This window comes from Macaca fascicularis, chromosome 19 (genome assembly GCF_037993035.2).
Source record: "Macaca fascicularis isolate 582-1 chromosome 19, T2T-MFA8v1.1".
Taxonomy (NCBI): Eukaryota; Metazoa; Chordata; class Mammalia; order Primates; family Cercopithecidae; genus Macaca; species Macaca fascicularis.
The window spans coordinates 23,790,409-23,862,325 of record NC_088393.1 but is presented as its reverse complement, the minus strand read 5'-3'; the positions used below and the strand labels follow the sequence as shown (position 1 = coordinate 23,862,325).

The following is a 71,917-nucleotide window of genomic DNA, read 5'->3' as shown; positions in this document are numbered from 1 at the left end:
GCAGGCAAGTTGTACAGCTAAGAGTTATAGTGGCATTTTATAAAACATTCAGGAGGCCTAATCACTTTTAAATTGTACACTTCTTGCACAAATTCCCTTTTATAAAATTTTTCATAATCTTCGCAATCTCTGACATACCTCGACTTTCTGATTTATTGCAAACATCACTTTCTTCAAACAACTGGTTAATTTAGAACAGAAATTTATCATATAAGATTCTTTTTTATAAATTCTCTTTTCTTCAGTATTAAAGATGATAACAGTCCTTTCTTCAAACAACTGGTTAATTTACTTTAGGACAGAAATTTACCATATAAGATTCTTTTTTATAAATTCTCTTTTCTTCAATATTAAAGATGATAGCAGTCCTTTCTCAAAATAAATTTCTTTCAAGTCTGTGGACTAGACTGCCTAAGGCCACAAGATTAGAAGTTAGGAGGTTAGGGTATTTCACTAAATAGTTCAAGATGTAGCTATCTTTATTAAACCAATATTATTGTTTTGTTTATTTAAAAATTATACAAGCAAAGATTATTCTGTTTGGTCTGAGTTATAATTTTGTAGCCTCTATGCCAAATTTTGACAGCTTTTAGTATTTGGCAGTGCTAAGTATGGAATTGCTTGATTAACAAATGCAAATAAAAATGTATCCTGGCAACTCTGAAGACATTTCTAATCTTACTGTACCTATGAGCTTTAAAGATTAAAGTTTTGTGAACTAAAAGGTCTCACAGATTTTGCCTTTTCCTTAAAAAATATTTGATTTAAGTGCTTATTTTTCTTAGGCCAATTAATTAGAGCTCTTTTAATAGACATTGCACACATAACACATATATAGTCACGCAGGCAACCAGAAGATTCAGTAATGATAAGATTTTTTTTTTTTTTTTTTTTTTTTTTTTTTTTGCTAATTTCCCAATTGTATTATTGGATGAGACCCTTCAAGAACAGGGCTAGGTGCCAGGCGCGGTGGCTCATGCATGTAATCCCAGCACTTTGGGGGGCTGAGGAGGGTGGATCATGAGGTCAGGAGTTCAAGAACAGCCTGGTTAACATAGTGAAACCCAATCTCTACTAAAAATACAAAAAATTAGCTGGGAGTGGTGATGGGCACCTGTAATCTCAGCTACCTGGGAGGCTGAGGTAGGAGGATCACTTGAACCCACAAGGTGGAGGTTGCAGGGAGCTGAGATCATGCCACTGCACACTGGCCCAGGTGACAGTGTGAGACTCCATCTCAAAAAAAAAAAAAAAAAAGAAAGAAAGAAAGAAAGTAAGGGGGAAAAAAAAAACCAGGACTAGGAAAACAGTTTCCAGGGCCCAATAAACAAGTATAGCTGGAAGACAAAGACTCATTTCGAGAGGTATTTATTCACCTCTAATTCCCAGTGTACCGTAAGGAAACAGATGTTTTCCCCAAAACAGGGTTTGTGGTGCCTTTTCTGTTTTCCCAAGGAGTCTCAAGCATTTTAGGGTTTTTCATACCTGTACCAAGAGTGGCAAGACAGAGTGGAGAAAAGTAATTCAGTTGACTGGGAAAAAACCTTTTCCAGGAAAACAACATTTATAAAGAGAAACACATAAAGGTCTTTTGAATATTGGAGGAAGGGGTTTTGAAGGAAGGAGTTTCAGAGGAAGGAGAGACCTGGGGAGGGTTTTCATTAAGAAGAAGGATTTCATGAGAGGGTGGAAGCTTGACACAGGGAGGGACAGAATCTAAGGTAGAGGAAAGCCTGAATATAGAAAACCTCTTGCCATTTGCTGTTCCTGGTTATAAAGTTGCCAAGGCCCCTGAGAACTTGAAAGTGCCATTTTTGGGCCATCGGCTGTCATTGTCTAATTTGTATTGGGGCCAAGCCATGTTGCAATAAAAAACTAAACGTGTAAGCCAAATTTGGTGAGATTGTGAAGGAGACAGCCCAGTGGAGAGGATGTAGAAATGTGGAATTGTTTGGCACCCATGTGGACTGTAGAGAAGAAGCTGAGGATGTCTGTTTTTATTCTAGCCATCCCCAAACAAAAGACAGAGACCCAGAATCCTCTTTCTAAAGAGGATGGTCAAGCTGAGAAGAAACTGGGCATCCCCAAGATTTCTTCTAGCTTAGTCTCACTGGTCCTCTGAGGACTGGGAGAGTCAACCTGACTTCCCAGGTACTGTGAGAAAGTCAGTGGAAGAGAGAGAGAAAGAAAGAAAAGGGAGGATGAGGGAAAAGTGAAGTGAGAGAGAAGATGGGGTGGGTGGCCAGAGACTCTCAGAATCCAGTAGGATGAGCAGCTGCTCACTGCTTTTTGGGTTGCAGAAGAGCCTCTACCCCCAACACCCATCCTGGATTTTGGCACCAAATTTAAGAGTTAAAGAAAGAGGAAAGAAATATGAAAAGCAACTCAACAAAGACAGGTTTTTTAGAGAATAAACCTGAGAGGGGCTTCTGGTCAATTTTGGTCAGGAGCAGTCTCTCTTAAAGACTAAGGGTATTTATTGGTCTTATCACAGGCTTGGAATGTTTCTCTGTTGGGGAGAAGTCTATTGCAGGGTTGGAATATCTCTAGTCAGAGGGAAGGTTATCTTGGGGCTAACATCTATAGCCAGAGCAGAGATTATCTTGGGGCTGGCATGTCTCTGGTTGAGGAGGGGTTTATCTTATGGTTGGAATGTTTCTGGTCAGAGATGTTATTTGCGGTTTATGGTCATGCTGATCTTAGCCATCAGGCTGATGCCTTTTGGATTTAGGCAGTTTTTGATCAAGGTGAACTTTAAAATGATGGTGCTTGTCCAAGATGGTGATGCTCCTGCTTTGTCAAAATTCTTAGCTAAGAGGACTTTATTTCATTGAAATATGTTTTATGGAATTTGGTTGACATTTAAGTTTCTCTGATTTACCTGGAATATTGAAATCTTTATGAATCCAAATTGAGTATTATAAATAAACAATATTTTCCTAAAAACCTTTGTGAGGCACAGTAAAGTTCATAAAATTTGTTATAATATGAAAGAAATGTGTTAAGCATGTTCACAATAATAACTCTGAACGCAGCATTCTCAGTTCCCAGTATTCAACCTGAGTCACTCAGGGGAAATTGATATCTCTGTAAAGGGGAGGGGGGGAAGGTGCTGAGCCTTTTGGCACTACCCACAGGGGGGTCCATATGATGTTGTTCTGGATTCCTGTCATAACCTAAAGGGAAACTCTCACAATGTCTGGAGCCCTTGATGTCCTCCAAATAAAGGAGGAGGATGTCCTTAAGTTCCTTGCAGCAGGAATCCACTTAGGTGGCACCAATCTTAACTTCCAAATGGAACTGTACATCCATAAAAGGAAAAGTGATGGCATCTACATCATAAATCTGAAGAGGACCTGGGAGAAGCTTCTGCTGGAAGCTCGTGCCATTGTTGCCATTGAAAACCCCACTGAAGTCTGTGTCATATCCTCCAGGAATACAGGCCAGTGGGCTGTTGCTGAAGTTTGCTGCTGCCACTGGAGCCAATCCAAGTGCTGGCCACTTCACTCCTGGAACCTTCACTAACCAGAGCTAGGCAGGCTTCTGGGAACCATGGCTTCTTGTGGTTACTGAACTCAGGGCTGACCACCAGTCTCTCATGCAGGCACCTTATGTTAACCTGCCTACCATTGCTCTGTGTAACACAGATCCTCCTCTGCACTATGTGGACATTGCCATTCCATGTAACAAGGGATCTCACTCAGTGGGTTTGATGTGGTGGATGATGGCCTGGGAAATTCTACAAATATGTGGCACCACTTCCCATGAACACCCATGGGAAGTCATGCCTGATCTCTACATCTACAGAAATACTGAAGAGATTAAAAAAGAAGAACAGGGCCAGGCACGGTGGTGCATGCCTGTAATCCCAGCACTTTGGGAGGCCGAGGCAGGTGAATCATGAGGTCAGGAGATCAAGACCATCCTGGCTAGGATGGTGAAACCTAAAATCTGAAGGAGGAGTTTTTACTCTGCTAAAAATACAAAAAATTAGCTGGGCATGGTGGCAGGTGCCTATAGTCCCAGCTACTCAGGAAGCTGAGGCAGGATAATGGTGAGCCAAGATTGCGCCACTGCACTCCAGCCTGGGTGACAGTGCAAGACTCCGTCTCCAAAAAACAAAAAGAGCAGGCTGCTGCTGGAAAGGCTGTGACCAAGGAGAAATTTCAGTGTGAATGGACTTCTCTAGCTGCTGAGTTCACTGCTACTCAGCCTGAGGTTGCAGACTGGTCTGAAGGCATGCAGGTGCCCTCTGTGCCTATCCAGCAGTTCCCTACTGAAGACTGGAGCACTCAGCCTGCAATGGAAGACTGGTCTGCAGCTCCCACTGCTCAGACAACTGAATGGGTAGGAGCAGCCACTGGATGGTCCTAAGCTGCTCTTGCACAGGCTCTTAAGCAGCATGGAAATAAAGTTGATCTAAAATAGACATCAGTTTCTAAAAGTTGTGCTCATTCATTTTGGTTTTGTATTCCAGATAAAAAATACCTAGGGTTGTATACCAAAGGATAATAATAAATACATGTCTTGACATGAGTTGTACTTCTAAAGCCCACTGTAGATAAAGAATATTGCTTTTCAAAAAAGAAAAGAAATAACAAGGCGCTGAGCAGAAGTTCACCACATTGCACATAAATGCTTTCCATGTGCACCTATTAGAATGTTGATTTAATTGAGTTGTCATTTGCATGGCTAGATACTTATCGAATCTAGTCATACTATTTTTTTTTGGTCAGTTAATGACATCGTTTTGTTACCTGTTAGTATTATACAGTTATTTGCTTGACTAAAATACAAAACTTTTTATTAATTTACTCTAAATTGAGAGAGTAGATTTGCAATCTTCAATCTTTTAAGGTTAAAGCAAATCGGAGAAGAGCAATGTGTGTATGTAGAATGCATTTTCCTGCCTATCAAAATTCTTGTATTGCCTTGTAACCCTAAGAAGCCACCTAAATCCATTAGCCAGAATTTTAGATATTAAGTGGTCAAGAACGTAATCATTTGGCAAAGCCACAATTTTGTCTTTGCTTCTTGTTAGTAATCTAGCCATTTTAAAAAGCAGGACAATTATACCAAGCCATTGAAAAAATGTGGTTTTGATAAATTTTATTCCATTCTAAATGATTTCTCTAATTATTACTTTTATCATGTTAATCTAAGAGAAACTGTCTGCCTGACTGTTCATGAATTCAAGACATATTCATATTAAGGTGTTTAAAGTTCACTATTGTATGACAATATAGTAGAATCTTCTAAAATTAACATTTATTGTTATAAACATCCATATTAATAAATTTATATAAATTCATTATGTTTTCAAGGTTTTTCAGTTATGAAAACAAATAAGAAGATATGCTTTTTCACAATAAGTTTAATTCTAGGAGGTTACCACTGGTTTCCATGTTATTTCTGTAATGTATAGGGTAAAACTGGGCCTCCAGAATGGTGCAGATATGCTCAATTAATCAGTATAAGAATGAGTGTAGACTTCTTGGCAGGCTATTGTTATCCCAGAGGCTAATCATTCACTATGACTTAGTAAATGTTGCTCCATTATGTCAGTGAGCTCTTTGAACCAGGCTGTCTTTTTCCTCTCATTGATGTGCTCATGTTGTGGTCTCCCCTGTTTATATTAAGCTTTCCCAGATAAGCAGTTATTATTTCTTGCATAAAAGGGACCCCAAGCCTTTTTTTTTTTTTTTTTTATACCTGTCATGGTATCCTTTTTCTCTTCCTACTGGAAGCATCATGTGAAAGGCAGGAATTCTGGCAATATACAAATAGATTTCTTGCCATGTGGTCACCATAAGCAGTTTACAAATTGGTCGACCTAGAAGTCACTTACTTCCAGGTCAGCAGGGGTGTTTTTCTATCACGTGTCTTTTTCTCTTAAAGGCACGTCTGATTAAGGTTAGTCCAATCAGGATTATCTCCCTATTGATGAACACAGAGTCAACACATTAGTAACCTAATTTCATAAGTAATTTTCCACCGCAGTGAGACACTTGTTTTTTACACTTCAGAGGTGAAGATTACACAGCAGGTGTGCAACAGACTGAAAATCCAGGTGATCATCTTAGAATTTTGCCTACCCACCTGAATAGACATTTAAAGTAGTCTTGTAGTTTCATTTGTTATCTAAGTAAAGAAAGATATCATCTACAAATAATAATTGACTATCTTTCCATTTTATTCATAAAAATTATTAACATCTTTTATCTAGCTTAAATTATTTCTATTTTATGTACCATTTTATACATTTACACACACGTAACAATGACAATTTTTCCAATTATTCAATTTGTATTAGTTTTTATGAAAAGTAAGTGTTAAAAGTAATTTTGTCTTATCTGTTTGAAAGATTTTTATGGTTGTACTCAAAAGAGTTATCTCTGGAGACAAAGTTGCCTGTATTTTAATATGGGCTTTGCTATTGTGAGTGAGTCGTTTCTCTCAGTGGCTCTGTTTCTTCCACTGTGAAATAAAGATAATTAATATACTTATGTTATTAAATTATTGTCATAATTAAATTTATTAACACATACAATGTTATGGTTAGTGCTTGGTACAAATGAGCTATAATTAACAAAATATTTATATGCTAAATTACAATGATACATGCTTTAACAAAGAAATATTTTCTCATAACACACTAGTTTTTCAACCAAGGGATAAATATATATTTATAAAAATATTATATTAATATTATTAGTTATATTTAATTTTTAATTTAGTTATATTTAATTTTTAATTTTTAAAAAGTTTTTGTATAAGTTTTGGTATAGATACATCATGGAACACTAGTCAACCATAACAATGGATAAATCCCATCATTTAAAACAACATAGATAAATTTTGAAGACATTATACTAGATGAAATAAGCCTGACTCAAAAAGACAAATACTGCATGATCTTATTTATATGTAGAATCAAATAAAGTTTAACTCAAAAAAGTAGAAAATGAACTACTGGTTACAAGAGGTTAGGTGTGGTGGGAAGTAAACAGGAAGTTGTTGATCAAATGGTACAAAGTTTCAAAAAGACAGGATAAGTAGGTTTTGAGATCTACTGCACAGCAGCATGATGATAGTAAATCATAAAGTACTATATTTTTTAAAAAACAGTAAATTTCCAATGTATCTTAAGAAATGATTGATAAGTGAGTTGATAGATATGTTATAAAACTTGACTTAATCATATTATATAATATGCATATGTTAAAACCACATTTTACCTCATACATTTATACAACTCTTATTTGCCAATCAAAAATACTATTAATGGCTCACGTTTGTAATCCCAGCACTTTGGGAGCCCAAGGCAGGTGGATGACCTGAGGTCAGGAGTTGGAGACCAGCCTGGCCAACATGGCAAAACCCCATCTCTTCTAAAAATGCAAAAATTAGCCTGGTGTGGTGGCAGGCACCTAAAATCCCAGTTGCTTGGGAGGCTGAGTCAGGACAATCACTTGAATCCAGTAGACAGAGGTTGCAGTGAACTGAGATTATGCCATTGCCGTCCAGCCTGGGTGATAGAGTGAGATTCCATCTCAAAAAAAAAAAAAAAAAAAAAGGAGAGAGAGAGAGGCTGGGTGTGGTGGCTCATGCCTCTAATCCCAGCTCTTTGGGAGGCTGAAGTGGGCAGGTCACCTGAGGTCAGGAGTTCAAGACCAGCCTGGCCAACATGGTGAAACCCTGTTTCTACTAAAAATACAAAAATTGGCTGGGTGTGGTAGTGGGAGCCTGTAATCCCAGCTACTCAGGAGGCTGAGGCAGGGAGAATTGCTTGAATATGGGAGGTGAAAGTTGCAGTGAACTGAGATCATGCACTCCAGCTTGGGTGACAGAGCAAGACTCTATTAAAAAAAAATTTTTTTTTTAAGAACTTGGGCCAGAGAATAAATCGTTTGTTCATTTTTACATTTCAGGAGACATTTACATATTTCTTTTCCTGTGACTTGCTCATGTAAGTAAACTTTTAATATCTTGAATGATCTGAACCCAACACTCAGAAATAAAGCATGCTGATTTTTAATGATCCAAATAATATCTTAAAAAACAGAATCTAAAGCAACAGTTTAGAGTAAAATTCTCTCTAAATTTCTAAATAAATGATTTTCTTCATTTGTTAGAGAAAAAATGTATTTGAATATATATTTTCAAACTACATTTTAGTGTATCAAATGAAAATGAATAAGAAATATATTAAACAAGTAGATAAACAATTTGCCTCATTCTCTAATGAATAAAACTGACAAACACTCACCATTTAAGTGCTTGTTTATCCATTTTCTGGAGTGCTAAAGAGCAGTACTCAATGATAAATCTTTTAAAAATATTTATATCCATTCTGTATGTGAATATATGGGAATTTGCCAAGGATAGTATTAAAAAAACATTCAACTAATATTATAGCCCCAGATGGACAAATTAGAAGGAACATGGGTTAAAAACCAGTGCTACGGCCATCCTGTTTTCAGGCTTAACATTTGTCATGATCTAACAGAATCAACAAATAAAAGCTACTAAATATCCTGTACACTTGTTATGTGCTGGGCATTTTTTCTGACACCTTTATTTGCATTAATTGCTTTAATTTAACCAAAACCTTATGATTTAGGCACTATTATCCTCACAGTACTGCTTTAGGGCCAAGCACAGAGAGGCAAGAAACTATATTTAGGTCATACAGCCCGTAAGTGGGAGAGCTGGCACCAAGGGAGGAGACCACCCCTCGTATTGTCTTATGCCCAATTTCTGCCTCCAAAGAAAGAAGTAGAAACTAAAAGGCAGAAATGAAATCCACAGGCAGACAGCCCATTGCCATGCCCTGGGCCTAGTTGAAGATCAATCCGTGACCTAACCAGTCATGATAGCTATAGATTCCAGATATTGTATGTAAAAGCACTGTGAAAATCCCTGTCCTGTTCTGTTCCATTCTTCTGATTACCAGCATATGCAGCCCCCAGTCATGTACCCTCTGCTTGCTCAATGGATCATGACTCTCTCACATGGACCCCCTTAGAGTTGTAAGCCCTTAAAAGGGACAGAAATGGCTCACTTGTGGAGCTTGGTTGTTGGAGATATGAGTCTTGCTAAAGCTCCTGGCCAAAAAAAGCCCTTCCTTCTTTAACTTGGTGTCTGAGGGGTTTGTCTGCAGCTTGTCCTGCTACATTTCTTGGTTCACTGACCAGGAAGTGAAGTGATTAATGGATGGTTAAGGCAGCCCCTTAGGCAGCTTAGGCCTGCCCTGTGGAGCATCCCTGTGGGGGACTCCGGCCAGGTTAAGTGACGCAGATCCTGAGAGCACTCCCAAGTAGGCAATTGCCCCAGTGGAATGCCTCACCAGAGCAGTGTGTGGCAGGCCTCCATGGAGGATCAATGCAGTGGCTGAACACTGGGAAGGAACTGGCACTTGGAGTCCAGACATCTGAAACTTGGTAAGACTAGTCTGTGGAACTTGTCCACTCCATTTGAGTGGAAGCGTGGCCTGATTGTCCATGGCATGCCTGTACCAGCACTTTGGTTTTTGTTTTTGATTTGACTTGGATTGCTTGATGCTTTGTTTTTGGTTTTGCCTGGCTTGGATTTCTGGATGCTCTGATTTTGGTTTTGATTCTGGTTTGGTGTAAACTTTAAAAGTGTGTGTGTGCCCTTTTAACTCTTCTTTGTTTTGTGGTGTGCGTGTGGTGTGAGTGTGGTGTTTTGTCTCAAAGAAGCATGGGTCAGGCACAAAGTAAGCCCACCCCACTAGGAACTATGTTGAAAAATTTCAAGAAAGCATGTAAGGGAGATTACCGTGTTACTATGACACCAGGAAATCTTAGAACATTGTGTGAAATAGACTGGTTAGCATTAGAGGTGGGTTGACCATCAGAATGAAGCCTGTACAGGTCCCTTGTTTCAAAGGTATGCACAAGGTATCCTGTAAGCCAGGCCACCCAGACCAGTTCCTGTACATAGACATTTGCTCACAGATAGTTTTAGACCTCCCCACTCCCCAAAGTGGTTGAGAGAACAGCAGCATAAGCAGCTGGCAGAGGCAAGGAAAGACCAGCAGAGAGAGAAAGAGGAAGAGAGAGAGAGACAAAGAGGGAGCTAAGGAAAGAGAGAGAGAGAGAGAAAGAGAGAGGCAGAGAGAGACAGAGACAGAGACAAAAGGAAAGTCAAAGAGAAAAAGAGATGGAAAATCAAAGAGACAAAGAAAGAAAGAGACATATACAAGTAGTTAAGAAAAAAAACAGTGTACCATATTCCTTTAAAAGCCAAGGTAAATTTAAAAGCTATAATTGGTAATTAAAGATATTCTCCATAACCCTATAACACTCCAATATCACTTTGTTGTCAGTGTAAACAAGGGAGTATCCTGAAAGCACTGAGGCCACTGAAAACCTGTGTAGCCTTCCTATCAAAAAACCTTAACCTACTAATCTGTGGATGGCCCAAATGCATTCAATATGTAGTGGCAACTGCTTTGCTAACAGAAGAAAGTAGAAATATAACTTTTACAGGAAACCTCATTGTGAGCACACCTCAGCAGTTCAGAAGTATCTTAAAACAAACAAACAAACAAAAAAAGTTGATTTAACGTTAACCACTGAAAACTCCCTTACTTCAGCAGGTTTCCTAACAGGCGATCTAAATCTTAATTACCATACAAAGGTCCGACCAGACCTAGGAGGAACTCCCTTCAGGACAGAACGATATATGGTTCCTTCCAGGTAATTAAAGAAAAAAAAAAAAAGCCATCTATACCAATTCTAAGTTAATTTGGACTTAACAAGGTCTTATTAATAGCAAAGGATAATTGAAACCCCAAACTTACAAGGTTTTCAACAAAAGCAAAGTTTGCTAAAAGTTAACAGTGTAGCATGTATTATAGTAACTTCTAACCTTGTGGCCTTAGACAGTCTAGTCCACAGACATAAAAGAAGTTCATTTTGGAAAATAATGGTTATCATCTTTGAAAAAAAAGGTGGGGGGCAGAATTTATGTAAAAATAATGTTATATGGTAAATTCTTGTCCTGCAACAAATTAACTTTTTGTTTAAAGAAATAAATGTTTGTAATAAGTCAGAAAGTTGAGGTATGCCAAAGAATTGTCTGCAAAAGTCGTGAAAGAGAAAAATGTTTAAAAAAATTTTATGGAAGAAATGTATAATTTAAAAGTAATAAGGCCTCCTAAGTACTATTGAAGAAACAGTTTATGTGCAAGATGTATAGGGAAAGTAAAATATACCTTTGGTGAAAGGATTATAAAGAGACATAAGATTATGGATTTTTACCTATATTAAAAGACTAAAAATTGTTTTGAAGGTTTAAGCAACTTTTGAAACATTAATTGTAAAGAAAATTCTGTGTATAAACATATTAGCTAAAGCTACATGGGTGTTTTTCTGTGAACTGGACATTAAAGTATAAACACAATGAGTTTTTCTTAAAGCACTAACCTACTCTTTAACAAAAATTATAAAAGGTTAAAAAGAGTCTATAAAAATCGTACTTTATGGTCTGACATTAAAAATTGAATAAATATGTTAACAAAGTTTTATTAAAACTAAGTTTAACATTAATAGCACACTAATATAAAGGTGAAATTTAGCTTATCTGGTATAAAAATCATACAGAAAGCATTGTCAAATATAAAATGGTGTTTGGCTTCTTCGGTCTAAAATCTAATAAAAAAAAATGGGTGCTAAAGGAAATTTCTCAGTAGAAAGGCACCAAGGACCATAAAGTCCACTGCTGATGTCCCCACATTTAAAACAAAAGGTCAATTTCTTAAAAATTATATACCTGTTTTATCTTCCACTTTCCTTTCCCTCAAAATTAAAAGTCTTTTAGCACATGTACCACCTCTAGAATTTCTGATAAACTAGCACCAGCCTGAAGATCACATTCTTATCAAAAGGTGAAAAAAAAGGGAAACTCGAGCCAACCTAGGAAGGACCCTACCTTGTGCTGCTAACCACCGAGACTGCTGTTCATACAGTGAAAAAAGGATGGGTTCATCATACCCAAGTCAAGAAAGCACCACCCCCTCCAGGGTCATGGGCCATAGTCCCAGGGAAAAACCCTACCAAACTAAAGCTAAGAGTAATCTCTTCTATTACTCTTTCTTCTTTCCTCACTCGATTGCTGACCATATAGTTGTTAACATAACCAAGTCAATTTTGCCTCAAACTATTGCATTTAATGCTTGCCTTGTTATACTCTGTGGGGACTTTCCAAGTCAAAGACAGCTCTCTACTTCAGAAAAGTACCTCTGTCAATCCTGACTCTCTTCAGACTGTGCATTAGTAAATTAAGACCATTTAATCTGGGGAAATTTCAATAAAGACTCCAGTGTCATCCAGGATCCTTGCCCCCCTATGTAGGGATTTTATACTGTAGTTGGTCCACCATTCTGTGGACCACTAAAGAGCAAGGATGGAATTCCCTAACCGGTTTTTATAATTTCCTAAAATCATACATTCATTTTACTAGAGGATCACAGAAGTTAAAGACTTAAAACAAACTTTGGCAGCAATTAAGACAGGATACCAAGACGTAAATGACTGGTTGGAATGGATCAAGTATTTCATCTGTATGACAAACTAAAACAATTGTTATGCCTGTGTGCACGGCAGGCCAGAGGCCCAGATTGTCCCCTTTCCACTAGGGTGGTCCTCCAGCCGACCAGGCATGGGCTGCATGGTAGCTCTTCTCCAGGATTCTACAGCCTGGAGTAATAAGTCGTGCCAAGCTCTCTCTCTGCTATATCCCAAAGTCCAGTACCCTGCGGGTCAACCCCCAAGGGCCATTTAGCTTCCATCTCCCAACACTAAGTACACTTCATGTCTCTCATGACAGGGAGGAAACTTATCGTTCCTTGGAGACCTGAAGGGATGCAGTGAGCTTAAGAATTTTCAAGAGCTTATCAATCAGTCAGCCCTTGTTCATCTCTGAGCGGCTGTGTGGTGGTATTGTGGTGGATCTTTACTGGGCACTCTGCCGAATAACTGGAGTGGCACTTATACTTTAGTCCAACTGGCTGTTCCTTTCACCCTGGCATTTCATCAACCAGAAGGAGGAAAAACAAGACATCATAAAGCAAGAAAAGTCCCTTATGGGTCTTTTGACTCTCATATCCATTTAGATGCAATTGGAGTCCCACGGGGAATACCGGATCAATTTAAAGCTTAAAATCAAATAACTGCAGGATTTGCATCAACATTTTGGTGGGTGACAGTTAATAAAAATGTAGATTGAATAAACTACATGTATTACAGCCAACAGCAACAAGCTTTTCATGAGTTAAAAGAAAACCAGGCTGGTCAACCCCAGCCCTGGGGCGACCTGACCTGACAAAACCGTTTATACCCTGTGTGTCAGAAAGAGAAAAAAATGACAGTTGGAGTTTTAACCCAGACTGTGGGGCCCTGGCGAAGGCCAGTGGCCTATCTCTCAAAACAACTAGATGGGGTTTCCAAAGGCTGGCCCCCATGTCTGAGGGCTCTGGCAGAAATGCCCCTGTTAGCACAAGAAGCAGATAAACTAACCCTTGGGCAAAACCTGAATATAAAGGCCCCCCATGCTGTGGTAACTTTAATAACTACCACAGGACATCATTGGTTAACAAATGCTAGGTTAACCAAGTACCAAAGCTTGCTATGTGAAAATTCCCGCATAACCATTGAAGTTTGCAACACCCTAAACCCCGCCCCCTTGCTCCCGGTATCAGAGAGCCCAGGTGAACATAACTGTGTAGACTTGTTGGACTCAGTTTATTCTAGCATGCCTAACCACCAACACCATCCTTGAACATCAGTAGACTGGGACCTGTACGTGGACAGAAGCAGCTTCTCCAACCCCTGCAAAGTGACTCTGAAGAAGACGACAAGCCCTGCTCCAGTCACACCCAGAAGCTGACTGGCCCACGCACAGCTGAAGCATGAGAAAACACATCACATGACTCATTTTCCTTAAAATTTGCACTTTTACAGTAAGGACTTCAACTGACCTTCCTCATACTGAGGACTCTTCCCAGTGTATACATCAAGTCACTTAGGTAGGACAAAAAGTTGCTAAGATCCTATTATTTTATGGTTATTATAAGTGTACTGGAACTCTAAAAAGAACTTGTTTGTATAATGTTATTCTACACAAGGTATGTAGCCCAGGAAATGACCTACCTGATGTGTGTTATGACCCATCTGAGCCTCCCATGACCACAGTTTTTAAAATAAGATTAAGGACTGAGGACTGGTGGGGGCTCATGAACAATATGAGTAAAGTGTTAGCCAAAACAGAAGAAAAAGGGGTGCCCAAACAAGTCACATTGAAATTTGATGTCTGTGCTGTCATTAATAGTAATGTTAGGAATAGGATCTGGTTCTCTTAATTTAAAAAAAAGAGGCTATATGGCAGAAAATAAGTACATTTGCCATGAATTAGGACTGTGTGGAAATATATGTGGATACTGGTCTTGTGTCATTTAGGCTACTTGGGTAAAAAATGGAAAGAATCCTGTCCACTTCAGAAAGGGAAAAGTGGCCCTTCCTGTACCAGTGGTAAGTGTAACCCCTTAGAACTAGTAATAACCAACCCCCTTAATCCTCACTGGTAAAAAGAGGAACATGTAACCCTAGAACCTGATGGAGCTGAACTGGATCAAGTAAATATCTTGGTTTGAGGAGTTTATAAATGCTCTCCTGAGCCAGTATTTCAAACCTTCTATTATGAACTGAATGTGCCAGCACCAGAAATTCCAGGAAAAATAAGAATTTTGTTTTTGCAGTTAGCCGAGCATGTAGCCCAGTCTCTCAATATCACTTCATGTTATGTATGTGGAGGAACTGTAATGGGAGATCAATGGCCATGGGAAGCCTGAGAATTAGAACCTACAGACCCAGTTCCTGATAAATTCCCAGCTCAAAAGAATCACCCTGATAACTTCTGGGTCCTAAAAGCCTCAATCATTAGACAATACTGTATAGCAAGAGTGGGGAAGGACTTCACTCTTCCTGTGGGAAGACTCAGCTGCCTTGGGCAAAAACTGTATAATAGTACTACAAAAACAGCCACCTAGTATAGTTCAAACCATATTAAGAAAAATCCATTTAATAAATTCCCAAAGTTGCAAACTGTGTGGACCCACCTGGAGTCCCACCGGGACTGGACAGTCCCCACTAGATTATACTGGATATGTGGGCATAGACCTTATGCCAAATTACCCGACCAGTGGGCAGGTAGTTGTGTTATTGGCGCTATTAAACCATCTTTATTCCTACTGCCCATACAGATAGGTGAACTCCTGGGCTTCCCTGTCTATGCTTCCTGCCAAAAGAGAAGCATAGCTATAGAAAATAGGAAAGATAATGAATGGCCCCCTGAGAGAATTATACAATATTATGGGCCTGGTTCTTGGGCACAAGATGGCTTGTGGGGATACCCAACCCCCATTTACATGCTCAACCAAATCATACAGTTACAAGCTGTCTTTAAAATAATCACTAATAAGACCATCAGAGCCTTGACTATTCTGGCCTGGCAAGAAACTTGATGAGAAATGCTATCTTTCAAAATAGATTGGCTCTCAACTACTTGCTAGCAGCTGAAGGAGGGGGTCTGTAGAAAATTTAACCTTGCTAATTGCTGTCTACACATAGATGATCAAGGGCAAGTAGTTGAAGACATAGTAAGAAATATGACAAAAGTGGCACATGTGCCTGTGCAAGTGCAGCATGGATTTAGTCCTGGGGCCATGTTTGGAAAGTGGTTCCCAGCACTAAAAAGATTTAAAACTCTTATAATAGGAGTTATAACAGTAATGGAAACCTGCATACTGCTCCCTTGTTTTCTACCTGTACTTCTTCAAATGATAGAAAGCTTCATCGCTACCTTAGTTCACCAAAATGCTTCAGCACAAGTGTACTATATAAATCACTATCGATCTGCCTTGCAAGAAGACATGGGTGGTCAGAATAAAAGTGAGAACTCCCACTATTGTGTGAGATTCTCAAAGGGGAGAAATAAAGGAGGAGACCACCTCTTATATTGTCTTATGCCCAATTTCTGCCTCTGAAGAAAGAAGTAAAAACCAAAAAGCAGAAATGAAATCCACAGGCAGACAGCCCGGCACCACGCCCTGGGCCTGGTTGAAGATCAACCCCTGACGTAACTGGTTATGTTAGCTATAGATTCCAGACATTGTATAGAAAAGCATTGTGAAAATGCCTGTCCTCTTCTGTTCTGATTACGGGTGCATGCAGCACCCAGTCATGTACCCCCTGCTTGCTCAATGGATCATGACCCTCTCATGCAGATCCCCTTAGAGTTGTAAGCCCTTAAAAGAGACAGGAATTGCTCACTCGCAGGGAGCTCCGTTTTTGGAGACGTGAGTCTTGCCAAAGCTCCTGGCTGAATACAGCCCTTCCTTCTTTAACTCGGTGTCTGAGGGGTTTTGTCTGCAGGTTGTCCTGCTACAGTACCACCTAATATTGAGTTTCAATTTTAATCATTATGCTTAACACCATTTCACGCAATGCTTGTTTTTATTCCTAACCTAACATTTTGGCTTTTAATTTTTTAATGTCATAGAAATACATAGGAATTTTAAAACTACTTCTTTTTACCCTTAGATAGTAGGTAGAACTTGATTTTTGGTTTAAAGTACTTATCACTAAGCCTAACGCACTTTGGTAAATGGATTCTAACAATGGTATTCTTCTCATGACTTAAAAGAGCCAGACACCAATTTTACTTTTGAAATATGTTACATTTTTTATATTAAAATCTAGAATGGGTCAGGCGTGGTGGCTAACACCTGTAATCCCAATACTTTGCAAGGCCGATGGGGGTGGATCATGAAGTCAGGAGTTTGAGACCAGCCTGACCAACATGGTGAAACCCCGTCTCTACTAAAAATACAAAGAAACTAGCTGGGTGTGGTGGCATGCACCTGTAGTTTCAGCTACTTGGGAGGCTGAGGCAGGAGAATCACCTGAACCCAGGAGGTAGAGGTTGCCATGAGCTGAGATTGTGCCACTGCACAACAGCCTGGGCAAAAAAAGAGAGCAAGAATGAGCCTATTATTATATAGAATATTTGTGGTCCTCATGTACATTATAATCCATTGAGTTGTCTAGTTTCTGAAAGTTTCAGGAAGAGTAATATAAGAATGCTTATTTTGGTTAAATAATTTGTCTTCTCAGTTAATAAAATGAAATAGATTGAAATTACTGATCAGTCACTTAAAATGTTGGTTTCATAAAAAAACCTATTAACATTTATCTTACAAACCTATGAATTTTATTCAAATCTACACATAGTGCTAATCTTAAAAGATCTGTATGATTAGGATTATAGAAAGTCTTTTCTCCATTTACATGTAGAAGCTAAATAACTGCTTTCCAGGAAGCCCAAAGCGGCAAATGTGATACACAATTATAGGCTATTAAATAGTAGTACTATCATCTAAATGAATCTTTTAGGTATCTGCATGTTCAAGTTGTTTAACATATAATTTAGAAACTATAAATTTTTATCAACTAAATGATAAGCTAAAAATATAAAGTTATCAATTTCTTTTTCTCAGTTTTGAAATGCTATCATTATTCATAGTTCACAGTATACTAAATTTCAGATGCCGTGGCTGTTGAAACTAGAAAAGTCATGGTTGACTCTGCTTTACTTGCAGAGTCAGACTTGAATAAGTCTTCTTATTTTATACAAACATAGCAGCACAAGGAAGATAATCAATGTTCTATCCCGGCCCGCGGGATAGTCAGAGCAGGCCCTGGAGGAGGGGGTGGGAATTTGGGGAACAAGAGACACGAGAAATGGAGACAAGACAGTGCTCTGATCAAGTCTCGTTTAATGGCGGTAATGCACTGCCTTATATACACTTGGAAGGGAAGGGGTTGGGCTAAGGCGGAAATGATCTCATTGCCGAGGGCGTGGCCAGGTTAGTTTCGGTTTCTCCGGTCGGACGTCATGTTGCGCTTGCACTATTAAGTAACAATTTTCCCGGGCGCGGGAAAAGTGAGTGAAGAAGAAGCAGGAAGAGCGCCATCTTTAACGAGGTATTAGTACAGGGGAAAAAAGGCAAAGATAGGGAGAAGGTGTGGGGTGGAAATGAATATAGCTCAGGCGTTTAATCCTTAATTATTATTCACTATGGCCGGGGCGTGCAGCTCCGGACAGGTCCCCCTTTTTATATTTTTATGATAAGAAAACCCCTCGGGAACTGCGCCTGTCTTAGGTTGGGTCAACTCACCCCCACCTTCTAGGCCCGTCATGGGATAAGGCAGCAGCAAGGGCGGCCCTCCTGTCTTAGGCTCCGATGGAGATAGTGTCCTCTTACCCATCATTGACTGTCCAGTTCAGCACACAGGGGAGGTGGTCTTATTAAGGTAAATAAGACTCACCATTTTCAGTCATCTCAAGGCGATGATAATGAACCTGTATAGGTTTGGCCTGGAAGGCCTCGATTTGTTGTCTGACAAATGCCATAAGCTGATTAAGGATTATAGGCCTGAGAGTGAGGAAGAGTAGAAGAGTGAGTAAAGGACCAAGAAATGGCAGGAGATAGGGGAGAAGTCCATCGAGCCCAGTCCATAGTGGATTGGCGGCCAGGCCTTTTCTGCGCTTTTCCAGTTCTTCTTGCAAAGTTTTTATCTTATCTCTGACGATTCCGGATTTGTTGGCGTAAAAACAGCACTTTTCCTGTAAAGCCAAACATATCCCTCCCTGTTCTGCCGTTAACAAATCTAGACCTCTTCTATTTTGGAGAACTACTTCAGCTAACGAGTCTACTTGGTCTTGTAAATCTTGTATAGTACTGGATAAGGTCTGTACATCTGAAATTAATTGATTGGATAATTTAGTATATTGGGTTAGTGAGACTCCTAGGCCTGTGGCTCCTGTAGTAAAAGCAGTGGTGATTCCTAGTCCAGCCAACAAGGGAATAAATTGTATGGCTCATTTCGGTCTATAAATAAAATGTTCAATAGCAGGGATGGGGATAGGTTCATCTCCAGGGATGATATCAATGTCGGGGAGAAGAGTGGCCAGAACACAAAGCCCTGTCCAATTTGTAGGTAGATACGTATATGCCATGTTGTTTCCGCAAACGAAAACCGAGCCATTTATAGCACACAAAGGGTTGGTGGCATTGATTATGGAAGTACAGTTGCCAAACACAACATAGCCTAAATCAATTTCTTTAGTGTTATTATATGATGGTGAAAAGAGGCAAGGGGAATTAGAAAACATCATCGGTTGAACTAAGAGGGGGGTGGTAATAGGACAGGAATTATTTACTAAGGATTCATTTGAGTAATTGACATAGGGCAATGAAAGGTTAGGTATGGCTAGAGGAATAGGGGGGCCCATTTTAAGACAAAGCCAACAATCGTGGGCCAGGCTTGTATTGGACATTTGAAGTAAATTGTAAGTAGCATTGAGGATATCAAAGGTTTGGGCATCGAGCCTAAAATTATCTCTAAGCTCAGGCAGGGCTAAAGGGTGATATTGAAGTTCAGGATATGAAGCTTTATGAATTTCTTCTAATTTTTTCTGGACGGTTTTAATTCTGGTAATATCGAATGGGCCTCCTCCATCAGAAATGTGAATGGGGGCGGTAGTGCTCCAGCAAACAGGCTTTCCTTTTTGGCCGTTACAAGGAGATTGTACAAGTTTATTGGTGGATCCTAATACTTGCACGTCATTGGTACCTCCAGTTTGTGTTTTTAGTAACGTGGCCGTATAATATGTTCTATTGCCTGATTTGCATTGTTGATAGGAGGTATAACAGGAACTATGTACAGAAGATTGGAAAGAGCTACAGGGGCATTCTTGGAGTGGCCCGCTAGGTGAGGTGTCCCTTGGGGTAGACTTACATTTCCATAACTGGTTTGGCATTAGGTAAGCTGTCTTGCCCGTGCAGGTCACCTGGGTGATTCTATCTGACGGAGGTTCAGATATTTGTCCCCCTCTGCAGTCACAAGGCTGGCCGTATTGTTTTCGTAATAATTCTCTTGCCTTACGAGGGTCACCAAAACCTGCATAGACTGTCACTATGTTATATAGAGCGATTATTCTCCAAAGGAATTTCATGTTACGCTTCATTTTCTGAAAAACAAGAAGGAAAGAACTTCTCAGGGAGATTTATCTTCCCTGGACTGACAATGGTTATGATTTATTTGTCTTACCAATCTTTCAGGCAGCCATCTGGCTGCATCATTTTTTTGTGAGAAGATGCATACTGAGCCTCTTCCCCAAATTAAAACTGGATCGGGGCCATGCCATGAACTATCAAGTGGATCTTTCCATTTTACCATTGCAAACTGTTTTTGAGATTCAGGATGCCAGAAACGGTCGGCAGCCGATTTTCCATGACTGTCCAAATTTAAAAAATTAAGGATAAACAGGGCATGATTGAGTATGTTTCTGGGGGTACCCTTCACGGGGTACCAGCTCCCCCCTTTTAATTTTGTGATAATAGTTTTTAATGACAGATGAGCTCTTTCTACTATACCTTGTCCTTGGGGATTATAGGGAATGCCTGTGTTATGTTTAATTTGTAAGGTATTACGAAATTGTAAGAAGGTTTTGGCTATATAACCGGGGCCATTATCTGTTTTGATTTGTTTGGGTATTCCTAAAATAGAAAAGCAGTGTAATAAATGAGCTATGACATGTTTGGTGGCCTCTCCTGTTTGGAGAGTTGCACTGATGAATCCACTATAGGTGTCTATGCATACATGGATATATTTTAGTTGACCAAATTCTAAGTGGTGAGTAACGTCCATTTGCCAAATTTCGTTGGGGATGAGTCCTCGGGGGTTAACTCCTAGATGGGGAACAGGTAAATATGTTATGCAGTTGGTGCATTGTTTAACTATTTGTCGAGCTTGTTCTCTGGTAAGTTTAAACATAAGTCTTAAGGTTTGGGCGTTTAAATGATGTAAGGCATGCGCTTTTTGCGCTTGTTGCAAATTGTCTGTAGTGACTGTGGCTATGGTTTTTGTTGCCGTGTCGGCTGTTGCGTTACCTTGTGTTAAAGGTCCCGGTAATCCTGAATGTGCTCTAATATGCCCAAGAAAAAAGGGAGTAGTCCTTTTTTGGATAAGTTGTTGACATTGTAAAAATAGGTTAGCTGTGTCTGAAATATGTTTAATTTGAGACACGGTCTCTAAGAGGGGTATTGAATGAGCCAGGTAGGCGCTGTCTGTATAAATGTTAAGTGGCTGACAAGGAAAAGCTGAAAGTGCTGCAATTATAGCTTGCAATTCGACCAGCTGAGCTGATGTATAAGTGGTCTGGAACTTAACGACTACATTATTGTAAGTGTAAGCGGCAAGTCCTGTGGAAGATCCATCAGTGAAAATTAGTAATGCGTCATTGAGAGGTTCTTTACTGGTAATATGGGGAAATACAAACGCATGAAGTTTGCAAAATTGAATGAGTTTGTTAGGTGGGTAATGGTTGTCAATCGCGCCAGTGTAAGAAGAGCAAACAATTGGCCAGGCTTCCATATTCTGTAACAGCCAATGGATGCGTGATTGAGTGTAGGGCTGTATAATGGTAGAGGGTTCTATTCCAAAGTATTTTCTACTGTTTTCTCTTCCCAAGATAATTAGATCAGCTATGGCATCATAATAAGGCAACAAAACCTTTTTAGGGGAGGAGGGCAGGTGTACCCACATAATGGGATTGTTCTGCCAAAATAGGCCAGTAGGGGTTATTGTTGTGTTAAAAATAAGGAATATTAATGGCTGAGAATAATCAATACCGGTAACAAATTGTGTTGCAATGGCATGTTCTACCTGCTGGAGTGTTATTAATGCTTCTTTAGTAATGGACCTGGGGGATTTTGGATTAGAGTCTCCTTTTAATATATCGAAAAGAGGTTTTAACTCTCCTGTGGTGAGCTTTAAGTACGGTCGAAGCCAATTTATGTCTCCCAGTAATTTTTGGAAATCATTTAAGGATTTTAAGTGATCACGACGTATGACAGCCTTTTGATTAATGATTTTGGGTCCATTAATCTGGAAACCAAGATAAGTGTATGGATCTTGTAATTGTACCTTTTCTGGGGCTATTTGTAGTCCGGCTGCTGTTAACTCTTGTTTGAGTTGGGCGAAGCACTGTAAGACTTGTTCGCCAATTTCTCCTGCTATTAAAATATCATCCATATAATGTATAATATACATTTGTGCCCATGTTTTTCTGACTGGCTCTATAGCGGCAGCTACATATTTTTGACACAAGGTAGGACTATTGGCCATACCTTGAGGTAAGACTTTCCATTGATAGCGCTTCATTGGTTGTTTAAAATTTGTAGATGGAAGACTAAAGGCAAATCTTTTCTGGTCAGCAGGGTGAAGGGGAATTGTAAAAAAGCAATCTTTAAGGTCAATAATGATTTTAAAATATTTTTGAGGAATCGCAACCAGTGAAGGCAATCCTGGTTGTAAGGCACCCATAAGGATCATAGTGATATTTACTGCTCTTAAATCTTGTAAGAGTCTCCATTTACCAGACTTCTTTTAATAACAAAAATAGGTGTATTCCAAGGGGAATTACTTTCCTCAATGTGTCCTGCTGCTAGTTGTTCCTGCACTAACTGTTGGGCAGCACTTAGTTTATCATTGAGTAAAGGCCACTGATCAACCCAAACGGGCTCATCTGACTTCCAAGTAATGGGGTCAGCGCACCTTTGGGGTGCAGGTTGTCAGTGGCCTGAGCTAAAAATTTCCAAACCCCTTTTTATCAAGTTGTCCTGAAACCAGTATAGGCTGTGGGATACCGTTCTCTCCTCTTCCAAGACCTTTACCAGGGGTGTATCCTTGAGTTAACATTTGTGCAGTAACTATATCATTTGGACTACACATTATAATTTTCATTTGAGAGAGCAGATCTCGCCCCCAAAGGTTAACAGGTAGGTAAGGGATGACAAATGGCTTAATGAGGCCTGAATTTTTTTCTTTATCTGTCCATGTTAGGTATTTAGAACTTTGTTTAGGATTACTGCTTTGTCCAATTCCTCTCAAGTGAGTTAAAGTTTCTGTAGTAGACCAATGAGAGGGCCAATCTTCCTGTTTAATGATAGTTACATCAGCCCCTGTGTCTATTAGTCCAGTGAATGCCTTCTCGTCTAACCATAAGGTTAGAGAGGGTTTTTGATTTGTAATTGGTTGCACCCAATATATATCTGATGATCTGAAACCTTTTATATTTCTATTAGAGTATTGGATATTATTATCTGTTTTAACCAAAGGTAGCAGGAGTAACTGAGCTATTCTAACTCCTTGAGGGACAGTAATAATACTATCAATAGCTCTGGCCATAATTTTAATTTCTCCTTCATAATCATTATCGATAACTCCAGGGAGGACTTGTAAGCCTCTCATGGTGACACTACTTCTTCCTAAAAGTAGCCCAAAAGTGTTAGGTGGTAAGGGTCCATATATTCCGGTATTTAAGGTTTGCGGTCCCATTTCAGGTGTTAGTATTGTGTGGGAGGTGGAACTGAGGTCCAATCCTGCACTTCCTGGGGTTGCTCTACTAAGTTTTGAAATGGATTGCTGTTGCTGGCTGGAACAAAGCTGACTGCCCCATATGCTTGTTTCGGGGCCTGAGGCTGGCCCCTCATCCCGTTTCCCTGCCTGGGGGGTAAAGGATTTCCTTGACTGTCAGTTTTAGATTTACATTCGTTTGCCCAGTGCCTTCCTCTTTTACACCTTGGGCAAAGGCCTGGGATTTTTGCTTCTGGACTCTTATTTTGGTTTTCAATCTTTTGCAAAGTGTCCCCTTTTACCGCATCTAAAACATCCCCCTTTATCTTTACCTTTGTTAAGGAGGAAATCTCTTACTGTTTGGCCGCTAAAAGCGGCGGCCATTGCTAGGCCTTGTTGATATGAGGGCCCAATATCTGAACAAAGGCGAATGTATCCTGTTAAATCTGTTTTCTTTCGATAAGGTCTGATTGCCGCTTGGCAGGCGGGATTAGCATTTTCATAAGCTAACTGTTTAACATAATCTACACCCGTTTCTGCATTTCCAAAGATTCTACCTGCCGTGGTCATAAGTCTATGCACAAAGTCTGAAAATGGCTCATCGGGTCCTTGTTTAACCGCTGTGAGCGAGGCCCCTGGATCTCCTTTAACGGGAAGTTTTCTCCAGGCTTTTGTAGCAGCAGCCTGGATTTGTGAGAACAGTCCAGGGTCATATTGCATTTGGGCCTGAGTGTCTTTTACAAAATCAAAAAATTTAAACAAATAATTACCTTTAACCTTTACTCCTCGTATCTTTAAAGCCTCTTTTAATTGTCCTACATATATTTGATGTTGGCTTAATTCTTGTCCCATTTCGGACGCGTCACTTACCTTCGATCCTGACGTGGCAGGTTCCCGCGGTGATCGGAAGAGTTTGACTCCTTTTGTCTTCGTTAGCGGTCGACCGTCCTTTGGCGTCCTCTTCCTCACGGAGTCCCTCGTTTCCGGGTCCCTGTTCGTGCGCCACGTATCCCGGCCCGCGGGATAGTCAGAGCAGGCCCTGGAGGAGGGGGTGGGAATTTGGGGAACAAGAGACACGAGAAATGGAGACAAGACAGTGCTCTGATCAAGTCTTGTTTAATGGCGGTAATGCACTGCCTTATATACACTTGGAAGGGAAGGGGTTGGGCTAAGGCGGAAATGATCTCATTGCCGAGGGCGTGGCCAGGTTAGTTTCGGTTTCTCCGGTCGGACGTCATGTTGCGCTTGCACTATTAAGTAACAATTTTCCCGGGCGCGGGAAAAGTGAGTGAAGAAGAAGCAGGAAGAGCGCCATCTTTAACGAGGTATTAGTACAGGGGAAAAAAGGCAAAGATAGGGAGAAGGTGTGGGGTGGAAATGAATATAGCTCAGGCGTTTAATCCTCAATTATTATTTGCTATGGCCGGGGCGTGCAGCTCCGGACAGTGTTCCACATTTATTGTAAACACAGCAGAACCTTTCTAGGGAGAATATATGTGTGAGCATATTAGCTAGAAATTCATGGCATCTTTTGCTGAAGTACAGACTTCTATATAGCAAATAAAGACAAATAAAAATTTAACACTGTGACAGAATCAAAAAAGTATCCTAAAAATTCCTTCTGACCCATTATTATTATTTTGATTTTACCAGAATGACCGATGAAATGGTTGCAGCAGTGTGTTCTTAATCCACACTCTCTGTTTCATCATTCTTGGGGTTTGGCCGTAAGACTTTTATGCTTAAGAAAAATGTTTTATTTTCCTTATTCAGTAATTTAACATGATTTTCATAGCCTCACATTTTAAAAAAACGATTCATTCTAAAAATAAGTGATTAAACCACATACCACTTTTCCCCAAAAAGAGTAGAGTAACGATACATTCTTGTCTACACTTAATATACACAAAAATAGAGATAGTCATTTATTTCAGCTGCACACTTGGGAATAAAACACTTCTTGGGCTATAGGCAAAGAGCTTTCAGAGAGGATAGCTTACAAAACGTGGTATAAAAACATTTACCCCATGCCTTAAGAGGTAAATACTTCTGTCTTACACTGCTAATTCCAACCATGAACTTGGAACTAAAGAAACATAATATTATATTACAAAACATCTTATTTCTGTTTTAGATCCAGGGAGTACACATGCAGATTTGTAGCATAGGTATACTGCATGGTGTTGAGGTTTGGCTACTTAATAATCCCATTGCCCAAGTAGTGTACATCACACCAGAAAGTAGTTTTTTGATGCTTGTCTCCCTTTCTTCTTCCATCCTGTTAGAATTCTCAGTGTTTATTGATTTTATCTGTGTTTCCACGTGCATCCAATGTTCACCTTCCACATCTAAGTGAGAACATGTGGTATTTGTTTTACTGATCTGTGTTAATTTGCTTAGATTAATGGCCATCTGCTGCATTCATGTTGCTGCAAAGGACATTACTTCATTTCTGTGGCTGCATGGTATTGCAGGGTGTATAAGTACCTCATTTTTCGTATCCAATCTAAGGTTTATAGGTACCTGGTTTAATTCTATGTCTTTGCTATTGTGAATCATGCTAGAATAAACATGTGGGTGCAGGTGTCTTTTTGGCAAAGAAAATTTATTCTTTTTGGGAATAATGGCACTGATGGGTCAAATGGCAATTCTATTTATAGTTCTTTGAGAAATCTCCAAACTACTTTCCACAGTGGTTAAATTTTATTGCATTCCCACCAACAATCTATAAAGATAGGCATTTCTCCACATCTTCAAATCTGTTATTTTCTGGTTTTTAATAACAGCTATTCTAACTGGTGTGAAATGGTATCACATTTTCATTTTGATTTACGTCTCTAAGATGATAAGGAGTGTTGAACATTTTGGGCATGTTTACTGGAAACACTTACGTCTTCCTTTGAGAAGCATCTATTCATATCATTTGTTTTTAAATTAATTTTTCAATAAATTCTATATATTATTTGTTGTATGCAGTTTGCAAGTATTTTACTTCATATTGTATGGTGTCTGTTTACTTTGTTGAGTTACTTCTGCTGTGCCGAAGATCTTTAGTTTAATTCGATGCCATTTTTTATTTTTTATTTTAGTTTTTTGAGATGGAGTCTTGCTCTGTTGCCCAGCCTGGAGGGCAGTGGTGCAATCTCAGCTCACCACAATCTCTGTCTCCCCGGTTCAAGTGATTCTCCTGCATCAGCCTCCCAAGTAGGTGGGATTACAGGTACAAGACACCATGCCTGGCTAATTTTTTATATTTTCAGTAGAGAGGATTTCACCATGTGAGCCAGGCTGGTCTTGAACACCTGACCTCAGGTGATCCACCCACCTTGGCCTCCCAAAGTGCTAGGATTACAAGTATGAGCCACTGTGCACAGCCTTTTGATTTTTATTTGCACTCACTTTTAAGGCTTTATTCATAAATTTTTACCAGAGGCCAGTGTCTAAAAGAGTATTTTCTACGTGTTCTTCTAGAATTTTTGTAGCTCCAAGCCTCACATATAAGTCTTTATCCATCTTGAGTTATAATTTGTATATGGGAAGAAACAAGGGTCCACTTTTTTTCTGCATGACTAACTAGTTTTCCCAGTAGTACAATTTATTGAATAGGAGTTATTTCTCCTTTATATCTGTTGACTTTGTCAAAAATAAGTTGATTGTAAAAGTGTAGCTGTTTTTCAGGGTCTCTCTTCTTTTCCATTGGTCTATATGTATATTTTTGTACTAGAAACATGTTATACTGTTACAGTAGCTTTTAGTACAGTTTAAAGTCCAGTAGTGGGAGGCCTTCAGGCTTTCTTTTTTTTTTTTAAATGTATAAAGTTGCCTTGGCTATTTGAGTTTTCCTATTCTTCCCTATGAATTTTACTTGCTTTATCACCCAGACTGGAGTGCAGTAGCACAATCTCAGCTCACTGCAACCTACTCCTCCCAGGCTCAAGCATTTCCCCTTCTCAGTCTCCCAAATACCTGGGACTACAGGCATGCACCACCACACCCGGTTAATTTTTGTATTTTTGGTAGAGACAGGGTTTCACCATCTTGGCCAGCCTGGTATTGAACTCTTGACCTCAGGTGATCTGCCCACTTTGGCCTCCCAAAGTGTTGGGAATACAGGCAAGAGCCATCACACCCAGCCTAGAACTTTCAGAACTATGTTTAATAGAACTATTTAGAGTGGAAATTCTTGTCTTATGTTTATTTTTATGGACAATACATCCAGATTTTGCTTGTTCAGTATGATGTGGCTAGAAGATTTGTGATGGATGGCTTTTATTATTTTGAGGTATGTTTCATCAATGTCTAGTTTGTTGAGAATATTTTCATGAATCAATATTAAATTTTCTTGAATGTTTTTTCTGCATCTATTGTGTCAATCATTTAATTTTTGGCTTATCTTTACGTGGTGAAGAAAACTTAATGACTTGCATGCGAAAAAACATCCTTACATGGAATGAAGCTCACATGCTTGTGGCAAAATAACTTTTGGATTTACTTATAAACTCAGTTTACTATTATTTCATGAATAATATTTTTCAACATTTATAAAAATACTGGCTTGTAGTTTTCTTTTTTGTTGTGTCTTCACTATATTTTGCTATCAAGATGATACTGATTTTATATAACATTAGGGTGGAATCCCATCTCGATATTTTGGAATACATTCAGTAGGTTTAGTACCAACTCATCATTGTATATATGGTAACATTTGGCTACAATTTTATATCACACAGGGCTTTTTATGACTGATAGTTTTTTTATTATTCAATGTCATTATATATTTTATACATTTTTGCTCTGGTCAAGGCTTCTTTTTTTTTTATTGGTTCAATGTTAGAAAGTTGTGCATAGTTAAAACTTTATCAGTTTTCTCTAAATTTTTCAGTTGCATACGTAGAGATGTTCATAGTAGTTTTTGAAAATTTTTGAATTTATGTAGAATTCATTGTGATTTTACATTTTTAAAATTAAATAGATGCAGAATAAATGCTTGACAAAATTCAACATTTCCTCATGATAAATCTCTGAAAAATTTAGGTATAGGAAAAAGGCACCTCAAGTCAATAAATGTCACATATAACAAAATATGCAGAGCTAATAACATACTAAACAGGGAAATGTAAGATTTTACTCTAAGATCTAAAACAAGTCAACCATGTGCCATTTCTTCAGTCTTACTAAACGTGTCCAAGAATATGTTTGAAGAATATAATCGAAAGCACCCAGTTGAGAAGAAAAAGTTAAATTATTCCTGTATAATATTTTATCTCTATACATAATCATAAGAAAAGCTTAAGAGTTTACTAAAACCTATTAGAATGAATAAACAAATTTATTAAACTTGCAGAATACAAAAGCAAGATCCAAAAGTCAGAATTTCTATGTACTGTCTCAAAATGAATTTAAAAACAATTCCATCTACAATAACTATAACTATACTTTGGAATAAATTTAACCCAAAATTTGAAACACCTTACATCATACTGTAAAGAACATTAAAGAAATTAATACATGAATAAAAAAATTACTTATTCATGAATTGGCAGTAATACTGTTAAATATTTGTATTAGAGAAAATCATCTACAGATACAATGCAATCTCAATGAAAATATCAGTGACATAATATTTTTAAAAATACATCTACAATTTATGTAGTACCCAAAGGACCCTGAATAGCCAACAAAAAAAAAAAAAAAAAAAAAAAAAAGGAAAGATACCACGCTACCTGACTGACTTTAAAACATACTATAGTATGTTTTAAAGCTATAGTAACAAAAACAGTATTGTACCTGAATAAAAACAGACACATAGGGCAATGGAGCAGGAAAAAAATAAGACCAGAAATATATCCATTTACTTACGGCTAAGTGATTTTAAATAACGGTGACTATTTCTTAGAGACAGGACAGTATCTTCAATAAATGGCATGGAGAAAATGTTATAGCCACAGGTAGAGTAATAAAATGAGACTATCGTCTCACACCATATATGAAAACCAACTCATAAAACTCATAATAAATTATTATTATTAATACTTGAGACAGAGTCTCACTCTGTCATCCAGGCTGGAGTGCAGTGGCACGATCTCAGCTCACTCCAAACTCTGCCTCCCAGGTTCATGTGATTCTCCTGCCTCAGCCTCCTGAGTAGCTGGGATTACAGGTGGATGCCACCATGCCTGGTTAATTTTTGTATTTTTGGTAGAGATGGGGTTTCATCATGTTGGCAAGGCTGGTCTCGAGCTCCTGACCTAAGGTAATCTGCCTGCCTTGGCCTCCCAGAGTGCTGGGATTACAGTCATGAGCCACCGTGCCTGGCCACTCAAAGTAAATTACTTAAATGTAAGGCCTGAAAACTGGAAACTAGTACAAAAAATAGAGTAAAAGCCCCATAATATTGGTTGGGCAGTGACTTTTAAAATTTAACCTCAAAATCCCAGGGAAGAAAAGGAAAAACAAATGAGTCAGATTACTAAAAATTAAAATGCTGTTGCACAGAACCTGACACAATCAACAAGTCCACTAAAAATTGGAACAAAATATTTGTAAATCGTACGTGTCAAGGGGTTAATATCAAAAATACACAAGAAACTTAAATGACTGCACAACAAACAACAAATAACTATTACAAATGAGCAAGAGGCATAAATATTTTTCAAGAAAGTACATACATATGACCAGCAGATACATTAAGAAATTATCAATGTCAATTATTATTATGGAAATGAAAACCTTGGCCTCCCAAGGTGCTGGAATTACAGGTGTGAGCCACTGTGCCTGGCCTTACATAGACTTAATTTTGGATTAAATTTTTTTCTATTTATTGCATCTGCAAAAATATATTTTAGTATAAACTCTCTGGAGTTTTCTAAGCTGTAGTTTTTGAAAAAAAAATGTTTTTTCCAAATCTATTTCATTTGGAGAGTTTTTCATTAATACAAATTCTCTGTCTAATGTTGAACAAAGTTTGAGCAATGGCTTCAGGGTTTGCCTCTAGTATAAAATGAGTACAATAAGATTGTGATACAAGTAAAGTTACTATAACTCTCTATATTTTAATGTTTGTCTTCAAAATAAATCATCTTCTGAGGTGTAAAGGCTTATGCTTTCTGAAAAATCTTTGAACAGTAATTGCACTTTTAATGATTTTATTAAGTATGAACTCTGATGTTGAGTCGATGTGAGCAGATATTAATAGTGTTTTCACTTTCTTTATATTTATATATTTGTTCTCAAGTATAAATGTTGTCCTGTGCAATAAAATGTGAGCATTGGTTAAAAATTTTGCCACTTTGTTCACACTTGTAGAAGTTTTCTCCAGTATGAATCACCTTACCTACAATTAAATGTGACAACAATATACTGGTTTTGTCACATTCTTCATATTTCTAGAATTTCTCACCAGCATTTCTTCGATGTTTGGAAAAGTTTTAGGTTTTGTAAAAAGCATTGTTACAACTTTCAGGTTTTTAGAGTTTCTCTGTGGTATGAATCATCTTATGTCTGTTAAGAATACAGGATTTGTTAAACGCTTTGCCACAGTCTTAACACTTGTAGGGTTTCTCTCCAGTATGAATTATCTTATGTGTAGTAAGGTGTGAAGACTGGATAAAGGCTATGCCACATTCTTTACATTTGTAGGTTTTTCTCCAGTATGAATTACACCTTATGTTTAGTAAGATTTGAGGACTGGTTAAAAGCTTTGCCATATGCTTCACATTTGTAGGGTTTCTCTTCAGCATGAATTATCTTATATGTAGCAAGGTATAAAGATTGTTTAAAAGCTTTGCCACAGTCTTTACAATTTTATGTATGAATTGTCTTATACCTAGTAAGGTGTGAGAACCGCCTAAAGGCTTTACCACCATCTTTACATTTGTAGATTTTTTTTTCCCGAGAATGAATTATCTTATGTGTAGTGAGGGTTGAGGATTGGTTAAAAGTTTTGCCACATTCTTCACATTCGTAGGGTTTCTCTCCAGCATGAATTCTTTTATGTGTAGTAAGGTTTGAGGACTGGTTGAAAGCTTTGCCACATTCTTCACATTGGTAGGGTTTCTCTCCAGTAGGAATTCTTTCATGTTTAGTAAGGGTTGAGGACTACTTAAAAGCTTTGCCACATTCTTCGCATTTGTATGGTTGCTCTTTAGTATGAATTTTCTTATGTTCAATAAGGTTTGAGGACTGGTTAAATGATTTGTCACATTCTTCACATTTATAGGGTTTCTCTCCAGTATGAATTCTTTTATGTGTAGTAAGGTTTGCAGATTGGTTAAAAGATTTGCCACATTTCTCACATTGGTAGGGTTTTTCTCCAGTATGAATTCTCTTATGTGTGGTAAAATGTGAAAACCAGTTAAAGGCTTTGCCACATTCTTTACATTTGTAGGGTTTTCTCTCAATAATTCTCTTATGTGTAGTACAGTTTGGGGACTCATTAAAGGCGTTGCCACATTCTTCACATTTGTACGGTTTCTCTCCAGTATGAATTTTCTTATGTTGAGCTAAGTGTGAAAGAATGCAAAATAATTTTCCACATTCTTTACATTTGAAAGGTTTCTTTGAAGTATGTCTTATCTTACGTCTGTTTGAATTTGAAAATTTATGAAAGACTTTCACATGTTTGTCACATTGAAATATTTTGCTATGGGTAGTTGTCAAACACTGGTTACATCTATTATAGCCTTTTTTGTGCATCTTAAACTCATCCACACTTTTACAGCCTTTTCTTAACAGTAAATTCTCGTGTCCACATTTTTTATATTGTCTCAGTATGACTTCTTGGAAATAATCTTTTATGCCTTGCTCTGGCCAAAGGTCTTGGGCAATACGGGAACATATAACTGAAAGAAATGAAAATCACAAATTACTCCATGTACTAGACTGAGTATAGTTTATAAACCTAACCTATAAAGTTACACAAACTACATAACAAGGTGGCATAGTAAAATACCACAGGCCCTAATTTCTTCATTAACATATAAATGTAAGAAAAATCCAACGTACATTTGTAAAAAAGTAAGTTGAGTGTGTACGGTGCCCCAGGTGAGCACAATTGCAAAGAGCTATATAGAGGAAAAATAAAGTCTGTTACATTTTACCCAACAGAGCTCTTCCTCCCCTCCATTGTAACATAGTGACTTTAGAAGTAAACTGCCAACTCCTGGTTTCCTTTTTAAAAGACAAGTAAAATACTGGCACATACATCTTTATTTCTGGTTTATAGGGGCTTTTCCAGACACTGGTTTTGAAAGAAACCAGGCACATTCCTCCATATATCTCCCAACTCCCTGAGCCCAGCACAAACACATTCCTCCATATATCTCCCAACTCCCTGAGCCCAGCACAAACACATTCCTCCATATATCTCCCAACTCCCTGAGCCCAGCAAAACACATTCCTCCATATGTCTCTCAACTTTAGAAAAACAACACCTGGGAAATCTCTGATAAGGGCACAGCGGGAACCAATAAAAAATGCTAAATGTATAATGTTAACCAATTGTAATGTTGTAACCAAAAGAATTCCCGTGTTCCCCTGTAACTTTACATATCCTGTTTACATCGGGCTATAAAAAGCAAGCACTCGCATTGTTCAAGGCCCTCTTGTATGCTGTGGAATGGAGGGACCAAGTTCGAACTTGCAGTAAAAGATCCTTGCCGCTTGGCTTTGACTCTGGACTCTGGTGGTCTTCTTTGGGGAACAAACAGTCTGGGCATAACATCTGGGGGCTCGTCCGGAATTCCCCAAGCCCACCAGACCCCTGGTCAACGGATCTACCAGGATTGATCTGCTGATAGGTGAGCCGGCTCGTCTCTGTTTGTCTGTCTGTGTCTGTTCTGAACCTGTGTCTGTAACTCGCGAGGTCTGAAACTAAAGCTGACGCAGTCCTGGCGGATGCGCTATAGGACAGCCAGCGGAGACTGGTGGGAGACGTCCCCTGGCTCTCGTCTGATTTAGATTTTTATCTGAACTGATTCTGACCCGGGCTCCCGGAGCGCGCTTGCAGCTAGAAATTATTAATATGCCAGATTTCCTTTACAGGAATTCTAACCCATATTCTTTTACAGGGAGAGACTACAGATTATTACAGGATGGGTAATACCCAGAGCACTCCCCTATCTCTCCTTATAAGTAATTTCAAGGATGTTAGAGCAAGGGGCCATGATCTTAGTATGGAAATCAGGAAGGGAAAGCTAATTACTCTGTGTCACTCCGAATGGCCTGCCTTTGATGTGGGGTGGCCACCCGAAGGGACGTTCCGACTTCCTGTCATCACTAAAGTCCAAGATTTTCCTACCTGGGCGTGCGGGCCACTTGGATCAAATTCCATATATCCTCATATGGCAGGACCTTGTTGAGAACCCGCCTCCTTGGCTGTCCCCTTTCCAATTAGCCCCCCCGAATCCTGTAAGGCGCTGGTTGCTCGGCCGCTAAAACCCAAGCAACCGACTGCCCCCCCCATCCTGTTCTACCTGATAGCAGGGACCCACTGTCCACAGAACCCCCTCCGTACCCCTCCGGGCCCCAGGCCCCAGCCCCCCGGGCTGAGCCGCAGGAAGGAGCAGGCGGACGGGAGGCAGCTGACGCACCCAGACCCGCTGAAAGTGAAAGTAACTTTGAAGAGCCGGCAGGGCAGACGCGAGGGCGCACTTTGCGGGCTAGCCCCACCCCAGCCGCCTGACTCCACAGTGGCTCTACCCTTTAGGGAAAAAGGACCCCCAGATGACACGGGGATCCCCAGGCTCCAGTATTGGCCATTGTCCACCAGTGATCTGTATAACTGGAAGACTCAGAGTGCTCGGTTCTCAGACTACCCCAAATATTTAATGGCTTTACTGGATAGTGTCATGTTCACCCACCAGCCCACTTGGGATGATTGCCAGCAGCTCCTCCGAATCTTGTTCACAACGGAGGAGCGAGAGAGAATACAGGTAGAAGCTAGAAAGCTGGTCCCGGGGGACGACGGTCAACCAACTGCCAACCCCGACCTCATAAATGCGACTTTTCCTCTGACCAGGCCGGCGTGGGACTACAACACAGCAGAAGGTAGGGGACAGCTACACATTTATTGCCAGACTCTAATGGCGGGTCTCCGGGCAGCTGCTCGCAAGCCCACTAATTTGGCTAAAGTATACTCTATTCTGCAGGGAAAGACAGAAAGCCCAGCCACCTACCTAGAAAGATTAATGGAAGCTTTTAGACAGTACACCCCCATAGACCCAGAGGCTCCAGGAAGTCAGGCAGCTGTCGTAATGTCTTTTGTAAATCAGGCAGCCCCAGACATTAAAAGGAAACTCCAGAAATTAGAAGACTTAGAGGGAAAGCAGATTCAGGACCTCCTTCAGATAGCCCAGCAGGTTTACAATAACAGAGATACTCCAGAAGAAAGGCAATTTAAGGCCACTGAAAAAATGACCAAGGTCCTGGCAGCAGTAGTACAGAAAGAGCATCTACAGCCAGATAACACCCAACCTAGGCGGTCCCCCAGACATGATAATCTGAGCAAAGACCAATGTGCATACTGTAAGGAAGCTGGCCACTGGGTAAGAGACTGCCCCAAAAAGAAACAACGAGGACAGGGACCCCCTAGGTCTACACCCGTACTAGTCACTCAAGACGAAGACTAGGGAAGACAGGGTTTGGACCCCTCCCCGAACCTAGGGTAACTTTGCAAGTAGAGGGGTCCCCAGTCCAGTTCTTGGTCGACACGGGAGCACAGCACTCAGTCCTAGTTAAAACTAAGGGAAAATTATCCTCCAAGTCCTCATGGGTACAAGGGGCCACAGGAATTAAGAGATACCCCTGGACAACACAAAGAACAGTAAACTTCGGAGCCAGGAATGTAACCCATTCCTTCCTGGTCATCCCTGAGAGCCCCTGTCCCCTATTAGGGAGGGACCTGCTAACTAAAATGGGAGCACAGATCCATTTCCTACCCGAGGGGCCCGTCGTGACCAACTCCCAAAATCAGCCCGTGTCCATCCTGACTATAACCCTAGAAGATGAGTACCGGCTCCACCAGGAGCAAGCGGCCCCTGACCAGGACATAGCAACCTGGCTCCAGCCTCCTGGGCAGAAACGGGGGGCTTAGGACTAGCAAAACACCGTCCTGCCTTGTTTGTTGAACTCAAGCCTGGGACAGACACCATTCGGGTATGCCAGTGCCCGATGCCCCTAGAGGCCAAAGAAGGGATTGCACCACATATTCACTGGCTCCTCGACCAAGGAGTCCTTCGCCCATGTCACTCGCCCTGGAATACTCCATTGTTGGCGGTACGAAAACCTAGTAGCGGAGAATACAGACCTGTACAAGACTTGAGAGAAGTCAATAAGAGGGTTATGGACATACATCCAACTGTGCCTAACCCGTACACCCTCCTGAGTACCTTAAACCCTAAACATCAATGGTACACTGTTTTAGATTTGAAAGATGCTTTCTTCAGTTTGCCTTTAGCCCCTCAGAGCCAAAAGCTCTTCGCCTTCGAGTGGACTGACCCTGGGAGGGGCATAAGTGGCCAACTGACATGGACCAGACTGCCGCAGGGATTCAAAAACTCTCCTAGCCTGTTCGATGAAGCCCTCCATGAAGACCTAGGTGAGTACCGATGCAAACACCCTGAAATAACCTTACTACAGTGTGTTGATGATCTCCTGATTGCTGCTGAGACCCAGAAGCTTGTATTCAAGGGACCAAGAGTCTCTTACAAACTCTAGGGAACCTAGGCTACCGAGCCTTGGCAAAGAAAGCTCAAATCTGTAAATCAGAAGTAACATATCTGGGGTACCTGCTAAAAGGAGGGCAGTGCTGGTTAACAGACGCCCGGAAGCAGACTGTCCTGCAGATCCCCAGGCCACAATCCACCCGACAAGTAAGGGAATTCCTGGGGTCGGCAGGATTTTGTAGACTATGGATACCTGGGTTCGCAGAACTGGCTAAACCCTTATATCAGGCAACACGGAGGCAGCAGCCATTTAATTGGACAGAGGAAGCCGAGTCGGCTTTCCAACAGATCAAAACCGCCCTACTCTCTGCGCCTGCATTGGGACTACCTGATGTCACCAAGCCCTTCCACCTATACGTGGACGAGAGCAAGGGTGTCGCCAAGGTGGTAATAACTCAGAACTTAGGCCCCTGGCGGAGGCTGGTTGCCTACCTGTCAAAGAAATTAGACCCAGTGGCTGCTGGGTGGCCCCCTTGTCTCTGAATGATTGTGGCCACGGCCCTGATGGTACAAGATGCTGATAAACTTGTCATGGGTCAAGAATTACAGGTCGTTACCCCACATGCCATCGAGGGTGTACTCAAACAGCCACCTAATCAATGGATAAGTAATGCCCGGCTCACCCACTACCAAGGACTACTACTGAATCCTCTCAGGATAACTTTCCTGCCCCCAACAACCTTAAACCCTGCCTCACTGCTGCCCAACCCGGACCTGGACGCCCCGCTCCATGATTGCACCGAGATAGTAGCTCAGGTGCACAGAGTTTGAGAGGACCTGCAGGACCGCCCACTTCCTGACGCTGACCTAGTCTGGTTCACTGATGGGAGCAGCTTCGTATACCAAGGCCAGAGGTACGCTGGAGCGGCAGTGACTTCAGAGACTGAGGTAATCTGGGTGGAACCCCTGCCCCCGGGAACATCAGCCCAGAAGGCCGAACTGATAGCGCTCACCCAAGCTCTTACCTTAGGGGCAGGGAAGAAACTGACAGTATACACAGACAGCCGATATGCTTTTGCTACGGCGCACATACATGGGGCCATTTACAGGGAGCGAGGGTTACTAACGGCTGAAAGAAAAGAAATAAAGAACAAGCAAGAGATCCTAGCCCTGTTAACAGCCCTGTGGAGACCAGAAAAATTGGCTATTGTACATTGCCCAGGGCATCAGAAACCAACCACTCCAATTGCTCAAGGCAACTTTCTGGCAGACCAAACTGCAAGGAGTGTGGCAAAGGCTCCCAGCCAACTCCTTGCACTCCAGCTCCCTGATCCGGGCCCCCGGGACTTGCCGTATCTCCCTGATTATTCAGAACAAGATCTCCAGTGGATCGACAAACTTCCCCTGAAACAAATCCAGAATGGGTGGTGGACTGATACTAATGACCAAACCATCCTACCAGAAAAATTAGGACACCAAGTGTTAGAACACATCCACCAAACCACCCACCTGGGTGCCCGGTGGATGATAGACCTAATCAGATGCTCCAAGCTCAAAATCAGACATATAGCCGAGACGGCCAGCAGCATCATGACAAGTTGCAAAGTCTGCCAGCTTAACAACGCCTACCCCCAATCCCAGGCTGCAACAGGAACAAGGCTCAGGGGAACCAGGCCCGGTATCTACTGGGAAATAGATTTTACTGAGATAAAGCCAGGAAAATACAGGTATCGGTACTTACTTATCTTTGTAGATACTTTTTCAGGATGGACTGAAGCATTCCCAACCAAAAGGGAAACTGCTCAGGTTGTAGTAAAGAAAATCCTGGAAGATATCCTCCCCAGGTATGGCTTCCCCGTCCAGATAGGGTCAGATAATGGGCCGGCCTTCGTCGCTAAGGTAAGTCAGGATTTGGCTTCCATCCTTGGGGCAAATTGGAAACTACATTGCGCTTACAGACCCCAGAGTTCAGGACAGGTAGAGAGGATGAATCGGACCTTAAAGGAGACCTTAACTAAATTGACTATGGAGACTGGCACTAATTGGGTGGTCCTTCTCCCCTACGCTCTGTTCCAGGCCCGTAATACCCCTTACAGACTGGGTCTTACCCCTTATGAAATCATGTATGGCAGACCCCCACCCTGGTCCCCAGCCTAAAAGATGATCTGCTCAAGTCTGAAACAGAAAATGTCTCTGAACTCTTATTTTCCCTACAAGCCTTGCAGAAAATTCATCAAGAAATCTGGCCCAAGCTGAAGGAACTATATGAGACCGGTCCCCTGCCGACACCCCATCTGTACCAGCCAGGAGACTGGGTCCTGGTTAAGTGACACTGACAAGAGACCCTAGAACCCAGGTGGAAGGGACCACTCCAGGTACTCCTAACCACACCCACCGCCCTGAAGGTAGAAGGCATCACGTCGTGGATCCACTACACCCACATCAAGCCAGTGGACCCAACCTCCGACCTTCTGGGACCAATCACGGCAGCGGCTGAAGCACCGGCCACGTGGATTGTGGACAAAGCTAAGAACAACCCCTTAAAACTCACCCTGCACCGGCAGCATAGCTCACTGCAAACATGCAGTTAGGTAGTCTAACCCTAACGTTAGTCGCTCTAGTGGCTGCTGGGGAAATCACAAAACCAGCTCTTAATCCCTTTGTCTGGAGATTCTGGCTTTATGAAAACCGAACCCACCCGGGGCAACCTCATAAGCCCGGGAAATTATTGGCCAGTGCTGATTGCCCCTCCTCAGGGTGCAATAGCCCAATTCTACTAAATTTTACTAGTTTTCAAATAGCCAAACCTATGGCACCAATAATATGCTTTGAGTTTGATCAGACTAAATACAATTGTAAACACTATTGGTGGCACCAAAATGCCGGCTGTCCTTATAACTATTGTAACATCCATAGATTCCGTTACTGGGGAGAGGTAGAACAGTTAGACCCTAAGTGGGCCTTCCATCGTAGACGGGATGGAGACTTTTAATATACATGGATAGTTAGAGACCCCTGGAACTCCCGCTGGACCATGCCTCAACATGGGGCTGTATACTACTCCCCCTCCTCCACATGGCCTAGTAGTCACCTCTATCTGTGGCGAGGTCTAGTGCAGGTACTGCCTCTGGTCCATGGAAATATCCAACGACAAGAAAACAGACTAACACAAGACTTACGTCCTTTCTCCTGGTTAAAATTATTATAAGAAGGACTAGAACTTGCTAACCTTACAGGACTTCACAGCCTGTCTGGCTGCTTTCTGTGTGCCACTCTAGGGCATACACCGCTAACCGCTGTCCCTCTGCCATGGGGATCCTCTACCTCTGCCCAAGCTAACAACCTCTGAAACCTCTCATATGCCCCTATCCTTAACGTGCCCCTATACCTAAACCCCAGTCAGGAGAAGTTTCCCTACTGTTTCTCAGGAACCAATTCCAGCCTCTGCAGCATCACTGCAATACCCCCTAATATCACCCTAAGGGCTCCGCCGGGCATATTCTTCTGGTGTAATGGAACATTATCTAAGAACCTATCTAGTCCCTCTGTTACCAACCTACTGTGTCTTCCTGTCACATTAGTTCCCCGGTTGACTCTACTAACTGCCAGCAAGTTCCTAGGGTACACCGGTAACTGGACTAGTACTGCTATTCACCCAGTCCCTAGACCGAGACCTGCATGAGCCATATTTCTCCCCCTCATTGCGGGAATCTCCCTCACTGCATCCCTCATTGCGGCCGGACTGGACTGGCGGGGGGAGCCCTAGGTCACACCCTCATAGAAAGCAACAAGTTGTACCAACAATTTGCTGTTGCTATGGAGGAGTCGGCTGAGTCCCTTGCCTCCCTTCAGCGGCAGTTCACGTCCCTAGCTCAGGTAACCTTGCAGAACCGGAGGGCCGTAGACCTACTCACTGCTGAAAAAGGTGGTACATGTATGTTTCTAAAGGAAGACTGTTGTTTCTACAAAAATGAATCAGGGCTTGTAGAGGACCAGGTCCAACAGTTACGCAAGCTAAGCACAGAAGTAAAAAAACGGCAGTTTGCTTCAGCTGCAGACCAATGGTGGAATTCCTCTGTGTTTTCCCTGTTAGCCCCCTTCCTTGGACCCCTGCTAAGTCTACTATTTCTGTTTACCGTAGGACCTTGTGTTGTTAACAGAATTTTACAATTTGTCAGGGAAAGATTTGACACCGTACAGCTCATGGTCCTCAGAGCCCAATACCAACCTGTAAACGCTGAAACAGAATCAGACTTATAAGACCCAAGATTGACTCTAGAAGTACCTAAGAAAAGGGGGGAATGAAAGAAACCAGGAACATTCCTCCATATGTCTCTCAACTTTAGAAAAACAACACCTGGGAAATCTCCGATAAGGGCACAGCGGGAACCAATAAAAAATGCTAAATGTATAATGTTAACCAATTGTAATGTTGTAACCAAAAGAATTCCCTTGTTCCCCTGTAACTTTACATATCCTGTTTACATCGGGCTATAAAAAGCAAGCACTCACATTGTTCGAGGCCCTCTTATATGCTGTGGAATGGAGGGACCAAGTTCGAACTTGCAGTAAAAGATCCTTGCCGCTTGGCTTTGACTCTGGACTCTGGTGGTCTTCTTTGGGGAACAAACGGTCTGGGCATAACAGTTTCTGACTCTTATGACAAAAGGTTCTGAAAGAAATGGTGGTATACTTTAAAATGACAGTATGAGCCTGCTGAGACAAAAACTAAGTTTTACAGCATCAGAGAGACTGTGGTATCACAGAGAACAAATGTAGAAAGTGATTATCAATTTTATTTTTTTTTGTAACAGACTCTTGCTCTGTCACCCAGGCTGGAGTACAGTGGTGCAAACTCAGCTCACTGAAACCTTTGCCTCCTGGGTTCAGGCGATTCTCCTGCCTCAGCCTCCTAAGTAGGTGGGACTACAGGCACATGCCACCATGCCCAGCTAATTTATTGTATTGTTAGTAGAGATGGGATTTCACCATGTTGATCAGGATGGTCTCGATCTCTTGACTTTGTGATTCACCCACCTCAGCCTCCCAAAGTGCTGGGATTACAGACACGAGCCACCACATCTGGCCTACTGATTTTTAAGAAGAAACACAAATAAACTCCTTTAACTAAAAGCAAACACAAAATTTTAGAGAAGACACATTGTAAGAACATGTTTGAGAGACTCCCAGAATGTGTAGCCAAAATGATTGTTTTTAGACTATGACAGGACAGAACTACATTATAAAGACTGTCATGGGTAGGTTTTTTAAATGTCCAAATCTCAATTAAAGATTACAATGTACACAAAACAGGGCAATGTAATTACATCAAAAATATAAAATTTTCAGAAGGAAACCACAGAAAAGATGTACACATTAATTTTAAAAATTGATTAAAAATTGAATATTCAATGAATGAAACAGGAACACAACTACAGAATATCAAAAATGAAGATAAGAACAAAAATACTGAAAAAATTTGAAAATAGAAATTATGGGGGTAAAAAATACAAGAAGAAATAATAACTGAAAAATCCCTCAGTAAGAAAAATAATGTAAACATGAAGAAGCTTACAAACAAACTAGGATACATACAAAGATATTTATAAAAAATACATATATAAGCACAATTTCAAAACTCACAGACAGAGCATTTTGGGAGCTGCAATATAAAACTGATGTGTCATATACAAACATAGTCTTATGATATAACCAGTGAATTGTCAACAAAAATTTTGCAGGCCAGAAAGAAAAACTGTGAGATGTAGTCAAAGTACTGGCAAAAAAAATAGTTTTCAAGTGAGAGTAATACCATCAGCAAATCTGTCCTGAAAAATGAAAAAACGATATTCCAAAATAGCCAAATTCTGAAAAGGTATATTGGCACTGCATGTACTTATAAAACTGCATGAACATATAAAAGATGCTGAAAGCAGTTCCTTAAATGGAAAATAAAAGGATTCAAGAAAACACCAAATAATCAAATAAAAATAAATTACTTTTTGAGAAAAATATGCACATACATAAAAAAAGGATTTTGTAGCATTATCATAATGGTGCAGAAAACATTTTAAATTATTCTCTAAAATCTGAAAGATAAAAGCATAGCAATTATTATAAACATCTGTTAATGAATATACCACATAAAAAGATATATATATTTTCTTTTTGAGACAGATTCTCGCTCTGTCATCCAGGCTGGAGTGCAGTGGCACTATTTCGACTTACTGCAAGCTCCACCTCCCGGGGTTCACACCATTCTCCCGCTTCAGACAAGATGGAAGTACGCAAATATTAATCAAATGAGAGCAGAAGAGGCCAAAATAATATTATACAAGCTACATCTTAAGTCAAAAACTGTCATATTTTATAAAATGTACTTGAAGTCAAAACTCTAAAGTGACAAAATAAGACCTTAAAAAATTATAGATTTATTCACTGGGAGCCTATGACACACTTGTATATACACGTATGTTTCTGTGTGTGTGTGTTTGTTTCTGTGTGTGTGTGTGTGTATACATATATTTCACATTAGGGCTCCAAACATATAAAGCAAATATTGACAGAAATACATAGAGAGCAATATAATTATAGTATATTTTAATATTGCACTTTCTGTAATAAAAATAAAACAAGACAGAATATTAGTAAGAAAACAGACAACTTGGAGGGAGTATAAAACAATTATTCCTAACAAAGGTATAGAGGGCACCCCTCAACAACCTTAGGATACACACTTTTATCAATAGCTCATAGAACACTTTCCTTGATAGACAACTTCCTAGGCCAAAAAAAAATTTACCACACTTTTTAAAACTAAAATTTTATAAATTACTTTATATGACCAAAATGGAATGAGACTATAAATAATAAGAGAAAAAAACGAAAAAATTCACAAATATATATAAAAATTAAACAACACACTCTTGAGCGTGCTCTCGTGGAAAGGCTGAAATAGTTAATATTGTAAATATGTCCATCCTGCTCAATGTAATCTACAGATTTAATACAATGTTTTTCAAATTTCTCATTGCATTTTTGAACAGCAACCCCTCAATTATGTAGAATCTCAACAGACAATAAAGTACTTAGCAATCTTCAAAAAAAAGAAAAAAAGGGAACAATGTTGGAGGCTTTATAGTTTCTGATTTAAACACACATCAAAAAGTTACAGAATTAAACCAATTGCCGGGCACGGTGGCTCACACCTGTAATCCCAGCACTTTGGGAGGCTGAGGCGGGTGGATTGCTTGAGCCCTGGAGTTCAAGACCAGCGTGGGCAACATGGTGAAACCCTGTCTCTACTAAAAACACAAGCTGGGCATGGTGGCAGGTGCCTGTAATCCCAGCTACTCAGGAAACCATCCAAAACTCTTCCCAGCCAAGGACTGGAAGAGGTCCTGCCTTTTCAGAGGCCTGGAGAAAGACACTCATTTATAGCCACGCAGACAAGACTGCAGACCTTGGTCCTTACTGTCTGCCCTGAAGCACTTCCATGACTCAGTTCCAGTTCTTTGAGTCACAGTTCATGGCCAGTTCTACCTACATGGAAACCCATACAGAGACTTGGAGAAATCCTTTCTGGTACCCAGTGAAAACCATTTTCATCTACATTTTGATATAAAGTCCACCATATATGTATAACCAACTGCAGAAACCTGCCCTAGTGTTTACCCTATAGAGTGAAGTCCTAAAGGATATTCACTCTGCCAAAAATATAATGGGAATTACAACTACCCAAGCCCCTTGTAACAAGTCAACTAAAGTTGGACCCTAGTGAAGACCCAGCAGCCTTGTGACCAAGCTACAACCCCTCTCCACTGCAAGCCCAGAGGGCATTCTATCACTCTGGGCACCCAACAAAATAATATCTTTACATCCTAAAGCCAGTTTATAAAAACTTGAGGAGGTGTTTGCTTCTTAAAATTCACAGAGACCAATGCAAAACCATATTGTGCCCATTCTCAATGCTTCTACTTAAACATAGCACTGAAGGTATGTGGCAGAAAAATTAGTCAAAATAAAGTTTTAAAGTCACTGAAATTGAAGACAAGTAAGAAGTTGCTGTTTATAGAGCATTTGACTTTATATATAAAAAACCATAAACAGTACATTAAAACCTGATTAAAGTTATAATTACACTCAATAAATTAGCAAATAGAAAATTAACATACAAGTATACATTATGGTTCCAAACACTTAAAACAAACTATCTGATAAAATATAGAAAGAAAGCAATCTTATTAACAATAGCACTAAAATAAATTTCTGAGAACAAATTTAATCAAGGAACTAAAAAATATTTTAAATGAAAGATATATCAATTAAAAAAATTAGAGAAGACACAAATAAATTTAAAAATATTTTGTCTATTAATTGAAAAAATAAATATTGCTAAAGTGTCTTATTTTTTATTTTTACTTTTTGACAAGAGCCTTGCTCTCTTACCCAGGATCAAGTGCAGTGGCACAGTCTTGGCTCACTGCCATCTACGTTTCCTGGATTCAAGCAAATCTCCTGTCTCAGCATCCCAAGTAGCTTGGATTACAGGCGCCTGTCACAACGTCTGGCTAACTTTTTGTAGTTTTAGTAGAGATAGGGTTTCACTATGTTGGCCAGGCTGGCCTCGAACTCCTGACCTCATGATCCGCCCGCCTTGGCCTCCCAAAGTGTTGGGATTACAGGTGTGAGCCACCGTGCCCAGGCTAAAGTGCCTTTCATCTAAGGTGTCTCTAGATTCAATAAACTCCCATCAGAATTCCAGTTATTTAAGGTAATAGAAAATACGATTTTAAAATTTACATAAAACTACAATAAACTTTGAATAGCTAAAGCAATCTTGAAAGAAAAAAAAATAGCAAGAGGACATCATACTGTATAATTTCAAACTATATTTCAAAACTATAGTAATAAAACAGCATGGAATGTGTAGAAAATTAGCAATAAATAAATAACAAATGAAACAGAAACCACTACTCTCACATATTTCAGCCATAATGCAAAAAGAGAACTTAAAAAATAGTTTAATTAGCTGGGTGTCATGGTGCATGCCTGTAATCCCAGCTACTCAGGAGCCTGAGGCAGGAGAATCACATGAATCTGGGAGGCAGAGGTTGCAGTGAGCCGAGATCACACCATTGTGCTCCGGCCCTGGCAATAGTGTGAGACTCCGTCTCAAAAATAAATAAATAAATAAAATAAAAATAGTTTGACATAAAGTTTCTCAAAATTATGCAAATATCTGTGTATTTCCAGAAACAATGGAAAAGCAGTCAGATTGTGTAGTCTATTATATGCCATGAAATGGACTTTGGCTCTCACTGTAAACTTCAAGTAAGATTACCAAAGGGAAAGAAGAATTTTTAGAGATTTAATAAAGATAAAGCAAAAGATGCTTCTATGTGAGAGGAAAAAAAATTTTTTTTAAAGCAATATAAAAAGAAACAGAAACAATTTCCTTAGTAAAACAGCTTCCCAAATTATTTTTAAAACTGTTTTTTTTTTTTTAACTATAGATCTCTTATCAGTCTTGTCTATTGTATTTACTCTCACCTACCTGGGGGTTTGGCTACCATATCATGTGTCTTCACATTCCAAGGCTCTTTTTCTTGCTCCAGACAGGGGATCAGGTCTCGCTTTGAGACAGCAATACCTGTTTTATGAAAAATAACATGAATTTTGCTCATATTCTCCAATTACCAACTTAGTAATGCTCTCAGTAAAGATAATGTAATGGAATATTCTAGTAAATTAACCCCAAAATAATAATTTATAACAAATTTCTAAATATATTGGGCACAGTGGCTTATGCCTTTAATCCCAGCACTTTGGGAGGCTGAGGCAGGCATATCAGAGCGAGGTCAGGAGTTCGAGACCAGCCTGTCCAACATAGTGAAACCCTGTCTCTACTAAAAATACAAAAAAATGAGCCAAGTGTGGTGGCACATGCCTGTAGTCCCAGCTACTCAGGAGGCCGAGGCAGGAGAATCACTTGAACCCAGGGGGCAGAGGTTGCAGTGAGCTGAGACTGTGCCATTGTGCTTCAGCCTGGATGACAGAGACTCTGTCTCCAAAAAAATTAAAAAATTAAAAAAATAAAGAAAAATTGCTAAATATTTAAAAATATTTTAATTTTATAGGTTCTTAATTTAACTACCTTGTACTAATTCAAAAATTGGTGGTGGTAATGAAATTTTAAGATGTGGGCAATAATAAGTTGCAACTAAATTTCTAAAATTAACCCTAATCTAGAGTGAAGGAAACAAATCAGCTCAGGAAAGTGGAAAGTAAAGGTCAAAATAAAACATTTTGAAATTCTATTCTACATAGAAAAATCCTGAAGATAAAAAAACAAAAAAACAAAAAAAACAAAAAAACAAAACAAAACCAAACACCCGGGATCTGAAAGCATAACATTTTTACAAAAATAAACGAAACTTATAAGGTATATTAGCAATTGTGTATTAAGGTTATCCTCACCCAGGAAGACCAGGTTTCTGTAGTTATCTAACATCACATGTCTATATAAATTCCACTGTTCAGTGTCTAGACATTGCCACTCCTCCAGAGAAAATTCTATGGCCACATCTCTAAATGTCAACGCTCCCTGAAACACAGAAACAGACACACATATTTACCAAGTGGCCATGGGCAGAATTTTAAATTTGACTCAAGGTGAAATAAGAGTAAAGATAACTAGGTCTTACTTATAGGGGTGACTGAAATTATCTAATAACTTTCAACACAGAAATATTCTCTCATGTATACTCTAACTCTGAGAAAAGAGAGTGGCATAAGATCCAAAATATCAGTGTATATATGATACTTTTCCAGATGATGAAGTAGGACATGAACAGTAACATGTACATTTTTGAGTGCTATATTTACATCATACAGAAAGAGTTGTGTAAACTTTTCAGATGGAAAATTCATACTGAGTTAGAAGGTACTGCACAAATGTTAATGTGTACAATAAACTGAAGATCTTGTAAATGCAGTCTGTGACAGAAGGTCTGGAATAAAGCCTGAGTTTCTGGATCTTGGTGCGGTAGCTCATGCCTGTAATCCCAGCACTTTGGGAGGCTGAGGCAGGCGGATCACCTGAGGTCGGGAGTTCGGGACCAGCCTGACCAACATGGAGAAACCCCGTCTCTACTAAAAACACAAAATTAGCCAGGCATGGTGGCACATGCCTGTAATTCCAGGTACTTGGGAAGGCTGAGGCAGGCGAATCGCTTGAATCTGGGAAGCAGAGGTTGTGGTGAGCCAAGATTGTGCCCTTGTACTACAGCCTGGGCAACAAGAGCAAAACTCTGTCTGAAAAACAAACAAACAAAAAAACCAAGATCACCGGTGATGCCAATATTTATGGCCTAAGAAGGCTATTTTGTCAAATTGGAGTAATTGGAAGAGTCTGTGGTCTTTTTTTTCCAGTTTTTCTGGCCTGTAACAAAGATTAGAGCTTTCATTTTCCAAAGGCAGATAAAGACAAAGAAAACATGAGAAAGAAGGGCAGCTGCCAGATTAAATGTGATGCTTTCTGCACATCAGCTGCATAAAGAAACTTACTAATGAAGAGAGAAATAATTAACTCCATATTGAAGAAATCTGTCAGAGAGCTTCATTAATCAACTGAGTTATTAATATCAACTGGACTAAGACAATTTTTATGATGTGTAGATGCACACAGGACACAGCATCACTGTTGTAATATTGGCCCTCCAAAAGTAAATTATAGCCTGAATTTAACTATAAAGAAACATCAGTTTTATGCAAAGTTCAAAATACAGATGTCTCCCATGTTCTATAATTGTGAATAGTTAATAGTTATTTTAAATAGTCTTTCTTTAGCACCCTGGAGAACAAGTATCTCCTAATAATTTTTTTCAGAACTTACTGGGTAACAAATGTCATCCTGTTTAAATAAGCATTTTCTTAATCCTTTTCTACACAGAGCTGATGGAGAACAGAGACAGAAGCTCAACATTACATGGTCTTTATTTTTATGAAGAACCCCAGCTTTTCCCCAATAGGAATCTTGAGCATCCACACTGTCCCATGTTCAACAGCCACAAAGGGAACATTTTTAATGATGCAGATTATAAATTCAAGGTGAGAATACTGCATGGCATATAAGAAACCATGAAGTACAGAATGTAGAGAAGGCTCTGGTACATAGGAAAGAAATATTTTTCAGAGATCCTTGACAATTATAAGAATTTTAAAATGTAGTTACAACAAACTCATTTAAGAGGAAAAGTACAAGTAGAGAATTAAAGTTTTGCAAGTACTAAAGGCATGGCATTCTAGCAGGCAGAATGGACACAACTCTTACTCCAAGGCATGTTTAGCTGAAAAAAAATCCATTTTTTATCTTCTCCTCTTTCTCTGGAATTTCTTCTCAGATGAGATTTTGAAAAAAATTACATCTGCATCTGGAGAATATGCCTTGAAAGATGTAAGCACCACATCTTTACCTGCTACCACCACACTCATAGGCAGGACCAATACAGAAAAATTCTACCCATTTCTGTCCTTTATAACAGAAGAGATTCAGGAACAAGCTGCTCCACAGATGTAAAAATATAAGTTTCTCCTTTCCTGTCCTCAGGTGTCCTCCCCTGCCACAGACGCCAGCAATTTCTGCTACAGTAATAAAAATGTGGGCCACACTGCCCGGTTCCTAAGAAACCCAAATGGAACAGGTTCTGGGATCACCCGTTAATGCAAAGGTGAGAATTAATTATCATAAATGTATCTTGAACCCTCATATTTGATTCTGGCCTCAACTTAGAGTCACATGATTCTAATTAGAAGCCTGGGCTTATAACCATTTAAGCATTGCCTCTCCAACTTTAACAAGATTACAAATCACTTGGTAATTTTGGCCCCATTCTATGAAATGTGATTCTGCAGGTTTTGAAAGGGTACATGAATGGGTGTTATAAACAAGTTTCCTATCAATGCTAATGTTTCTTCACCTGGGGTCATTATTAGCATTAGTTAGAGCAAGTAGGCACAGCACCAAGTTCCTTACACTCAGCACTCTTGTGACAACACAAATACTTTTGGTATAAATAAGGACAACCAATCTCCACCTTAAAGTATTATAATCTTTGCTGGCTTTTTTTAAGTTTACAGAAGAAACAAAGCAACAATGTTTTTTGTTGGTTTTTTTGTTTTTGAATTTAGAAAGCAACAATGTTTAAGTCTGCGTTTAGAAAACAACATGTACACATATAGTAATGCAATGTTTATTATTCAAGTACTGCATGCTCAATAAGATGCTGCAGGGCACTGTGATAGCACATTACAGAATTTAATCTTAATAACACCCTGTGTATTGATACTAAGTGTTCAATAATCCCCAGTATTTAGAAAAATGACCCAGATGTTTTTTCTGTTTCTCTGTCATTGACCATTTTTTAAAATGTGTAGAATAAAAGCTAAACATAAACAGATGAGAGGAATAGAGAAATGAAGAGTTTAATATAACTTACAGGAAATTTTATTGTGTTTATATTTACTTCTTGTGGCTTGGGGAGCAACTACTAGCTCTGCAGGAATGGAAAACAAGTTGCTAAATAAAATGTCTCTGCAAGCACTGGTTTTAATAATTTTAAAAAGACTCTAAAATCCATGCTTTATATTTCTCATGTATTGCTTTTCTGTTTCAGAAAATTGTGAGCACCAGCTCTAAAAGTGGAACAGGATTCATCACCCAAAACTGATCTTTTCTAATCAGTTCTGTGAGGGGAGACTCCAGGGTAGGGCCAGACCTAAATAAGACCTTCAAAAGGAGTGAATCTGAACAGGACTGGGACAGGGAGTGGACCCTAGCTAGAATTTGGTTCTCTATGCCAATGTGGGTATTTCCAGTTTTGTTTTTCCTAAGCTTACCTAAGATAAATTTGTATCTCAGAGTTTGTGTAATTTAAACCTTTTATAGCCACTTTCCTGTCAATTTCATATCATATACTAATAAGCCATTTAAACAAATATTTAAGGTTTCCTAGGATAATTTTATTAAAAGATGAATATGTGTTTTTAGTAAGGTAAAAGAAATACAAATAATAATAACAACTCTTCTGTTCAGAAATAGTCTTTCAGGTAAAAACACCAAAAGTCACAACAATATAAAGAACATGGCCAAAATAAAGCCCAAGTTTTTGCACACATTTATTTACCTACTATATGATGCATAATTCAACCTTTTATTCAGTTGCTAGTTTTATTAGTCTGTTCTCATACTGTTGATAAAGACATACTGGAGACTGGGAAGAGAAAGAGATTTAATGAACTTACAGTTCTATGTGGCTGGGGAGGCCTCACAATCGTGGCAAAAGGCAAGGAGAAGCAAGTCACATTTTACATGGACAGCGGGAGGCAAAGAGAGAGCTTGTGCAGGAAAACTCCCATTTTTACAACCATCATATATTCTGAAATTCATTCACTATCACGAGAACAGTGCAGGGAAGACCCACTCCCATAATTGAATCATCTCCCACCATGTTTTCACCATGACTTGTGAGAATGACAATTCAAGATGAGATTTGGGTGGGACACAGCCAAACCATGTCATTCCACCCCGGCCCCTCCCAAATCTAATGTCTTTGCATTGCAAAACCAATCATACCTTCCCAACAGTACCCCAAAGTCTTAACTCATTTCAGCATCGACTCAAAAGTCCACAGTTCAATATCTTATCTGAAACAAGGTACGTCCCTTCTGCCTATGAGCCTGTAAAATTAAAAGCAAGTTAGTTACTTCCCTGATATAATGAGGGTACAAGCATTGGGTAAATACAGTCATTCCATAGGGGAGAAATTGGCCAAAACAAAGGGGCTACTGGCCCCATGCAATCCAAAATCAAGCAAGACCGTCAAATCTTAAAGCTCCAAAATGATCTCCTCTGACTTGATGTTCTGCATTGAGTCATGCTGATGCAAAAGGTGGGTTCCCATCGTCTTGAGCAGCTTCACCCCTGTGGCTCTGCAGGGTACAGACTCTCTCCTGGCTGCCTTCATGAACTTGTCTATGGCTTCTCCAGGCACCTGGTGCAAGATGTCAGTGGATCTACCATTCTGGAATCTGGAGGACAATGGCCCTCTTCTCAAAGCTCCACAAGGCAGTGCCCCAGTAAGGACTCTGTGTGGGGGCTCCAACCCCACATTTTTTCTGTACTGTCCTAGCAGATGTTCATTCATGAGGGCTTCACCCCTGCAGCAACCTTCTGCCTGGACATCCATTCCATATATCTCTGAAATCTAGGTGGAGGATGCCAAACCTCAATTCTTGACTTCCATGAACCCGCAGTCTCAACACCATATAAAAGATGCCAAGGCTTGGGGCTTCCACTCTCTGAAGCAACAGCCTGAGCTCTACCTTGGCCCCTTTTAGCCATGACTGAAGTGGCTGGAATACAGGGTACCAAGTCCCTAGGCTTCACAGAGCAGGGAAGCCCTGGACCTGACCCATAAAGCCATCTTTTTCTTTTAGGCCTCTGGGCCTGTGATGGAGGGGCCTGTGGAGAAGATCTCTGTCATGACCTGGAGACATTTTTCCCACAGCTGGCTAATATTTCTCCTCCAAAAAATGAGCTTTTCTATTCTATTGCATTGTCAGGCTGCAAATTTTCCAAACTTTAATGCTCTGTTTCCATTTTGAAACTGAATGCCTTTAAGAGAACCCAAGTAATCTCTTGAATGTTTTGCTGCTTATAAATTTAATTTTTCTTTTTAAATGTTGCTGTCAATAAGTTTATTTTCTTCATCTGAAAAAGCCTCATTAAAAATTGTTTGGTTTAGTTCTCAGAAGCCCACTCATAAGCTCTGAGGAAGCTTGCCTTCTTTTGAGTTACTTGACCTTTCTTCTGAGCAACGGACATTTTGGGACGGTTCCACTTCTTTTTAACTTTTTTCCTGGGCTTCTTCTCATAGACTGGATTCTCTCACATAGCAGCAAGAGTTTTCTTATCTATCTCCTTCATGTCTGGAGTTATGCTTTTGTTTATGTATTGCAAGAACAATTTCCTGTAAGCATCTTCATCTTCCTTCACTAAGTAGTGCATGTAATCTGCAACATCTGGCCTATGATGTGCTTCTGGTGTACTACTGCATTAAATCCCTTGCTTTCAGAATCATAACTAGGGAACTGTTTGGTACTGTGAAGGATAAACAAGCCTCCATCTACTGCTCTCTTCAGGAACAAAAACTTTATTGCCAGTGGTAGTTCTGGGAAGGCCTACATCCAAATAGTAGGTAAAGGCACTTCGCTGACCATCAGTGCTTTCCACATTGTATTCATTGCCAGTCATCTCCACTTGGCCTTCACAGATCTTGTCCATGTCATAGGTCACAGATCTTGACCTATTGAGGAGTCTGTAGGCCAGCAGCAGGCCAGTACAATACGCTGCAGTGTAATTGGTTAGGCCAACCTTCACATCACATTTTGGGAGTTTACATGCATATGCTGTGCATACTATCATGTCCTATTCTATATGGATGTACGTAATCTGACAATATCTCTGTTTGTTACACAAACTATCATCCTGGGGAGCAGCCATGATGGAAGACCTGGATGATGGCCCTGACTTCCTCTCGGGAAGAGAACTGTGGACTTAAAGCAATAAATGTAGATCTTCAAAGTGATCCTCCTCTGCAGGTGGACATCTCTGATGCTCTTAGTGAGTGGGATAAAGTAAAATTCACTGTTCACACAAAAAGTTTATTGCCAAATTTTAAACAAAATGAGTTTTCTATTGTTCAGCAACACAAGCAATTTATCTGGCGTCACGATTCCTTTGTTATAAATGAAGACTATGCAGGTTACATCATTTCACCAGCACCACCAAGACCTGATTTTGATGCTTCAAGGGAAAAAGTACAGAAGCTTGCAGAAGAAGGGTCAATGACAAAGGAAGAATTCACAAAGATGAAACAGGAACTGGAAGCTGAATATTTGGGAATATTCAAGAAGACAGTTGCGATCCATGAAGTGTTCCTATATCATGTGACAGCACATCCTATTTTGAGAAAATATTTAAATTTCCATGTCTTCTTGCAATATAATCAAGATTTTAGTGTGCGAGGACAAATAAAAAGAGAAACTTGAAGATTTCTTTAAAAACATGGTTAAATCAGCAGATGGAGTAATTGTTTCAGGAGTAAAGGATGTAGATAATTTCTTTGAACATGAACGAACATTTCTTTTAGAATATCATAATTGAGTTAAGGATGCATCTGTTAACTCTGGTAGAATGACGATCCCACAAAAGTGCTGTAGATGATTACAATAGAATTGGTTCTTCATTATATGCTTTAGGAACTTAGGATTCTACAGATATATGAAAGTTTCTTCTCAAAGTTTCAGAAATGTTTGATGAAACAAGAAAAATAGAAGCGTGAGTGTCCGCTGATGAGGCCCTCGAACTTTCTGACCCTTAAAAATATTACTTAAGAGACACTCAAGCTGCTAAGGATCCCTGTATTGAAGGTCTAGGTCACTAGTGGATTATGAAAATGCTAATAAAGCACTGGATAAAGCAAGAGCAAAAAATAAAGATGTTCTGCTGGCTAAAACTTTCTAACAATTATGTAGTCAGAAATTTGAAAAAAAAAATCTCAGTCTGCAAAACAAGAACTTATAGATTTTAAGACAAGAAGCGTGGCTGCATTCAGAAAAAATTACTGGAACTGGCAGAGTTAGAACTGAATCATGCAAAAGGTAACTACAGTTGCTGCCAAACTGCCTGGCAGTGCTAAACAGAGACACATAAGCCACATTCTGCCTTCCTGTTGAAAAGGGCTGTCCTCCTTCAGATTTTATTTTTGTCTTCTTAATGATGTTAAGCATTTATGCTCCCTGGGAACAAATAAAAAACAGCTGACAAAATGGACCTACTCTTTTTCTGAGAAAAATGGAGCAACGCCATGTACAGACGATGTCAGTCTGTGTGCTGTAATGCCAAACTGTGTTCCCCAAGACAGTGGTCCATTATTGTGCACTCATCATACTCAGAAGTCCAAATTTTATTCTTCTTTAAAGTAGCCTCTATAACTGCATTTATTTTATAAATAGTATTCCTTATGGATGCCAATCTTATTTACCTTTAAATAATTTCTGAAGTTTAACCTTTTCAGAATGCATTGTTCAAACAAGATAAAGATTTCCTTTATTGAATTTTTTAAAATTTTGTTTTAAAGAAGCATTATATACCACCTTAGTTCATTCATGTATTCTCAAATGTTTCAAAGATGGCTAGGTAATTGTGAGAGGGTTCTCAGTTACCCTAGGTTGACTGCCCAATGATAAACCAGGCAGAAGAGACAGGCTGATTCTAAATAAAAAATGGAACTGCTCTAGTGGAGCTCCAGAACCTGGATCACCTGTCCTGATTCTAGCTCTTGAGTAACAGGAAGGACAAGAATACTCTACTCAAGTCTTGCATTTTACTGGTAGGTGTAGCTGTGGTTATGGCTCTGGATACTTTCTGGCCTTGATCTTTCACTCCTAAGATGCTTCTTTACATTTACAGATTTGGCCATCAGATTCTATTTACTCTCGGAACCTCTCACAGAATGTAGAACATGTAGCAGGTCACCGAACTAGATATGAAGAGCTCAAAAAGCCACACTCTCAAAGGGAGGCTTCAAGATGTCTGTGTTGACATTTCACAATGCAGAAAATGCCTCCAGTTAGTTTTCTGTACATTTTCAATCCAAAGTCTTGGCCTGTCTTGTAAATCCCAGGCAGAGGACAGAACTTATGTGCAGATTCTGGGTGGGATTAACCTCACTCTGCATTTTTGGGTGTTACAGCAAGTAAAGTACAATTGAAAGAGAGGTCCCCTCACAGAAGCTGCTCTTCTAGATAACAGTTTACAGAAATGGAAAAACAGATGACATAACATGAATATAAGTAGACAGTTTATTTGGACCAAACTTGAGGATTTTAACCTGGGAACAAAGATTCTAGTTGTCTGAAATCTATACAGGTACAAGTGAATTTGTGGCTGGGGTGATGGCTTACACCTGTAATCCCAGCACTTTGGGAGGCTGAGGCAGGTGGATCACTTGAGGTCACAAGTTCATAACCAGCCTGGTCAATGTGGTGAAATTCTGGTAATTCTAGACAGTGTTTGTGAAATAATAAAATAAAAACTTTCTCTAGCCCCAGAGAAACTCCACAATGATAGAACAGAAAGTATACTGTTTTATTACAAAATTAAACCAGAATAGGACATGCATCACAGTGAATCTGCTTAAGAGATTGGAAAGACAGAGAGAGAATCACCATAACTAGTCCAAAAGTAGAAGAATTTACAGCACGATGTCATGTATCCTAAATTCACTGGTAATTAGGGAGGCCATCCATGTATGCTAATTGGTTATGCAATAACAAAATAAACTTTTACATTTTCACGACAGGAGGTAATTTTGAAACTTGAAGCCAGGACCCTGCTGATAAGACAGGCTCTCACTCTCCTACTGAAATTGTTGAATAGGGTGTTATGGTTTTGGCTATATGCATTTTAAAGCAATGGCTCTTTACTCCCCGAGGACTGGGTTCGAGCACACTGCTTGCGTTCTCCTGATGGCCAGGGTCCTCTCTTTACGCCTACCAACTTCCACTGAGACACAGTCCATAACACAGAGCTCAAAGCTGCTAGCTCACATCTTACATGAACCCCAATGCCACAGCAGCATTCTAGTCTCACATCAGAGAGTGAAGCTTGGGCTGCAGGGAGAAGAGCCTGCAAGGCTCCTTCACAATTTACTCTCAGAAGAACTGCACCTTCACAGTAATGGGAATGGGAGCAGTATTTCAGCCTCAGTTTCTATTTATAATGGTGACATAAAAAAAAAAAATACTGCTAGATTTCCAGCATGAATCCAGATAGAGATAGCTCCAAGAATTCTCCGTGTGACAACCCATCTCATTCATAGAGACCATGGGATACTAACAGGGCTTCTGAAACAGACACCCAAAGCACTGGAGAGAAAAACAGCTCTCAATCTGAGCAAGATTATATTGAAAGAAAAAATAAGTTAAAGGCATCTTCAAGAAAAAACTCAGATTAGATGTAAGACTAACAAACTTGGTCAGAAGATAGTCCCCCAAAAGGAATTTTTCACAAAACACTCAGAATGCACAGCTACTCTCAGCATGTCAGCATGAGAAACATGAGCATTATGAAAAAAAAGGCATGCTCTCAGCATGATTTTACAAGGGTTCTTTTTCATGTCTTCTGCCCTCCCATCTCCTAACCGGTGAATTGGGGATCTATACTGGAATACATCTGACAATTTTCACCAGCACTTTTTCATGAAAAACTGGAATCTGACTTTGTTATACAGTGGAATATATTTGAGCTTGCAACATAGCTAACTGAAGAGTTATTATGGTTTTGGGTCGTCACATCACCCATCATGTTTATTTGTCCTGTAATAGCAGCATTCGAATTTAGTGAAATGAAAGACACAAACCATGTTTACCTATAATTATCCCTATTGGATAAATTAATAAGCATGTCAAACTAATATCTACTATAACAATTTTGTAGTGAATTTTCTTTGGATATTAGCTATAAATATCTAAGTATAATAATTTTAAAGTACTTGTCATAATGTATGTAGAACTTTAAAAATATCAATAACCATAATTCAGTTAAAACACTTTATAGTTCAAGAGTATAAATAACAATATTAAAATGACTAATTAAGGGATTTATTCAAATATTGTGGCCTTCTATTCATACTATTGTACAAAATGTTATCTAATTTATGTGAATGCAAGTTGTCTACAAACACTATACCTAACTATACTAATTGTACTGAAGTAACAGAAACCAAGGTACAGCTACAGACTCCACTATTTAGTGAATAAACTGAACTGTTCTTGCCTTTGCAGTGTAAGTATTTCAGTCTGTAAATACGAGATAATTACCTTGGATAATCAGTTTTCTGTCAACAAAATTTACTGAGTATCCTTTTAATTCTTTATCATTCTGTGTTGCAAAATTTAATCTTATCTTTGTGCTCAACTTTTGTGTGCTCTTAAAGTAAGCTTTAAACAGCCAGGTGTGGTGGCTCATGCTTGTAATCCCAGCACTTTGGGAGGCCAAGGCGGGTGGATCACCTAAGGTCAGCAGTTTGGGACTAACCTGGCCAGCATGGCAAAACCCCATCTCCACTAAAAATACAAAAAAGTAGTCAGGGGTGGTGGCAGGAGCCTCTAATCACAGCTACTTGAATGGCTGAGGCAGGAAAATCACTTGAACTGAGAGGTGGAGGTTGCAGTGAGCTGAGATCGTGCCATTTTATTTCAGCCTCGGTGACAAAAGTGAAACTCTGTCTTAAAAAAAAAGCTTTAAACAAATTTGTGTCTATTTTAAAAGACTAAAAAACAAACAAACAAAAAACCAACCAAACAAACAAAAAAACCTTTGCCAAAGCAAAAACAAAGCAATGGTTCTGAGGTCCTAGATGAAGACAATTCTGAGTCAGAAAGAATAACAAAAGGTTTATATAGCTGTTACTATGATTTACATATATTTCCAAAAAGCAGAGAAAACTATCTACGTGTAATCTAAATGTTTTTTTTTTTTTTTTAAAAGAGAGAGAGATTAATGAAATATCCTCCTTTACTTTCAGGTAAGAGAATAAAGCCTCTTATCTTTAATTTATAATTTTTTCTACAACAGCCAAGTCTCTGGACATGTTCTTGAACACTTGACATCTGAATATCAGTAGACACTGGATGCAGACATCTAAGATGTAGCCTTGGGCATACTGTGTGCACTTGAAAGAATGTTTATGAAAAAAAAGCAGACAGAAAAAAAGCTATTAAAAATCCATGCATGCAAATGAATAAAATGAGTTCTGCTGGGCATGGCAGCTCATGCCTGTAATCCTAGCACTTTGAGAGGCTGAGGCAGGTGGATCATGAGGTCAGGAGTTCAAGACCAGCCTGACCAACATGGTGAAACCTGGTCTCTATTAAAAATACAAAAATTAGCTGGGCGTGGTGGCACGCTCCTGTCATCCCAGCTGCCCAGGAGGCTGAAGCAGCAGGAGAATCTCTTGAACTCAGGAGGCAGAGGTTGCAGTGAGCTGAGATCGCGCCACGACACTCTAGCCTGGGTGACAGAGTGAGATTCCATCACAAACACACACAAAAAAGTTCTTAGAGAACTATGAAGAGACTTAGATTCTGACTCCTATGACACCCCACATACACTATTAGACAGATCATCGAGACAGAAAATTAACAGAGATATCAGAACTAAACCCTTGACCAAATAGTCCTAATAGACATCTACAACATTCTCCATCTGAAATCAACACAGTATACATTCTTCTCACCACCACGTGTCAAATACTCTAAAACTGACCACACAATCAGAAATAAAACAATTATCAGCAAATTTAATAATCCCCATATCATACCAAACATATTCTTAGGCCACAACTTGATAAATATATAATTCAACACCAAGAAAATGACTTGAAATTATACAATTACATGGAAATTAAAGAATCTGCATGTGAATGACTTTTGAATAAATAATGAAATTAAGGTAGAAATTAAGAAGTTTTTTGAAACAAACGGGAATGAAGATACAACATACTAGAATCTGCAACACAGCTAAGACAGTGGTAAGAGGGAAATCTATAGCACTTTTTGATGCTCACATCAGAAAGTTAGAAAGACGTCAATATAATGACCTAACATCATAAATAAAAGAATGAAAGAAACAAGAGAAAACCAACTCCTAAGCTAGCAGAAGACAAGAAGATCTGGACTGAAGGAGATTTAGACATGAAAAGTCATAGAAATAAGAAATCTATTGAGTTAAATCTTTTGAAAAAGTTAATAAGATAAACCACTAATAAGATTAGTGAAAAAATAAGATCCAAATAAACACAATTAGAAATGACAAAAGGGACATTACCACTGACCCCACAAAAATGTGAATAAGTATTGAAGTCTACTATAAACATCTCTATGCAAACTAGAAAATCTTAAAAAAAAAAATGGATAAATTTCTGGAAAAATCCATCTTCCCATAACTGAACAAAAACAACAAAATGAATCAGCAAATAGACCAATAACAAGCTCCAAAATTGAAATAGTAGTAAACAGACTACCAACCAAAAGAAAGCCCAGGACTGGCCGAGTATGCTGGCTCATGCCTGTAATCCCAGCACTTTGGGAAGCAGAGGTGGTAGGATCACCTGAGGTTAGGAGTTCGAGACCAGCCTGGCCAATGTTGTGAAATACTGTCTCTACTACAAATACAAAAATTAGCCGGGCATGGTGGCACTGGCCTGTAGTCCTGGCTACTCAGGAGGTTGAGGCAGGAGAACTGCTTGAACCTGGGAGACAGAGGCTGCAGTGAGCCGAAATCCCACCACTGCATTTCAGCCTGGGCAACAGAGCGAGACTCCATCTGGGAAAAAAAGAAAGAAAGAAAATCCAGGACCAGACAGATTCGCAGCTGAATTCTAACTAATGTACAAAGAAAAACCAGTATTATATCTTATAAAACTATTTTAAAAAATTGAGAAGGGACTCCTCCCCAACTCATTATGTAAAAACAGCATCATTCTATTTATTTATTTATTTATTTATTTATTTATATTTTGAGATGGAGTCTCATTCTGTTGCCAGGCTGGAGTGCAGTGGCGCAATCTGGGCTCACTGCAACCTCCACCTCCAAGGTTCAAGCGATTCTACCGCCTCAGCCTCCCAAAGTGCTGGGACTACAGGCGTGCGCCACCACACCCAGCTATTTTTTGTTTTTTAGTAGAGACAGGGTTTCACCATGTTGGTCAAGATAGTCTCCATCTCTTGACCTCGTGATCCACCCACCTCAGCCTCCCAAAGTGCTGGGATTACATGCATGAGTCACTGCTCCCAGCAACAGCATCATTCTAATACCAAAATCTGGCAGAGATAAAACAAAAAAAGAAAACTTCAGGCTAATATCCTTGCTGAACATTGATGTAAAAATCTTCAACAAAATACTAGCAAACCAAATCCAGTAGCACATTAAAAAGCTAATTCACTATGATCAAGTAGATTGTATCCCTGGGATGCAAGGTTTGTTCAACAGACACAAATCAGTATGTGTGATTAATCAGATAAACAAACTACAGATAAAAACCACAAAATTATTTCAATAGATACAGAAAAAGTTTTCAATAAAAGTTAATATCCTTCACGTTTAAAACCCTCAACAAACTTGGCATTGAAGGTAAATAGTTCAAAATAATGAGTTATCTATGACAAACCCACAGCCAACATACTGAATGGACACAAGCTGGAAGCATTCCTTCTTGAAAACTGGCACAAGAGAAGAATGCGTCCTCTCACCCCTACTATTCAACATAAAATTGGAAGTCCTGGCCAGAGCATTCAGGCAAGAGAAAGAAATAAAATGCATCCAAACAGGAAGAGAGGAAATCAAACAATCTCTGTTTGCAGATGATTCTTTTTCTTTTTATAAAATTTAGCATTAAACTCAGAAATTAAGAAAACAGGATATAGAACAGAGATATTCCGTCACAAATTTGCCCTGCAAAAATAACAACTGACGTTTTCATAAATCTTGTAACTCGCGGCCGGGCGCGGTGGCTCAAGCCTGTAATCCCAGCACTTTGGGAGGCCGAGACGGGCGGATTACGAGGTCAGGAGATCGAGACCATCCTGGCTAACACGGTGAAACCCCGTCTCTGCTAAAAAATACAAAAAACTAGCCGGGCGCGGTGGCGGGCGCCTGTGAGTCCCAACTACTTGGGAGGCTGAGGCAGGAGAATGGCGTGAACCCGGGAGGCGGAGCTTGCAGTGAGCTGAGATCCGGCCACTGCACTCCAGCCTGGGCGGCAGAGCCAGACTCTGTCTCAAAAAAAAAAAAAAAAAAAAAAAAAAAAAAAAAAAAAAAAAAAAAATCTTGTAACTCGCCCATTATCTACAATATTTTCTTATAAAAGTTATGCATTTTCTCTCTTTTTTTTTTTTTTTTTTGAGACAGAGTCTCGCTCTGTCGCCCAGGCTGGAGAGCAGTGGCGCGATCCTGGCTCACTGCAAGCTCCGCCTCCCGAGTTCACGCCATTCTCCTGCCTCAGCCTCTGGAGTAGCTGGGACTGCAGGCGCCCGCCACTAAGTCCGGCTAATTTTTTTGTATTCTTAGTAGAGACGGGGTTTCACTGTGTTAGCCAGGATGCTCTCGATCTCCTGACCTCGTGATCTGCCCGCCTGGGCCTCCCAAAGTGCTGGGATTACAGGAGTGAGCCACTGCTCCCAGCAAAATGCATGCAGTTTCTACAGCCAAAATGGCATAGAGATTTTACCTATTATTTGATAGCATTCTAAAAGCTAAGTCTTGAAATCCTATTCGAAACCACCCAGCCCACCCCTCCCACAAGAAAAAAAAACCTTACAGAAAAAGAGAAACATAAACGAGAATTTCAAACAACTGAAATGTATGATTAATTATTTTTGAAACTCACCTCTTTTGTGCCCTCTCAGGAGACACTGCAGTATGTCCCCGCTAAGTGCCCCAAGTGCATTTTACTTTGCAAGTTTTTTTTGCACCATCTCACTGGGGTCAGGTTGCTTTTGTTTTTTATTTTTTGTCTTTCAGGATACTATTTTTTTCAGGAATCTCAGAGAATCCAAGGGGCAGAAATCATTTCTGTTTTTCCCTTAATACCAGCATAAGATTGGCTGACCTGAAATGTGTCTCTAAGAAAGGGAAGCTAGGTTGTGTGAAGACAATCTTAATGTCTCAAGTGGTTAGCTTTTCAAAGCAAGAGTACACCAGTAGATTCCTCTTAGCCCCAGGGCATCCATCTGCTCTCCTGAGAGACTGCACTTCATACCTCTTCTTGTCCTGTGAGAAAAAATGACCCAGAAGCTAATAATCACCAAACACTCTAGCAGACATAGCCATGGTGAGTACCCTGGTTTATTCACAGCCAGTACTGAAAACCAGGACCAGGAAAAAGCTGAAGGGCGGCTGAGGATACATCAGCCCATCAAGATTAAAAAACAAAAACAAACAAACAAAAAATTGACTGCAAAACATTTTCATAACATCTCTGTGCAGGAAGACAAAAGGCACAAAGATTTTTTTACAATACAGTGTCAGGGAATTATTTTTTGGTTTATTTTCTAGGGCAATATTTACAAACAGAAAGCAAATCTTTTTAAATGTCCCACCCAATGGTTTGTCAAAAAATAAAATATAGTATCAAAAGTCTACACTAAAGGATAAATAGTGAATAATGTGAATTAGAGAAGGAAAGTTGGCATTTGGGATAATCAGAAGAAACTGGAAATTTAGTATTTTACTGCAAGTCAGAATTAAGCTGGAGGGGTTGAGGGGCAGATGTGAGACTCCGTTTGAGAAACAAGAAAAAAAAATGCAGAAGATCTGTCCCCTGTCCAGTGTGAATATAGTTAAGTAACAGGCAATTCGAGGTATGTGGCTGCGATGCCTGGATTCCTACTTAAAAAAAAAAATGTAACTCAAATATATTTCTTTGTAAATTACTATATTGGGGAAAACAAAATTTAGGCTTAACAAACTATAAACTGCCTATTAAGCTCTGATTACATAATCAGAAAATGCGTACCCTATAGGTGCTAATTTAGAAACTATGTAACTGTACCTAACCGATTTTTGAATTTGGGTTTCTGCATCATGTATCTTCCAAAAGTCTTTCTTTCAAGCTCGTCCCATGGATAACTACACCCCAAAGCTGGGTGCTCTACAATTTTAGAATCACTCTTTAATTAAATTCGTTAATATTTTGGCGGTGACTCCCATAAATTTTTAACGAAGGAAAGAGGAATTGGGAACGCCATGGACCAAAGCTCTTCCCATTCATGAACCCGCATCCCGAGTCAGGATTCTCCCCTGACGATCCTCCCTGGTACCTGCACAATCTCCCCTGACGATCCTCCCTGGTCCCTGCACAATCTGGGAGAGACGCGGCGCTGCGGGTGCAGAGCTGCCCAGAGAGGGCTCCAGGCCAGGGCGCACATTGCAGGGAAGACAAGACGCCCGGGCCCAGCTGTCAGCGCAGCCGCCATCTTATGGCTGAAGGGGGACTGAGGCAGAGCTGGGCAAGAACTCGGGTGCAGATTGTGAAGCTGACTGCGGTGAGGCCTGAGTCCGGCCACAGCCACTTCCCACCGGTTCCAACCAGCCCCGTTCCCTCTCTCGGGATGTCAGATCGGCACTCTCACCATTTCTAGGCTTCCAGGGGGCACTGGCGTCTTTAGCTGTGGATCTCCCAATACCCGCAGTTCGCAGGGCTATAGAGGCTGGGCCTCTAGCAGCAGAGTACACAAAGCAGACGACAGACGAGGCCTGCCGCTTGTGCTGCAGGGAGAGACAAAGACCGGGCCAAATCCCGGAAGCCGCCCTGTCTGCTCCAGCTGCGTGCCTGATTGGACGGTCCCTATCCCTGATTGGATAACGTTTAAGGCCCCGCCCCCTCCGGCCCTGAGTGACAGAAGACGTGATGAGATGCTGGGCCCAATGAAGAGCAAGAGGGTAGGCTGCAGCCTTTCCAGGCAGAGCTTCCTCCCTGAACTGAGCCAGGCCCACCCCAGAGGGTATTGCCTTTAACCTTCTGTGTAAGATCATATGCATTTATAAATAGTATGCTATATGAATGTTCACAAATCAAAAGAATATAGACTGCGCGCGGTGGCTCACGCCTGTAACCCCAGCACTTTGGGGGGCCCAGGCAGGTGAATCATCTGAGGTCAGGAATTTGAGACCAGTCTGGCCATCAAGTGAAACCCCGTCTCTACTAAAAATAAAAATAAAAAACAGTAGCTGCGCGTAGTGGACTGTGTCTGTAATCCCAGCTACTCAGAGGCTGAGGCAGGAGAATCATTTGAACCCGGGAGGTGGAGGTTGCAATGAGCCGAGATCATGCCACTGCACTCCAGCCTGGTGACAGAGTGAGATGGAGGGGGGGGAGGGAGGAAGGAAGGGAGGGAGGGAGGGAGGGAGGGGAAAGAAAGAAAGAAAAAGAGAGAAAGAAAAGAAAGAAGGAAAGGAAGGAATGGAGGAAGGGAGAAAGAGAGAGAAAGAAAAGAAAGAAGGAAAGGAAGGAATGGAGGAAGGGAGAAAGAGAGAGAAAGAAAAGAAAGAGAGAAGGAAGGAAGAAGGAAGGAAGGAAGGAAGGAAGGAAAGAAGGAAGGAAGGAAGGAGCAGAATTAAATAACCACAGGTAGATCACTACCTGTTGACGACCTTTCTTCCAGAGATCACTGAACAAAAGATGATGGGGCCACAGGGGAAGAAAACTATGTGTCTTCAGATCTGTCCACAGTCTTGACCTCCAATGTTAGATATGAAGAAAACAGATTAAAGGCAAAATTATTTTGCTATTTCAACTTGGCCCTAAGTGTCAGGCTGTGGTTTTACGTTTTCTCCTGTGTGTGGGGAACTGTGTAAGGACCAATCACATGCATACATGTCTATATGTGTTGCAGCATTATTCAACATTATCTTCAACACATCTAACTTTAAATCAGGGGAAAATATTAGTATCTTTATGGAGCCCACTGTTAGAAGGTAACTAGTAACCAACCTGTCATTAAACCATGGCACGTATCTGCATTGGGTGCATGTATTAGTTAGCTATTGCAGCATAACCAGCCATCCAAAACTTATTAGGTCATAATTGAGATGGTCAGTCATTTAGGCTGGGCTCACTGGGGCCGTTCTTCTGGTCCCAGCTGAGTTCCTTCAGACATGTATCATCAGCTGCTTGTTGACTAGGCAGCTGTGCTTCTGGGGGTGATCTTCTGTTTCTGGGGATGAGCTTCTGCTTCTGGGGCAGTCAACAGAGGCACTTTGCTTCTCTCCCCTACTCCCCCATGTTATATTATCCTCCAGCTGGCTAACATGTGCTTTGTTCGTGGAGATGGCAGCATTCTGAAAGAAAAACAGAAGTATTCAAGACCATTTGAGCCTAGCCCCCAAACTAGCACACGGTCATGTTCACAGATTTCTACTGTCCTGAGGAAATAAGGTCAGCCGTATCTAGGGTTTGGAAAACAGATTCCATATCTCAATGGGAACAGCTGTAAAAGCACCTGGCAAAGGATATAGGAGGGATGAAAAATTGCTACAATTTCTGCAATTAGCATCATTCTGCCTTTTTTTGCATATGTGGTTTATACAACTCTTTCACATCAAGGAACTTGTCCAAAGACCCAAAAATACTAATTGGCTGGGCTGAACCTCAGGATAAATTCTGACTCCAAAGCTCACCCACCTCCACAGATCAAACTATATTACTAGAGTAACTGCTACAGACCCTTGAAATTCTGGAAAGTGACACTTCTGCAATAGAAGACAGATTTTTTTTTTTTAAGATTTGTGCCCACATAGTACTGTTTATTATTGGAAATAATCCTGTCAAGAAATTGCAGAAGCACATGGTGGCTCACACCTGTAATTTTAGCACTTTGGGATGCTGAGATGGGAGAATAACTTGAGCTCAGCAGTTCAACCGCAGCCTGGGTGACATAGTAAGATCCTGTCTTCATGAAAAAAAATCAGCCAAGCATGATGTTGCATGCCTGTAGTCCGAGGTACTCAGTGACTAGGGTAGGAGGATGGCTTGAGTATGGAAGGCAAAAGATGCAGTAAGCCATAACTGATTATACCACTACACTCCAGCCTGGGTGACAGAGTGAGACCCCATCTCAAAAACATTGTAGAAACATTTTGAAAGGACATAGAATAATTTGGAAAAATAGCTGAGGGATGAGTTTCAAAAATCAAAGCCCAACAATAGATTATTCATTTTTGATTACAGAATAAATCTGAAAACTTCTAAAAGAAAAACAACTTTAGATAAACTAAATTTAACAGAGTTTTATTGGGCAAAGAGGGATTTGCAAATTGAGTAGCCTGTGGATCCAAAGTAGACTCTGAAAGACTCCAGCATGGCCACATTATGGTGAAAGATTTATGGACAGAAGAAGCCACATGACATCAGAAAATGGAAATGAAATACAGGAACAGCTAGATTGATTACAGCTTGGGATTTTCCTTATTTAAACATGGTTTGAACATTTGACATCCTTTTGTTGGTCAAAACACAGTGGTTGGTACAAAAATGAGTACAGTCTATTTACACATTCAGTTAAGTTTCAGTTTACTATATAAACAAAACAAAACAACAAAACATTTTGACCAAACTTAAAAATGAAAGGCGGTAGCTAATTTAGAGTATAATTAAACAACTTCTCCTTTTTTGATCATCTTCTCAATTTTGATAGACCAAAACTTTAGACATTGATAACACTGTGTCAAAATAAAAAATGCACCTGGTCTCAGATGCCACTGTGAAACAGCAGAACTGCGGGTTTTGTAAAGTGAAATCAAGAAATTCAGGTTATTATTTTATTATTATTTTTAAAGGTTTGAGCAGAGGGAAACTCCTTGTGTTGAAATCTGCTGTTTACAGAAGAAAAACAAAACCTGGCCTGTATTAGAATCTACCTATTTCCTTAAATTTTCAGTTTGATTATGTCACAGTTAGCATGAGTGACTCATTTTGGTTTGTTTTTTTCTGTTTGGACCTAGTGCACAAGCTCAGTCCAGAATGATGGCCTCTAATAATTTTGTTCAAAAAATTGTCAACAGTGCACAGTGTATCCAAAACTCAGGGCCTTAGTATCACTCTGTTTCCATTATTTGGGGTCTTTGTTCTTATATCATTCACAGGTTATGGTTTCGTCAGAGTCACATATGTCTTTGAGTTTCTGTCATTCCAGTTAAGGAGTGAAAATTTGATATTCTACAGATGACTGCAGGCAAACATTTACAAATTTTGAGAGAATACAGTGCAGCAGAGAGACTACTATATTGACTATCAGGAGGATAATACCAAGTTTGAAACATGCTTTTTAGCCAGGGTCCTAATGAACCATCAACATTAAATAGATCAAATAATTAGTTATAGTCTACTTATTTTAATCCAACAGACTGTTCATTAATCCCCTGCAACTGCGTCTCTGTAATACCCAATACATTTCTCCATGTGCAACTACAAGTATTGGCAAATGCAGACACTTCTCTATTTATACAGTTAAGTAATCCAAAGAAATGCTATTATTCAGCACAACTTTAGTAAAAAATGTAAAGTCTACTGTGTAACCATAGCCTTTACAGTGTAATCTGCTATAAAGCCCTATGATAGGGGATAAATTTGTAACCATTGCCTCATTTACTCTAAATCAGGGGGAAAAAAAGACCTATCAAAGGATGCCCATTTAAAAAAGAAATGGCATCCTGGCAATGCTCTTTAACCTATTTTGAATAAGTTCTCTTTAACTTGTGAAACAGGTTAAGAGCAGTGGACATATATTCTGGTTCTGATATTATGAGACAACAAATGTCCCACAAAAATTTTTCATCCACACTGGCCTTCCTTTTTTTTTTTCTTTTCTATTTTTTGAGACAAAGTCTCACTCTGTCACCCAGGCTGGAGTGTGGTGGTGTGATTTCAGCTCACTGCAACTTCTGCCTCCCGGGTTAAAGCGATTCTCATGTCTCAGCCTCCTGAATAGCTGGGATTACCGGAGTGCACCACCACACTAGCTAATTTTTGTATTTTTAGCAAAGACAGGGTTTCACTAGTTGGTCAGGCTGGTCTCGAACTTCTGACCTCATGATCTGCCCGCCTCTGCCTCCCAAAGTGCTGGGGATTACAGGCGTGAGCCACCGTGCCTGGCCTGCCTTTCATTTTTTTACGTATAAAAGATGTTATGTTTTTGCATATATGTTGGCTGCAAATTTCTCTACATATAAGTATAGCCAATGAGTGCACACAAAAGATGCTTTTTTAATTTCTATTGCTTGTAGAGCCATAAACAGACTTAACTAAGAGTATCATGATAGCAGATGTGTCTTGATTTTTGATCTTATAAAAAAAGCTATCTACATAAAGGTGTCCATCTGCTTTTTAAGAGAAGCCTTTCTGGTTAGCTTTACTTTAAGATCTCCTATGGGTTTACAATTAAAGAGTTTAGAGGGGCCCTTCTAAGTTGTGAGATTATCAACCCAGTGCTCAAAGTCTTGAAGTCTTGCTTCAGTGTAGATGGCAGGCAGACTCAATCTCTGGGTTCTAGATAAAAAGGGGTTTTAGTGTGCTCAGTCAGTAGACTATTAAGGCTTTCATATGCTTTGTCATAATGCATTAAAGCCTTGTTGAATTTAGTAATATTAGACTTCAGTAGCAGAATATACATGAGGTTCTCTTAGGTGCATAGGCCTTTCAATTACTATTTTTAAATGTCCAACATATTTTTTCCACTCTAAATGGATCTGATATGTCATCAATCTGCAATTACAAAAGCAATCCAGTCAATTTAGTTGGCTTTGCTCAATACTACTGTATCTATAATATCTTCTCTCTCTCTTTTTTTTTTTTTTGAGACAGTCTTGTTCTGTCACCAGGCTGGCGTGCAGTGGTGTGATGTTGGCTCTCTGAAACCTCTGCCTCCTGGGTTCCAGCAATTCTCCTGCCTCAGCCTCCCAAGTAGCTGGGACTAGAGGCATGCACCACCATGCCTGGCTAATTTTTTGTATTTTTTAGTAGAGACGGGGTTTCACCATGTTGGTCAGGCTGGTCTCGAACTCCCGACCTCAAGTGTTCCACCCACCTCGGCCTCCCAAAGTGCTGTGATTACAGCCTTGAGCCACCACGCCCAGACTATCTTGTTTAACAGTTTTAGAACTTGTCTAGAGAAATAAGTATCTTTATCATTGAAGATATTTTCAGAAATGTTCCATGAGAAAACAGGTATCCTAATATCCTTTAAGTTACTGTTATAACATCAACCCTCTTGAATGAGAAAACTTTTATACAAGAAAGCATGCATTAAAAATGGCAAAAAAAAAAAAAAATTCTGGGCCGGGCGCGGTGGCTCACGCCTGTAATCCCAGCACTTTGGGAGGCCGAGGCGGGCGGATCACAAGGTCAGGAGATCGAGACCACGGTGAAACCCCGTCTCTACTAAAAATACAAAAAATTAGCCGGGCGCGGTGGCGGGCGCCTGTAGTCCCAGCTACTCAGGAGGCTGAGGCAGGAGAATGGCGTAAACCCAGGAGGCGGAGCTTGCAGTGAGCCGAGATCGCGCCACTGCACTCCAGCCTGGGCGACAGAGCGAGACTCCGTCTCAAAAAAAAAAAAAAAAAAAATTCTGCATAAATGTTTAAATGGCTCATCAGGTAACAGAAATGTGGGATTATATGTTTGACAAAAAAAGTTGGTATTAATCTGTTTTAGTAATTTAGAAGGGTCACCACACACAAACAGACACACACTTAATTTATATTTAATTTAGATTATTTTATCTCTTCTGTGGTGAGTAATGGAATGCAGAGCTGTTAATAATGGAAGCTTTAAGAAGTCAGGAATGAACAAGTGGCTGTTGGCTGTCTGGATTCTTCAAGAGTCCACATTTAACATTAAATCTGTCCTCTTAAATACCAGATGTGTTTCTCCAATTTAGGTGCATAGCACTGATGACTAAGGGGTTTTCATAGGTAATTTGACTTAGGCCACAGAGTTAATTCAAACGGCATGTCTAAAAAATTTCAGTACTGGCTGATTTAACATAATATGTGGCAGAATATTTTTCTAATATTTAATTAATCTTTGTTTTGCTTGGGTTAGCAGTTTTATAAGACTCAATCTCTTCATTAGGATTCTCACAAACCTTACCCAGTCCAAACAATAAAATCCTAAACTGATCAGAAACCTATACTTGACTTTACTCATATTTTCATAAACCTCCTTAAAGACACAATACTTCACAATTTCGCAAGCTTTTGGAGTTTTGAGAAACTACATTAGAATTAGACCATTAACTATGGAAATGACTTAAAATGGTTATAAAGAGGCTGGGCATGGTGGTTCATGCCTGTAATCCCAGTACTTTGGGAGGCCAATGTGGGTAGATCACCCTAAGTCAGAAGTTGGAGACCATCCAGCCTGATCAACATGGTGAAACCTCTTCTCTATTAAAAATACAAAAATTAGCCAGGCATGGTGATGCATGCCTGTAATGTCAGTTACTTGGGAGGCTGAGGCAGAAGAATCACTTGAACCTGGGAGGCGGAGGTTGGACTGAGCCAAGATCACACCATTGCACTCTAGACTGGGCAACAACAGTGAAACTCCGTCTTAAAAAAAAAAAAAAAAAGGTTATAAAGAAACAAATAAAAATAAATGGATTGTATCTTCAGCCTATAATTATTTATCCTAATAACCATAATTATGACAATTAGCATATAATCCAATATATTAGATTTTTAGAAATTTCATACATTGGCCAGGTGTAGTGGCTCGCGTCTATAATCCTAGCACTTTGGGAGGCCAAGGCGGGTGGATCACAAGGTCAAAATATCAAGACCATCCTGGCCAACATGGTGAAACACCACCTCTACTAAAAATACAAAAATTAGGCTGGGTGCGGTGGCTCACACCTGTAATCACAGGACTTGGGGAGCCCGAGGCAGGCTCAAGAGTTCAAAACCAGGTCAGGACAGGAGTTCATCAGCCTGACCAACATGGTGAAACCCCATCTCTACTACAAATACAAAAATTAGCTGTGTGTGGTACCATGGGCCTGTAATCCCAGCTACTCGGGAGACTGAGGCAGGAGAATCACTTGAACCCTGGAGGCGGAGGTTGCAGTGAGCCAAGATCTCACAACTGTACCCCAGCCTAGGTGACAGATGGAGACTCCGTCTCAAAAAAAAACAAAAAAAAATTAGCTGGGTGTGGTGGCGTGTGCCTGTAGTCCCAGCTACTTGGGAGACTGAGGCAGGAGAATCACTTGAACTCGGGAGGCAGAGGTTGCAGTGAGCAAACATTGTACCACTGCACTCCAGCCTGGCGACAGAGCAAGACTCCGTCTCAAAAAAAAAAAAAAAAAAAGAAATTTCATACATTATGAAATAAACATTAATAACATGTATTAAAATATTAAGGTGAAGATCAAACATTTTTGACAATGCTTTCCATGTAATTCAACACAAAAAATAATTCTGTTTATCATTCTTTTATGTGCTGCTTTGGCATTGGTGCTCTATAGTATCCAAAAGTTAGGGGTCAAAAAAGACACAATTTTTCAGCTGGGTGCTGTGGCTCATGCCTATAATCCCAGCACTTAATGGGAGGCAGAGACAGGTAGATCACCTGAAGTCAGGAGTTCAAGACCAGCCTGGCCAACATGGCAAAACCCTGTCTCTACTACAAATACAAAAATTAGCCAGGCATGGTGGCGCACACCTGTAATCCCAGCTACTTGGGAGGCTGAGACAGGAGAATTGCTTGAACCTGGGAGGCAGAGGTTGCAGTGAGCCAAGATCAGACCACCGTGCTCCAGCCAGGGCAATAGAAAAAAAAAAAAAGAGAGACAATTTGTAAGCTAAAATTTGATTTAGAAAAGCCTGTCAAATATGTCAAAGGATTAAAATAGTTTCTTGATATGTGTAGGCTATTTATGATTTTCAACACTTACTAAAACTACTGTGCCTAAAACAATCTCTTACTTTGAATTCAAGTGGCTATAGACGGATCTGCTAAGAAGACATTTTATTCTGTTGCAATTTAGCAAAGTATTTGAGTACATCCTGAAGTTGTCTTTTGATTTTTAGAATGGCAGTGCTGTTTTTCAAGATCCCAAAGTCAG

General features: G+C 39.9%; 2 protein-coding genes and 2 pseudogenes across 2 annotated transcripts; 1 reads left to right on the top strand and 3 right to left on the bottom strand.

Moving 5' to 3' along the window:
* Window positions 1–17,843: 17,843 nt before the first annotated feature.
* Window positions 17,844–27,020, bottom strand: LOC135968415 (uncharacterized). Its single transcript, XM_065535108.1, has 3 exons — window positions 26,935–27,020; window positions 24,378–24,546; window positions 17,844–20,118 (listed from the first exon to the last, which is right to left on the bottom strand). The coding sequence occupies exons 1-3, from the start codon at window positions 27,018–27,020 to the stop codon at window positions 18,967–18,969; spliced, it is 1,407 nt and encodes a 468-aa protein (XP_065391180.1). The 3' UTR covers window positions 17,844–18,966.
* A 3,501-nt stretch (window positions 27,021–30,521) lies between these two features.
* LOC102124933 (uncharacterized) lies at window positions 30,522–46,772 on the bottom strand. The gene is given in 5 exon segments (XM_045378989.2): window positions 30,522–31,146; window positions 31,149–31,167; window positions 31,170–32,347; window positions 45,726–45,821; window positions 46,649–46,772. Coding segments are annotated over 5 exon segments (1,581 nt in total). The 5' UTR covers window positions 46,683–46,772; the 3' UTR covers window positions 30,522–30,892.
* Window positions 46,773–51,971: 5,199 nt separating this feature from the next.
* Window positions 51,972–52,717, bottom strand: LOC123570217 (large ribosomal subunit protein uL18-like; annotated as a pseudogene).
* An 11-nt stretch (window positions 52,718–52,728) lies between these two features.
* On the top strand, window positions 52,729–53,945 carry LOC107128170 (sorting nexin-6 pseudogene; annotated as a pseudogene).
* Window positions 53,946–71,917: the final 17,972 nt, after the last annotated feature.

Coding starts and splice junctions, on each gene's coding strand:
- LOC135968415 (XM_065535108.1), bottom strand. CDS start 27,020: ATGGATAAAGACTTATATGTGAGGCTTGGAGCTACAAAAATTCTAGAA. Junction 24,547..26,934: donor CTTTTAGACACTGGCCTCTG/GTAAAAATTTAT, acceptor CCCCTCCTCCAG/GGCCTGCTCTGACTATCCCG. Junction 20,119..24,377: donor CTGCCACGTCAGGATCGAAG/GTAAGTGACGCG, acceptor CTTGTTTTTCAG/AAAATGAAGCGTAACATGAA.